This window comes from Phyllobates terribilis, unplaced genomic scaffold (genome assembly GCF_046119375.1).
Source record: "Phyllobates terribilis strain yellow unplaced genomic scaffold, ASM4611937v1 Scaffold_8__6_contigs__length_399053987, whole genome shotgun sequence".
In the NCBI taxonomy this organism is placed as follows: Eukaryota; Metazoa; Chordata; class Amphibia; order Anura; family Dendrobatidae; genus Phyllobates; species Phyllobates terribilis.
In genome coordinates, this window is record NW_027362768.1 from 288,322,523 (window position 1) to 288,394,611 (window position 72,089).

The 72,089-nt window shown below is 48.2% G+C and overlaps 1 pseudogene; it reads left to right on the top strand.

The window, feature by feature from the left end:
• The first annotated feature begins 28,016 nt into the window (after nucleotides 1–28,016).
• LOC141157743 (man(5)GlcNAc(2)-PP-dolichol translocation protein RFT1-like) lies at nucleotides 28,017–49,708 on the top strand (annotated as a pseudogene).
• Nucleotides 49,709–72,089: the final 22,381 nt, after the last annotated feature.

Here is a 72,089-nt window from a genome sequence, read left to right on the forward strand (position 1 = left end):
TCTATGGTCTTGGAAGCGTACCACGATGGAGCGGGACATTTTGGATGGCAGAAGCTGGAAGTCCTGCTACGTGAACGGTTCTATTGGGTTGGCATGAGGAAAGCAATCGAGAGGTGGTGCCGAGAATGCGGACCATGCAACCTGAGAAGAAAAGACCGTGACATCCAGAGGGCTCCCCTGCAGTCCATCATCACCAAGCAGCCACTCGAATTGGTAGCCCTGGACCATGTAAAGCTATCCCCGAGCAGGTCAGGCTATGTCTACGCTCTCACCATCGTAGACCACTACTCCCGGTTCCTGGTAGTAGTGCCAGTCAAGGACCAAACGGCTCAGACAGCAGCCAGAGCTTTCCAGCAGCAGTTCTGCTGCCAGCATGGTTACCCAGAACGTGTGCTAACTGACCAAGGTCCGGCCTTCGAAGCGGAGGTATTCCAGGAGTTCTGCTACCTGTACGGCTGCAAGAAGATCAGGACAACGCCTTATCACCCCCAGACCAACGGGATGTGTGAAAAGATGAATCAGGTGTTGATAGACCTACTGAAGACGTTGCCCCTGGAGGAACGCAGCCTGTGGCCAGAAAAGTTGCCAGACCTGGTGGATCTCTACAACCACATCGCAGTGAATTCCACCAACTGCACACCAGCTTACCTGATGCGAGCGAGACCTGGTAAGCTGCCCATCGATCTGGATATGGGAGTCCTGACACCAGAGGACGCCTCACCGGATGCGGATTGGGACACTGAGCGACAACAGCAATACCGTAAGGTACAGGAAAGTGTTGAAAGAAGTCTGTCCCAAGCAAGAGAAAGGCAAGAGAGGACTTACAATCAACATGCACCTGCTGCCCCCTTGTCACCGGGAGAGCAAGTCCTAAAGAGGAAGAGGCGACTAACAAGTTGGATGACCAGTGGGAAAAAGAGCCGTACAACATTCTACCATCAAGTCATAATAACACCAAGGTGTGCCTCATAAGTAAGGATAGAGGAGAAACGACAGCAACAGTTTCCAGAGACCACCTGAAGAAATGTCCCGAGCAGCTGCAGCATTCTGAAGCAGACCAGGATATCCCTCAACCCGCAGAGGAAGTGGAAGAAATGGTCAGCACGGTACTTGGAGAATTTCCACGGTCATGGACACAAGTGAATAACGCCATTGTTGTACCAGTCCTTACATTTCTCCAGCCAGCTCCTCAGGAAGCTGAAGAAGTCCCAGTAGAGTTGGAAGAATCATTGGCCCCGGAGGCAGAAGATTCCTCACCAGCAGACCAGGAGAATCTACCCTCTGCTAGTAGTGAACCTGCCGTACCCACGGTAAGCCAAAGGATCCGTAGGAATATGCCCAGCCTACCAGAGGTACCTTCACACACCTGTAGTGCAGTCCATGCAGAGCCCACCACACCAGGGGTAAATGCAGGGGACCAAGGTAGAACACAGTCAGACAGTGTGTTACGTAGGTCTACCAGGATCACCAGAGGTCAGATCCCTGCTCGCTGGAGAATTTAAAATGTAACTATAACTGTATTATTGCAAATGTTGTAAATGTATATGCTAATTGTGTTTTTCCAGTTACCCGACAGGTTTCAGAGACTTTTAGGTTATGGACAATGAATAACAAAAAACTTTCGCTTGTAAATAGTTGCACCTGTAAAGTGCCCCTTTTGTGCCAGACCACAGAACAAAAACCCATGGAGGTGGCTGAAGACGTGGTCCAACATCCAGATCATCAATGCCCTGTAGCCACCCCAGGGCCTCCGTGGAGGGTTTGGAACGGGTCCCTCAAACTACATCTTCAGTGGAATGGACACCTGGTTATGGATGGTTCTGTGACCTATAGAGACTCTAATGACTGTAAATATGTTCATGTATTGTTTATTGTTACCTGTTATATTTTTGCAAAATATGTTCCGTCCCGGAGTACTGAAATTTTCTAGGGGGGAATGTGGCACCCCAGGGGGTCTGGTTGCCACAGTGGTAGTAATACCATGTCTGGGAGCAAAACAGGAGTTTCCTGGTCAGGAAAACACAACATGCAACACCTCCTGCTCCAGACCAGAAAGGGGGAGGATCCTGTCCTATATAACTGGATCTGGAGGTGGGGTTAGTCAGTTGAGTCTAGCCAGAGACAGTGTCAGGAGTCTGATAGGACACTAAGGAGCCAGGAGCTGAGGACTGGAGCTGGCAGAGCTAGTCCTAGCTGGAGTATATACAGAGAACCGGACACCGGAGTCCGAGGCTGTGGGACCCTTCAGGCCCAGCAGCAGATACCGCAGGGCAGGGGATTTCAGGTCTCCTGGCCCAACAGAAGCCCGGAGGCTCAGCCACACGAAAGGACCAGTACCGCCACAGAGGAGCGAGGAATATACTTGATCCGAGTCGCCAGCCATACGGGTGAGCACAGCACGTCACACTCAGGGACGTGGCCTACAACAAGACTATTAGCGGGATAGCCAAAGAGTACAGTCAGAACGGCAGGCCGACAACTCCACCTGGCCAGGGGGATTCTAGGATTGCTCCCAGACTGGCCAGGCCCTCATCCCTAGCAAGTACTCCCGTTGGGGCCTATATAATTGCCACCAGTAAAGACCCTGGGACTGCACTGCAAAGACTCCGTGTTGTCATTACCGATACCTTGCACTACTACCACCATCATCCATACACGTTGCCCTGAAGCTACACTCTTCCTGTGGGGAGTTACATCACCTTGCTGCACATACCACCAGCTTCAGTGGACTTTTCCACAGCGGCGGTTCCCAATAACCGCATTCCACAGGTGACGTAGTCGGACTATACATAAACTACCCTGGTTTGACCGCCCTGGGTCATGGACCGGGTCACCGCCATGGTGACTACAACCCCCAGCATCTACAAGGCCCGGCTCCGGGTACCCCCACGGCCCAGGGGGCGCGTCACTACTACACGTCCTAGTAGGGAAAGCCCGGAAGGCTCAGTGGATCCCACCGGGTAACGGACGGAGGGGAGTTGCCACCCATACCCTTGTTCTGTGCATAGTCCAGAGGGAGACCCGGCCTTTCTACACACACAAGGACAGGAGAGGACTCAGTTTGAAGTCTAGGAACACTCTGGTGCGGGGTCCTTACTAAAGCACCTGAATTGCTCGGAGGTTGTCGGACCCCCGGTCCTGGTGGCCGCAGAGCCCCGAGAGGAGCAGGGAGAAGCCTTGCAGCTGCATGCTCTATCGTGAGTAAAAACCCTGAAAGTCAACCTCTATGGCCTCCGGTCTCTTTATTTCTGCACCGCACCATACATCACCAGAACTCCTCCACTACGACTCCCTCCATCCGCGTCTCTGCCCTGAGGCCCTGCTTCGCCTGTGGGGAGTAGTATCAACTTCGGCTGCCACAACATCCCGCTTCAGAGGACTGCAGCAGTGCTGGTGGCCATCACCAGATACCACAGGTGGCGTAGTCGATAGCAACCACTCAACCCTGATAGCCCATTACTTTTATGTGACGGCCCTGGGCACGGAGCGGGTCATGGCCACGACTGCCTCCCCCAACATCTGACCCGGCTCCGAGTACCCTATTTCCCAGGGAGGGCTGTGAGCGTCACAACCGCCTCTTCTACACCTGACAGTTGCTTCCAGTATACGAGAATTCCTTTCAGGCTGCAAGGAGCCCCAGCTATATTCTGGAAGGCCAAAGACCGGACCCTAGCCCCTCACAAAAAGTATGCAGCAGCTTACACCGACGATATTGTGATATTCAGCCCGGATTGGGGAAGTCATCTGCAGATAGTCCAGGCCGAGATGGATGCACTGAGTAAAGTGGGGATTTACCATAAACCCAAAGAAGTGTGCCATCGAGAAAAAGAAGGGAAAATACCTGGGCTACATCGTTGGAAGAAACAAAGTAATGGTGCAAGTGAATAAGGTGGAGGCAGCCCAAAATTGTCCAAAACCTGTCTCCAAGGAACAATTTCAGGCATTTCTGGGAACGGTGGGATACTATCAGCGGTGTATCCCGAATTTCACCATGATAGCCACACCCCTGACCAACCTTCTTAAGGGCACAAAGACTGTGATGGCCAAATGGTTTCTTGAAGCAGAGATCATGTTCCAAGAGTTGAAACTCAGGACTACAGGACTTCATCTTTAATGTAAACACAGGCCTGGGAAGCTGGATAGTAAGGCAGATGCCAATTTAGACTCCCTTGTTTGGTGACTGAAGGTGCCAAAACCTATGGCTTTGGGCAGAGGGGGGGGATCTGTGACAAAGTCACTGGCAAAGTACTGGAGGGAAGGTGTGTAGCACTGAGATTAATAGCTGCAGTAATTATACATAGGAAAAAGGTTCCAGCACATGAGTGGGTTATTCAGCCATCTTGGTGCTAGGGTGATTAAACACCTGTAGAAAGGGAGGAACTCAGAGGATAAAATCACAGCCTTTCAGGGCATTTGGTGTGGGGAGGGCCTGGAGGTGAAAGCTCTGAGCTGTTTTGGTTTTATGAAGGAAAGACAAAGTTGCGATTGCCTGAAACGACAGAATACCCTCCCAGAGCTGTTGCTTAGATGTGAACTGCCTCTGGCTGCTGTGGGCATAAAAGAGGACAAACTTATGGTGTGGCACCCATGCTCCCCTGACCTCACCCCCATTGAGAACCTCTGGAGCATCATCAAAAGGAGTGTCTATGATGGCGGGAGGCAGTTCACATCTAAGCAACAGCTTTGGGAGGGTATTCTGTCCTCATGCAAAACAATTGAAGCAGAAACCATCCAAAACCTGACAAATTCAATGAATGAGAGAGTTCAGAAGCTCCTTTGGGACAAGGGGTCCTATGTGCAAATGTTACCTCACCTAGAATAAAGTTTTGAGTTGAAAACTGTTTGATTTCAGTTTGTAATAACCTGCTAATGCTTATAATTTCAAAAATGACCATTTTTTTGTTCTTTATTAAAATGAAAAGGTTGAAAACTCTGCTGTGCATAATAATTTGGAACATGCATTTTGAGTGCAGTTTGAGTGTTTTATTTTTTTAAAAATATACTGTTATCATAGGCAGTTTGTACAAAAACCTTTCAATTTTACTCTAATAGTTATTTGACTGGAAAATTACAATGACTGCAATTCATATAGGTAATTTGGGAAAATCTGAGAAAATATTATTTGGCATAATAATTTGGAACACAGTGTATATGATGAAGTAAATATATCCATAGCACATGTAAAGAATGCACATGGCAGTAAGCAATGTATGGAAGCTGGAGAGCCTCCCTAAGATTGTTGCTTTCTGTATGGAGGCCCCTATCAAAAAAAGGCCACAAAAAGAGTCGAACAGGTAAAATAACAGTTTCAAGTCAAATCGGAGAGCTCATCCATAAGGTACCGGAGTAACCACCAAGCCGCTGTGCAGCCCCGACGCGCGTTTCGCGTGGCTTCTTCGGGGGGCTGTGGTTGTGGAAAAGGTGGGCACCATTATATATCCTGCAGGGTTGTATCGCAGGTGACACCGCTGATCTCTGCAGCGCATGCGGGGTGACATACGTCCCCCCGCGCCGCGTCACATCTGGCCAGTTTCCCGAAGGAACCGTGGGCAGGGACGCACAGAGCGTGATGTCACTACCCACAATCCCGATGTATGGAAGCCCGACGGGACGCGGCCAGACAGGGACGGCACCGCGCATGCGCGGCTCAGCGGTGGCCATGACAAGTAGGGGACAGAGTAAGGGCAAAGGGATATATACTAAATACATGGAAATGGGACAGGACTCAATTGGCAAAAAAGGAAAAGTAGTAAACCAACTCGTAAAGCGGCTATTACCCTGATCCAGGGACCATAACAATAAAATATATGCATACATAAAAATGTAATGTAAGTACAAGTAAAGTAATATAGGTCCATTGGATCATTAAGTCTTGTTTGCAGAGATCGATTTCCTGTCGGTAAAGTCAGCCCATCCCTAGAATATCCAATAGTCCCATACATAGTCGAGGCATACTAATGATGATAACGAGATGCAGAGCTATAAAAAGGAAGAAATCAAAATTAACAAATCAGTTAAAATCCACATAAAAAACAAGGGGAAGAGAGATCTATAGAAATGAAGAAAAGCTGTTTAATTCATTCAGACCGCCAGGGGTCACCGTGTCCAGGATAGCAATCCAGCGGCACTCCAGCTGCGCCAATATACATTTGTAGTTACCACCTCTAGTACCCAGGTGTACCATGTCGATGCCTCTAAATCGAAGGGATGAGGGATCACAATTATGGCGCAGCTTGAAGTGCCGCGGGATGGTCTTGAGTGTTGATGTGTCAGGGATGTCTCGCGCGGCAACCACATCCCTGACATGTTCCCTGACACGGACCTGAAATTCTCGAGATGTGAGCCCCACATAGCTGAGATTGCAAGGACAGGTAGCCATATACACAATGTACGTGGAGCTGCAGGAAATATAGTGCGTTATTTTGAACTCTTGGCCGCCATTGGCAGAGAATGACTTGGTACAGACTATATTTCTGCACGCCATACAGGTCCCACAAGGGTAGCATCCCCATCTTTGCTTGACCGCCCCAAAAGGGGTCGCAGTGGGGGTAACATAATGGCTTCTGACCACGAGTCTCTCAGACTTTTTCCCCTCCGGGCCGTTATCATTGGTTTATCAGGCAAGATTTTTTAAAGTGTTGGTTCGGTTTTAAGAATTGACCAATGTTTATTGAGGATTCCTCGTATAGCACTCCAGTGACTATTGTACGTCGATATGAACCTGATGGGGGGGTCCTTCTCAGGTGACTTTAGCGCTGGTTAAGAGGAGATCTCGTGGAGTCCTCCTCGCCCGTCTATAGCCTCTTTTAATACTCCGTGCACTATAGCCTCGTTCATGGAATCTCTTATGAAGGTCCCGGGACTGGGCCTCAAACGCCGCATCAGTGGAGCAGATACGCTTCGTTCTAAGGTACTGTCCCACGGGAATGGCCCGAATAGTAGACTGTGTATGACTGATGTTGCATGAAGTAATGCATTCACTGATGTTTTCTTGCGAAAAACATCAGTCTGCACCAGGCCATCCCGTTGAACAGTAATCCCAATATCCTAGAAATCAATATGGGTCGAGTCCCATGTATATGTAAGTCTGATATTTTGATCATTCTAATTCAGAGAGGTTATAAAATCGTGAAGCTCAGCCTCAGGGCCCTGCCAAATGATAACGATATCGTCTATATATCTATACGAGCACTGCGCATGGGTGGCGGTGCACACGCCATCCCCGAAAACCTCCCTCTCCCAAAACCCGAGAAAGAGATTAGCGTAGGACGGCGCGCACGCCGTTCCCATCGCAGTGCCACGTTTCTGAAGGAAAAATCTGTCTTTGAATGTAAAGAAGTTATGAGTCAGTATAAATTCCAGTAATTGCGGGATAAGTGCACAAAGAGAGGTGTCTAGATTGCTGGCCTCGAGGAAAAACGCCACGGCCCACAATCCATCCTCATGGCCAATACTAGTGTATAATGAGTCAACGTCAACGGCCACCAGGAGACTATCTGAATCAAGGTACAGGCCATCAATTTTCCTGAGGACGTCACCAGTGTCCCTGACATAGAAGGGCAATGTCTCAACGAGTGGGTGTAAATAATATTTAACAAATTTACAAATAGGATCGCACAGCCCTCCAATACCAGAGACAATGGGACGTCCCGGTGGTTCCATAAGATTCTTGTGTACTTTCGGGAGCAAGTAAAAAGTGGGAATCACTGGGCATTTGACGCATAGGCCATCAAAATTTTTTCGGTATAATGCCCTGTTCATAGGCCCGCTCAAGAATATCAAAAAGATCCACCCTGAAAGCTGCCAAGGGATTGTCGGGTAGGGTGATGTATGAAGCACGGTCCCTAAGTTGTCTAAAGGCTTCTTTCTCGTACTTAGTAACCGGCCAGATCACGACGTTCCCTCCCTTGTCCGCAGGTTTAAATACTACATCTTTAAGTGATTGTAACTCACCAAGTGCCCTTCTCTGACCAGTAGTGAGATTGTCATGTTTAGGTCCCCCTGACAATGTCCTAAGGTCATTGCTGACAAGTTTATTAAATATCTCCACTTGTGGGCAGAGGAAGAAGGGAGGGAAAGTCGAAGATCTGGCCAGGACCGAACAAGGGAAAGTACCTGTTTGAGTTTAGATATTTTCTCCCTCCAATTCCTCTAGAGCTGACAGGGCCTCTCTTTCCATGGTTGTATCCAGATTAGCGTCCAACATTGGTTTGGTGTGCAATTTCCGCAGAATGACTTTTCTGAGAAATAATTGTAGGTCCTTCAGTACTGTAAAAAAATTATAATTATTAGTAGGCACAAAAGTTAGACCCAAAGCGAGGACCTCTCTTTGGTTGTCGAACAAAACATGTGTAGAAAGGTTGATTACCTCAAGGTTAGCGGATTTAGATTTTTTCTCCAGGGACTGTGGAGGTGTCAATTTACGTTTGGGATAAGATTTTCCCCTCAATTGTCCATATTCTCTGTCACTCGTGGATTTAGTACTACTATTACTCGGTTGGTTATTTCTAGAGGCTTCTTCATCTATTGATGACAGTGATGAAACGGAGTTCCACCGATTCCCCTGCGCTTATCTATTGGGGCCCTTTTTCCCTCTCCATCTGTAGACCCGCTTCAGATTAAAATCCGAAAGGTCCCTTTGATATTTTTTGGTTTTAGAGGTCACTATATCTTTTTCCCACTTAAGGAATTCAGAGTCTAGTTCTTGGTTACATTTTTTCCATGCCTCAGAGGTTAATTTAGTGGACACAATGTCCTGGAGTCGAGTAATCTCTGTCTCAATTACATGTAGAGAGGACTCGTTAGACTTAATCAATAACTCCATATAACCTTTAGAGCAAGTAGATGATAAATTCTCCCACTGTGTTTTTAAGGTGTCGCCATCAAAATCAAAGGCTGGGAACACCTGGACACGGAGACCCCTGGGGATAAGTCCCTTAGTCACATAACGTTCAAGGAATGCCTTGTTCCACCAAAGGCGGATTTTTTTGTTATGGAGAGTTTTCAATTCAAATAGAAGATCATCATTTTCCCTTGTATTTAAAACCACGGTGGTTTCCTCCCCAAAGACCTTATTTAGTTGCGTGAGCCAAGTTTGCTCGCGTTTCTTATGATCCATCTGTTCGGATCCACAAGCTGTGAAAAGACACAGTATTAACCAATTATATAAATAAACGAACCGAACTCCATGGATATATAACATAACGATGGTCAGGGTACTCCTAAACTATACATAAAGCCTACAAAATTAGAGTATTATCCCAAATCAAGTATGAGTCAATATTAATGTATTAAAAAACACTTTTATTGCATAAACGAAATTAAAATCATGTAACAAAGTTAAAAAATAGATCGCTCGGGGTAGGAATACACACAAATGCAGGGCAGCAGTTGTTGGTGGGTCCAAAGGGGATAGCTGACCAACCCTGTTCAACACTTATATATGATGTAGTAAATATATCCATAGCACATGTAAAGAATGCACATGGCAGTAAGCAATGTATGGAAGTTGGAGAGCCTCCCTAAGATAGGGGCCTCGATACAGAAAGCAACAATCAAAAAAAGGCCACAAAAAGAGTTGAACAGGCAAAATAACAATTTCAAGTCAAATCGGAGAGCTCACCCATAAGGCACTGGAGTAACCACCTAGCCGATCTGCAGCCCCGACGCGCGTTTCGCGTGACTTCTTCGGGGGGCTGTGGTTGTGGAAAAGGTGGGCACCATTATATATCCTGCAGGGTTGTATCGCAGGTGACACCACTGATCTCTGCAGCGCATGCGAGGTGACATACGTCCCCCCGCGCCGACGCAATAGACATGAACTGAGGGTTTTTCCTCTTATACGACAACACATTTCTAATGTCTGTTTCTGGGTTTGATAGAAAAGATCTCTATGCAGGAAACACCCATCCACCATTCAGTGGGAAGGCTCCTGATGGACCTGACACTGTTCATACATTTCACAGAAAAGGATCAGAAATCTCGGTGTAACCAGAGTTCTGTTTGGTGTACAAGTTTCAAAATTCCAGAAAAAGGAGAAACCCACGTATCCATGTCCCCCTCCCCATTTCTGACAACACCTGACAGTGCCCCAAACTCGAGATATTTGCAGGTTTCAGGGGTGGGACCCACATCTAGCAGACATTTATGGCATACAGTTGTGCTCCAAAGTTCACATACCCCGGGCAAAATTTTTGCTTTCTTGGCCTTGTTTCAGAGAATATGAATGATAACAAAAAACTTTTTCTCCACTCATGGTTATTGGTTGGGTGAAGCCATTTATTGTCAAACTACTGTGTTTTCTCTTTTTAAATCTTAATGACAACCAAAAACATCAGTTCTTAATACTGTGTATTGCCCCCTGTAACATCAATGACAGCTTGAAGTCTTTTGTGGTAGTTGTGGATGAGGTTCTTTATTTTCTCAGATGGTAAATCTGCCCATTCTTCTTGGCAAATAGCCTCCAGTTCCTGTAAATTCCTGGGCTGTCTAGCATGAACTGCGCGCTTGAGATCTCCCCAGAGTGGCTCAATGATATTGAGGTCAGGAGACTGAGAAGTGCCTCCTTATTGTGCATCTTGAAACAGCCACACCGCTAGTTTTCAGAGAGTCCTGAATTTCAGCTGATGTTATTTGTGGGTTTTTCTTTGCATCCCGAACAATTTTCCTGGCAGTTGTGGCCGAAAATTTTGTTGGTCTACCTCACAGTGGTTTGGTTTTTACAGAGCCCCTGATTTTCCATTTGTTAATCACAGTTTGAACGCTGCTGACTGGCATTATCAATTCCTTGCATATCTTTTTGTATCCCTTTCCTGTGTTATACAGTTCAACTACTTTTTCCTGTAGATCCATTGACAATTCTTTTGCTTTCCCCTTGACTCACAATCCAGAAACGTCAGTAGCTGGATGAAAGATGCAAGAGTCTGTCTGGATCCCAGAAACTCACTCAGCTTTTATGCACACACACTGATTACAAGCAAACAGGTCACAGGTGAGGATGTTACCTTTAGTAGCCATTCAAACCCATTTGTGTCAAATTCTGTGCATGTTATCAGGCCAAAATCACCAGGGTATGTGAACTTTTGATCAGGGTCATTTGGATGTTTTTGGTTGTCATTAAGATTTAAAAAGAGAAAATACAGTATTTTGACAATAAATGGCTTCACCCAACCAATAACAATGAGTGGAGAAAAAGTTTTGTTGTTATCATTCATATTCTCTGAAACAAGGCCAAGAAAGCAAAAATTCTGCTGGGGTATGTAAACTTTTGAGCACAACTCTATCTTGGCAATATGTCTGGTTCTGACCTGGGATCTAACACTAAGGCCATGTTCACACATTCAGCATTTGGTCAGTATTTTACATCAGTATTTGTAAGCCAAAGCCAGGAGGGAGTGAAAAATACAGAAGTGGTGATGTGTTTCTATTATACTTTTCCTATGATTGTTCCACTCCTGATTTTGGCTTACAAATACTGATATAAAATACTGACCAAATACTGAACGTGTGAACATGGCCTAAAGGAGTTGTCCCGGCATCTAATGACCTAACATCAATATCAAAATGGTGGGGGTGTCGGACCCCAACCGACCTGGTATTGATGAAATCTACTGAGATTAGGTCATCAATATTAGATGACTGGACAACCCCTTTAAAAGGAATTGGTCACCAGATTATTGCTATGTAATCCGGGAGCACCATAATGTAGGGGCTGAGACCCTTATTCCAGTGATGTGTCACCTGTTGAGCTGCAAGTGACTGTTTTCTCTGCTGCAGATCTGGCAGAGCTTTGAATGCGGAGCCCTGTATAACCCCACCCACAACACGGATTGGCAGTTTTCTGTGTACACTGTATATTGACAGAAAGCTGCTAATCAGTGGTGGGGGCGGGGTATTACACACAACAGCAGGACAAGCAGGCACGAGATACCTAGTCCTGAAGTAATTATCTTCTGCTGCTCCCACGTTACACACACACACGGCTCCTCTGTGCTCATGTTACACACACATACGCTCCGCTTACCCATGTTACACACACGGCTCCGCTATATCCACGTTACACATACAGCTCTGCTATATCCACTGTGCAGTAATTATGCATAGGAAAAAGCTTCCAGCACACGAGTGGGTTAATCAGCCATCCTGGTGCTAGGGTGATTAACCACCTTGTGACAGAGTCACTGGTATTATATGCGAGGGGAGGTATGTGTCACTCAGGATGCTCTCCTGTGTGAACTGAGACCTACTGAATTTCTTCCAGCATGTTATATGCTGGGGGTTAACTCTTTTAAAGGGTGTGGTTTTATGGGAATGAGATGGGAGGGAAGTCATTCCCCATACATCCACCTCGGAGTGTGGCTGAGCAAGCTTTAAATGCTCAGTCACCATTTTTTTCTGTTGTTGAGTTTGGAGTGGTAAAGACTCCAGACTGAAAGCCCAAGCCTCAGAGAGGAGCCTAAAACTGGGACTGCAACCTGTGTGGTGAATTCCACACTGCTACAGACTGTGCTATTGTTTATCTTTTGTTTTGTTGTTTTGCCAGTAAGGCTGTGTTTATTTTTGCTGAAGCTGCAAGGCTTTATGCCACATAATAAAGCCTGCAGTGAAAACAGGGTTCCTGAGTCTACTTCCAGAAGCAGCCGAACGAGTCATCCTACCACAGTTGGTGGAGAATGCAGGCAAGATCCCAGGAACACGTGTGCCCGCTGTTATGCTCACCCCTGCGTTGTGCTGTTCCCTTAATATCTTTTTCATATAGTTCTATCTAATGTTCCATTGTCACCTGTTCATTCTTGTCTGCTGCCACCTGCTGACCAGAAGCTTTGTGTCACTTCCTCGCTCCTCCCTTTACATTTTTTCTGAACATGGGAGTGTCCTGCAGCTCTGTGTGCTACCTCACTTCCTGGCATCCATTTTTACCTCAGCCACCAGCGTGAGAGGCACACATCCCCTTGGGCTGCAGAAAGCAAAGTCTTTTGACCAGCAGCAGCCTCCGCAGCTCAGTAGCGGCTCCAGAGGTGAACACCCACAAGACTATTACAGTACTGGCTACTTGTATCATCTGCACTGTATTACCTCACTGTCTTCGGGTATGGTTCAAATAAACCACCGCTGATTCATCTCTCTGCGTCCACGTTTGACTCCATCCACCTGGAGCCGCACTCGGTCCTGTCTGCCTCGCTTCAAGGATAAGAAGGTAACACCTCTCACATCATAATTTTACTACGCACCTTCAATCGCCTTAAGTGGGGACAGAACAAGCGTGGTTAGTGGTCCCACTGGGCCACGAACCGAGGAGTGCCTGGAGGGGCGTGGCTAGGGGCCTCGCCAGATCCGACCCCGGCTCATACAGCGGCTTAGTCGACCCCGTGAACCAAGGAGGGACGCGGGAGGTGGCCAGGTGCTACTCCAGTGCAGACCCTGGTCACACAGCTGTTGATCCACACCGGGGTATGCACTGTATGTTCACAGAAAGCTTTCAATCAGTGGTGGGGGCGGGGTTACACAAAACAGCAGGACAAGAAGGCACGAGACACCGTGTCCTGTAGTAATTATCTTCCACTGCTCCTTCATTACACACACAGCTCCTCTGTGCCCACGTTACATACACATGGCTCCGCTATATCCGAGTTACACACACGGCTCCGCTGCACGCATGTTACACACACACGGCTCCGCTGTATCCACGTTAAAAACAAATACAGCTCTGCTATATCCACTGTGACAAAATCACTGGCAAAGTACTGGAGGGGAGATATGTAGCACTAAGATTAATAGCTGCAGTAATTATACATAGGATAAAGGTTCCAGCACATGAGTGGGTTAATCAGCCATCCTGGTGCTAGGGTGATTAAACACCTGTAGAAAGGGAGGAACTCAGAGGATAAAATCACAGCCTTTCAGAGCATTTAGTGTGGGGAGGGCCTGGAGGTGAAAGCTCTGAGCTGTTTTGGTCATATGAAGGAAAGACAAACCTGAGATTGTTTGTTCCTGAAATGGGTGGTTACCCGTAGCAACAAGGACTGTGCCATACATTATGCTTATGTTTTGTTTTTCCTGTTAGGTCAGGAAGGCCGTGTTTGTTTTTGCTAAAATTGCTGTAGTTTATGCAGTTGTGACACCCCAGGGGTCTGGTTACCACAGTAATAGAGATATTATGTCTGAGAGCAAGTGGGAGGTATCTCTGGTCAGGAGCCCTAAGCATGCAACACAGCCCACCCAGACCTGGGAGGGGAGGAATCTGCCCTTATGAACTGGGTCTGGGGCGGGATTAAGTCAGAAAGAGTTGAGTTCCAGACACAGGGAAAGTGACAACAGGAGCTCTGTAGGAGCAGGAGCGAGTGCCAGAGGCTGGAAGCTAGAAAGCTAGCCTTGGCTGAAGACACTAACCCGGACACGGAGTCCGAGGCTGTGGGGACATCCAGGTCCAGCAGCAGAATCCAACCGGCAGGGGATTCCATGTCCTCTGGCCTTAGAAACCCGAAGGCACGGTCACAAGCAAGGGACCAGCACCACCATCGTGAAGCGAAGGCTAGCGGAAGGCCCCAAGTCACCGGCCATACGGGTGAGCACCACACGGTATACTCAGGGATGTGGGCTACTTCTACCCGCATAGAGCAAGGTAGCCAGAAAAGAGTGCAGATAGTCGGGGAGGCCTACAACTCCACCTGGCCAGGGGAGATCCTGCTTGCTCACAGACTGACCAGGCCCCTACTGCTAACCAGTACTCCCGGGAGGGTCTGCGTTATACCATCAGTAAAGACCCTGAACTGCACCACACGTCTCTGTGATTCCTTGCCGCACCAGCACCATTACTACTGGGACGCTCACACCATCACTCCCATCATCCACATTAGCTGCCCTGAGGCAATACTTCTCCCGTGGGAAGTTATCCCATACTCGGCTGCGCAAACAACATCAGCCTCAGCGGTCTGCAGCGCAGCGGCGGTCCCCACTGACCGCAATCCACGGGTGGCGTAGTCGGACAATTACAATACCAATAGACTGCCACTGGTTTGACCGCCCTGGGCACGGACCGGGTCACCGCCACAGAGGACTACAACCCCCAGCGATCCGGCTCCGGGTATCCCCCTGCACAGCACAGGCCCAGGGGGCTCGTCACAGTGTTCTTAATAAACTCAGCAGGAGATTTAAAGAGACAGAGTTCCTGTGTACCTCTATGTGCAACCAATTGAGTCGTGTGGCAGTCTGTGAACAGACTGCATGTACTGGGTGAAGGCGGCTGTGAGCATGGAACAGCGGTCAAACAAAATGGAGGAGCTGATCAAGCACCTGGTCCAAAGCCAGCACCAGCAGCAGCTCCAGCAGCAACGGGAGCAACAGTAGCAGCAGCACTGGGAGCAGCAGCAGCTCTAACAGCATCAACTGCAGAAACATCAGGATCAGCAGCAGCATCGAGACCAGATGCAACAGTAACAGCTGGAAAAACAGGAGACAAGTAAGCTGCTTATGCAAAAGCTGCAGCAGTAGCACCAACAGCAGCTCCAATTGTACCAGCAACAGAGTCGACAACAGCAGCAGCAGATTGATTTACTCACAGAGGCGGCTCGTGGCACGACAGCGGATCCGACTCCATTGTCAGCTGATGATTTCTCTGTCCGGAATGCGGTGAGGAGAGCCTTACAGAAAATGACCCCAAGTGATGACATACAGACTTTTTTAACCGTTTTTCAAAGGGTCGCCGATAGAGAGAAACTCCCGCCAGAGCAGTGGGCTGAAGTCCTGGCGCCATACTTAATGGGGAGCCACAAAAGGCCTACTATGATTTGGCTTTACAGGACATCAAAGAATATGAAAAATTGAAAACAGAAATTTTGGAGCGCTTGGGGGTGACAATGTCTGTCAGGGCACAACGGGTCCACCGCTGGGCAGATCACTGTGACAAACCCCCTCGCTCCCAAATGTTTGATCTGCTGCATCTCATCAAAAAGTGGTTACAGCCAGAGTTCTTTAACCCAGCGCAGATGGTGGATGAGTTGTAATGGACCTGTTCGTGCACTCCCTTCCGAACCCGATGCACACTTGGGTTGCCCAGGGAGATACCCAGAACGCCGATGACTTGGTCGGACTGGTCGAAAGATATCAGGGGGTCGACGGGTACATGAAAAGGCAATGTTAGAACTCTCCTGTTAGTTTTTTTCTAGTTTGCTGGTCACATGACCTTTTTTGCCTATTTAATCCTGCTCCGCCCTCCTGGCCTTGCTGGACTTCATTGTAATTTCTACTCTTGAGCTAGCTTGGTGCTCTGTTACCTTTCTCAGTCAGTTTTGCTAGGTCTTCGGACTTCTATGTTCTATGTTGTTTGTTTGTCTTATTTCTGCTACAATTTCTGCTAGGAGGTGTCCATCTTTCTCCCAGTCCCTAGTTCTTGTAGGGATCCCTTCCTCACATCTATAGGTCTTCGTTCAGACTAGCCGAGGACTTTAGCGGGTCTGATCGCAGGATCAGGTTCCCCGTTACATCGTAGGGATCCAGCTTAGTTCTATTGTAGGGACAGATCTCCTGTCTTTCCTTAGTGCTTGTAGCAGATCATAACAGTAAGTCCAGCCCAAAAATTTCTCTAAGGAAAGACCTCCAGTTTCCATCATGGTCTCGGTTCAGGATTTGGCTCAACGCTTGCAGGGACTCTCTCTGGAGGTGGCCAAGGTCCAACAACACGTGAGTAGCTGTTCTGGAGCACATTTTGTAGAGCCAAAGGTAAGTCTGCCTGATCTATTTTTTGGTGAACAACAAGATTTTTTTTCCTTTAAAAATGCTTGTTTATTGTATTTTCGTTTAAGACCCAGATCCTCTGGTGATGAATCACAGCGTATAGGGTTCATAATGTCACTTTTGCGCAAAGAACCTCAGGGATGGGTCTTTTCTCTCCAACCAAGTGATCTGTGCTTTAGATCAGTGGATAGTTTTTTTTCTGCTTTGGGGTTGCTGTATGATGATCCTGATCGTGTCTCATCTGCTGAGCCTGAATTAAGATGTTTGAGGCAGGGATCAGGTAATGTGGAAAATTATTGTACTCACTTCCATCGGTGGTCTGCTCAGGTCGGGTGGAACGATTCAGCTTTGAAAAGTTTGTTTCTTGCGGGGCTAGGTGAAAGGGTTAAGGATCTGCTGATTGCTTATCCTTCACCTGGAAACTTGCAGGAGGCAATGCAATTAGCTATACGGGTGGACAGGAGACTGCGTGCAAGGGTTAATGAGAGTAAATCCTCTGCCATGTCAGCTCCGAGTCTTGAGAGGGTCTGTACTGACATTGGAGAGCCGATGGAGATTGGGGCGATGTCACCCCGCTCTCAGGAATAAGACCGCAGATTTTCTGAAGGTTTGTGCTTTTATTGCAGTGGATCTGACCATTTCATTAAGAACTGTGTGCTTCGTATGAACAAAGAAAAAAAAAGGTCAGTTATGCCTGTATAGCCTGTTTAAATACTAAGGGTGTACTTCTTTCTGCTACTACCACTGCTCAGGAAGAATTAATTGAATTTTGGGTATTTGTGGATTGTGGTTCTACTCTGAATGTGATTGATGGGGGATTCTTGGAAAAGCTTAAATTAAAACCCAAACCTTTGTCATCCCCTATTGCCGTGGTTTCTGTCGATGGCTCTCCCTTAAAGAGTGTTACTCACAAGGTCTGTGAATTTCCCCTTACTATTAATGGTATTCACCAAGAGAATTTGGATTTGGTAGTATTAAATTATTTGCCTTCTCCAGTAGTGTTGGGGTTACCCTGGTTAAAATTGCACAATCCTGTACTGGATTGGTCTACCAATGAAATTAAGTCCTGGAGCCCTAAGTGTTATGACAAGTGTTGCAACGGGCGCATTGCTGCTGTTGATAAAGGGGAATTACCTGTACCTATTCAGGATTTTTGGAAAGTTTTTTCTGAGAAAGAATCGCAAATTTTGCCTCCCCATAGAGACTATGATTGTACCATTGAATTTGTCCCTGGAGCGACTCTTCCTAAAAGTCGTTTATTTAATCTTACTATTCCTGAGAGAAAGGCTTTGGAGGAATACATACAGTCATATGAAAAAGTTTGGGCACCCCTATTAATCTTAAGCTTAATGTTTTATAAAAATTGGTGTTTTTGCAACAGCTATTTCAGTTTGATATATGTAATAACTGTTGGACACAGTAATGTTTCTGCCTTGAAATGAGGTTTATTGTGCTAACAGAAAATGTGCAATCTGCATTCAAACAAAATTTGACCGGTGCATAAGTATGGGCACCCTTATCATTTTCTTGTTTTAAATACTCCTGCCTACTTTTTACTGACTTACTAAAGCACTTTTTTTGGTTTTGTAACCTCATTGAGCTTTGAACTTTATAGCCAGGTGTATGCAATCATGAGAAAAGCTACTTAAAGTGGCCACTTGCAAGTTGTTCTCCTGTTTGAATCTCCTCTGAAGAGTGGCATCATGGGCTCCTCAAAACAACTGTCAAATGATCTGAAAACAAAGATTATTCAACATAGTTGTTCAGGGGAAGGATACAAAAAGCTGTCTCAGAGATTTAACCTGTCAGTTTCCACTGTGAGGAACATAGTAAGGAAATGGAAGAACATAGGGACAGTTCTTGTTAAGGCCAGAAGTGTCAGGACAAGAAAAACATCAGAAAGGCAGAGAAGAAGAATGGTGAGATCAGTCAAGGACAATCCTCAGACCACCTCCAGAGAGCTGCAGCATCAACTTGCTGCAGATGGTGTCACTGTGCATCGGTCAACTATACAACGCACTTTGCACAAGGAGAAGCTGTATGGGAGAGTGATGCGAAAGAAGCCGTTTCTGCAAGTACGCACAAACAGAGTCGGCTGAGGTATGCAAAAGCACATTTGAAGAAGCCTATTTCTTTTTGGAAGAAGGTCCTGTGGACTGATGAAACCAAGATTGAGTTGTTTGGTCATACAAAAAGGCGTTATGCATGGTGGCAAAAAAACACAGCATTCCAAGAAAAACACTTGCTACCCACAGTAAAATTTGGTGGAGGTTCCATCATGCTTTGGGGCTGTGTGGTCAATGCCGGCACTGGGAATCTTGTTAAAGTTGAGGGACGCATGGATTCCACTCAGTATCAGCAGATTCTTGGCAATAGTGTTCAAGAATCAGTGATAAAGTTGAAGTTACGCAGTGGATGGATCTTTCAGCAAGACAATGATCCAAAACACCGCTCCAAATCTACTCAGGCATTCATGCAGAGGAACAATTACAATGTTCTGGAATGGCCATCCCAGTCCCCAGACCTGAATATCATTGAACATCTGTGGGATCATTTGAAGAGGCTGTCCATGCTCGGCGACCATCAAACTTAACTGAACTGGAATTGTTTTGTAAAGAGGAATGGTCAAAAATACCTTCATCCAGGATCCAGGAACTCATTAAAAGCTACAAGAAGCGACTAGAGGCTGTTATTTTTGCAAAAGGAGGATCTACTAAATATTAATGTCACTTTTCTGGTGAGGTGCCCATACTTATGCACCTGTCAAATTTTGTTTGAATGCAGATTGCACATTTTCTGTTAGTACAATACACCTCATTTCAAGGCAGAAACATTACTGTATCCAACAGTTATTACATATATCAAACTGAAATAGCTGTTGCAAAAACACCAATTTTTATAAAACATTAAGCTTAAGATTAATAGGGGTGCCCAAACTTTTTCATATGACTGTACAAACAAGCTTGGCCGCAGGTCACATTAGGCCTTCCAAGTCTCCTGTGGCTGTTGGATTTTTTTTTGCTAAAAAACAGGACGGCGGTTTACGTCCTTGTCTGGACTTTCATGAGATTAATAAAATTACTGTACGCAATCCTTACCCACTGCCATTGATTCCTGATTTGTTTAACCAGTTAGTGGGGGCCAAGTGGTTCTCTAAAATTGATCTCTGTGGGGCATACAATTTGTTGCGCATGAAGGAGGGTGATGAATGGAAGACTGCTTTTAACACTCCTGTGGGTCATTTTGAGAATCTAGTTATGCCTTTTGGTCTTACCAATGCTCCAGCATTTTTTCAGAATCTTATTAATGACATCCTTAGACCTTTGATCGGCAAACATGTGGTTGTCTATTTGGATGACATTTTGATTTATTCGCCGGATCTGGAGTCTCATTGGCGGAGCGTACGTGAGGTATTACAGTTATTGATTGACAATTCGCTTTTTGCTAAGCTAGAGAAATGTGAGTTTGCTGTACAGAGGATTAGTTTTTTGGGCTACATTATCTCCAGTGAAGGTTTTGAGATGGATCCGGTTAAAGTTCAAGCTGTGCAGGAATGGCCTAGGCCTATTGGTTTGAAATCGATACAGAGGTTTTTGGGTTTCGCCAATTATTACAGAAAATTCATAAAAAAAATTTCTATTATTGTCAAACCACAGACCGATCTCACCAGGAAAGGTGCTAATGCGGTTCAGTGGACTTCTGAGGCCATTGAAGCTTTTGTGTTTCTAAAGGAGAGGTTCACCTCTGCTCCCATCCTTATGCAGCCTGATGTGACTAAGCCGTTTTTGGTTGAGGTTGAAGCTTCTTCTGTGGGGGGTCAGTGCGGTGTTGTCTCAGGAAAACAAGGATGGAGTACATCCCTGTGCCTTTTTTTCAAAAAAAATTTCTGAGACTGAACTTAATTACGATATTGGTAATCGGGAATTGCTGGCTATTAAACTCGCATTTGAACACTGGCGTCATCTCTTGGAAGGTGCTGAATTTCCCATTCAGGTTTTCACTGATCATAAAAATCTGATCTATCTTGGTGCTGACAAGCGCTTGAATGCCCGTCAGGCTAGGTGGGCACTTTTTTTCTCGCGGTTTAATTTTTCCGTTACTTACATCCCGGGTACCAAGAATGTTAAAGCTGATGCTTTGACTCGCAGCTTTTCTCCCATGGTCGGTGCTGAGGAGGAGGAGAGCATTTTACAAGAAGGTGTTGTGATTGCTGCTTTGGACTCCGTTTTGGAGGATGAGATTCTTAAAGCTCAGGAGAATGCCCCATCTAACACTCCCCATGGGAGGTTGTTTGTGCCTAGGACCTTTAGGAGAGATTTGTTTGTTGAGTGTCATGAGTCTCGGTTGGCAGGTCATCCAGGAATTTCTGAGACCAAGAGACTTGTGAGTCGCAGTTTTTGTTGGCCTGGATGGCAGAAGGAAGTCATTAAGTGGGTGCGTCAATGTACTGTGTGTGCTAGATCTAAGTCTTCGCATGCTCCTGCTGCGGGGTTGCTTTGCCCTCTGGAGGTTCCTAGTGCACCTTGGACACATCTGGCTATGGACTTTATTACTGACCTTCCCCCCTCTGAGGGTTTCACGTCCATCTGGGTGGTCGTGGACCGTTTTAGCAAGATGTGTCACTTGGTTCCCTTCATCAAACTGCCCTGCGCTAAGACACTCGCTAAGGCCTTTGTCAAGGAAATTGTCAGACTACATGGCGTTCCTACTGACATTGTTTCTGATAGGGGACCTCAGTTCGTGGCTCGTTTTTGGCGTGCCTTTTGTGACAGGTTGGGAGTTCATTTGTCGTTTTCATCCGGATATCATCCTGAGTCTAATGGCCAGACAGAAAGAAAGAACCAGGATGTTGAGCAGTTCTTGCGTTGTTTTGTGGCAGACAATCAAGAGGGGTGGTCTGAGTTTCTGCCGCTTGCTGAATTTGCTCTTAACAACCATGCATCCTCTTCTGCTGGGTGTTCGCCTTTTTTTTGTTGTTCTGGGAGACATCCGTCTTTTGGGTCATTCTCCAAATTGGTATCGGCTGTGCCTGAGGAGGAGAGTTTTTCCGGTGATTTGGAGAGAGTTTGGACGGATGTGCGTGGTAATCTTCAGGAGGCTAACAGAAAATCTAAGAGGTACTTTGATAGGAAACGGCAAGAGGTTTTGTTTGCTATTGGTGACATGGTTTGGTTGTCCTCTAACAATCTGCGATTGAGGATTCCTTCTAAAAAATTGGGTCCCAAGTTTGTAGGGCCCTTTAAGGTGCTTCAGGTAGTTAACCAATCTGCTGTTAGGTTGGAGGTTCCTACCTCCTGGAAGATTAATCCGATGTTTCATGTTTCTCTGTTGAAAAGAGCTGATGTGTCAGAAAATACCACTCAACCCTGAAAGCCCATTAAATCTTTTATGTGACCGCCCTGGGCACGGACCGGGTCCGGGCCACGACTGCAACCCCGAGACACCTACACTGACCCGGCTCCGAGTAACCCCATTTCTCAGGGAGGGCTGTGCGCGTCACAACTTGGCGTAGTTGGCAGGATTGCGTGCCCACAGCAGCAGAAGAGAATAACCCCCATTACTGTGCGCCTTTTTCACAAAAAGACTGTCGTTTTACACTTAGCGTGGCGCCGCTCAAGAAGAACGGACGCCATTATGTGCCAAAACAACAGCGACCAAAGTCCTCCCATCGTGGGCCTGGCTCCCCAATGGCGCCAAAAGTTCAGACCGCCCCCTCCAGCAGAGACAGTCCGCGTAGTGGTGTCAGTCAAAACGGATGGGACGTCCCTGGGAGTGCCCGTCAGCCAGCCTTCCTGGAGCCGCCCTAAAAGAAGGAGGAGAAAGAGAACACACCTTGCAGCCAAGATGGACGCAGCAGAAGTTTTGTCCTCCGAGGCCTCCGACGCTGTTCCACGAGCTGCCACCTTCCTCGGCATGAAGGGAATACACCTGACCCCGGAGGAGGCCGAGTTCCTCCGAGGAGAAACCCAGGACCTGACGCGGAGGGTCGAAGAGGCCCAGCGATTGGTCGCCACGGAGTGGAGAGAGGTGGTGCTGCAGAGGATCCAGGCCTGCCGCCAAAGCTCGTCATGTCGGTCCATAGAGGTCGCAGCCCAGGCAGAGGAAGCCCAGGAGGCCGTGCGCAACCCAAGAGCGGCTAAGGCGGAAACCCTTATCCCGGGCGCGGGACGTACTGTACCGCTCCTAAGTATCCTGCAGGCACCCCTGTTCCCGAGCGTCATCATATGGGAGCAGCAATCGGCTCCGGAGGCCGAGGCCCAAGCCACCGCCGTTACCGGAGACCTGCTATGCCTTCCGGCTCCTGGCCCAGAAAGTCCTGCGTTTCATGGGGTATCCACCTGCCCCAACCCGGACTTGTCCGCATCAGTAGGGGGTCCGCAGCAGCTTCCGCTTTTGCCGCTCCCTGCACCTCCAGTCACCTGCCCGGCGGCAGACGAGTATGTCTGGGACAACCAGGGGGGCGACCTGATGGGCTTCCCCCAGGAGACCCGGGCTGAAGCGCAGAGGAGGGAGAAGACGTGCCGTGAGCAACTCCTCCAATTTGACAAGGAGCGATGCCAGAGGGAGGTCCGCTGCGAGTGCCTGGAGGTGCGTACCAAGGCCGCAAAGTCGCGGGCCCGCCAGGCAGAGGCCACCCGTCCAAGCCCCCGGGAGGAAGGCCTAATTGTGCGATTCCACCAGGAGGCCGGATGGGGCTTCATTCGCAGCCCACAGTTCCACCGAGATGTTTTTGTGAACCGCCGGGACGTCGAGCCGCGGCTGGAGCAAGGCCACCCAGACCGAAACCTTTACCCGGGTGACCTGGTGTCCTACACCCGTCACCATGGGGAGCGGGGGTGGTACGCCCTGGACATCCACAGGGTGTTCAAAGGGGATGCCCCCACCCATCTGCCAACAAGGGATCAGTCAGGCTCTGTCGGCAAAAATGAGCCTTTTCCCCGGAGGGGATACCTTGACAAAGCGGCCCAGGAGGCTGAACCTCCATGTAAAGAGTTAACTTTTGATACACCCGGATTTGAGTTTGAAGAGACATTTGTCCCTGCGGACACTAGCAGTAGACAGACTCCCAATTGTATATAATTTTGCATCTATTTAGGTGCTCCCTATTGGTTTTATGCAAAAAAAAACCACTTCTACTTCTACCTCAGACCTCAGAAGTAAAACCTGTCTGGAGTGGCTCTCCTGGAGGTCCAACCCAGGATCTCCATGCCCTGCAGCCACCCCAGGGCCTACGTTGAGGGTTTGGGACAGGTCCCTCATGCTGCTGAACTGACACTTTTCTACAATGTTTTCTACTGATCTGTCTACATGCATAATGTCTCTTTACTGTTTTTCTACATTTCTACATATTATATTTATATATATATATCATGCAACGTTAAAGTGTCCTTACCTCCCATAAAGGGAAGATTGTTATTGTTATACAAAAATTTGAAATGTCTGTACCACCTTTTACTCTTTTGCAGCCTGCGGACGTGCTGTGTTTCACCAGGGGGGAATGTGGCGCCCATGAGGGTTCAGTCGCCACAGGGGTACTGCACCTCAGCTTGAGGTGTGGTATCTCCTCTTCCAGGTAAGGATGGAGCACTTCTCGGGACCCTACTTCACCACTCAACACTACACCACTCCTGTCCGATAGGGGGCCTAAATGCACCAGGGTGCTGCCCCGGCCCGGGATATAGGAGATGGGGGGAACTAAAGATAGGGGGAACCATGTAGTGGGTGAGGGTGGAGGACACACTTTTAGGGTACACTTACTAATTCATATTTAATCTACGACCATCTTAGGTTCAAGGTCTTTGATTGTGATCTTCAGCAGTGATTGTGGTCTCCGTCTCTGATTGTGGTCACCCACCAGAGTTCAGTAATAGGCCTCATCCGACTGAAGATACACAATCCTCGTTCTCTGGCCTTGAGGCGAGGAGCGGGTCAGAGTTAACCACTGTCTCTACCCGGTCAAGGTCCCTACCTAAGAAGGCCTGGAGGGGAGCAGAGGAGACAAGCTCCACAGGCAAAAGGATCCCAGGGGGATACGGACGGAGCGGCATACGCCACCTGTATTTCTTACTCTGGCCAAGTCAGAGGGACTCCTGCTGCAAGAGGGGTGACCGGCCCCCGATATCTGATTTTGTTACTTCTGACTGAGACGTCAGAAAAGCCCGGAGGCTTAGTGGATCCCAGGAGGGATACAGACGGAGCGGCATACGCCACCTGTAACTCTCTACCTGCGTTTATCCAGTGGGACCCTGCCTTACACCTAGTTCTAACCACACAAACAGTCAAGTGAAGACTTAGTGGGAGAACTCACCAAGGAGAGGAACACACACCAGAGGGGTCTCGACAGGTGCTCCTGATCTATCTGGAAAGTGCGGGACCCCCTTCCCGGTGGCCGCAGTAGGCCGCGAGGAGCAGAGGGAAGCTTTGCGGCTAAAGTTCATCTGAATGTGAGTAAAAACCCTGGATGACTTCACACCCCGCTTCAGCCTGTTATTTCCTGCGTGGCACTGCACCCACCATTCCTCATCACACTGCCCTGAGGCCTGCTCCACCTGCGGGGAGCCGTCCCATCTAAGCTGCCTATAACACCGGCCTCAGTGGACTGAAGCAGCGCTGGTGTTTATCACCGGAAACCGTAGGTGGCGTAGTCGGAAAATGCCACTCAACCCTGAAAGCCCATTAAATCTTTTATGTGACCACCCTGGGCACGGACCGGATCCGGGCCACGACTGCAACCCCGAGACACCTACACTGACCCGGCTCCGAGTAACCCCATTACCCAGGGAGGGCTGTGAGCGTCACATGACAAAGTCACTGGCAAAGTACTGGAGGGAAGGTGTGTAGCACTGAGTTTAATAGCTGCAGTAATTATACATAGGAAAAAGGTTCCAGCACATGAGTGGGTTAATCAGCCATCTTGGTGCTAGGGTGATTAAACACCTGTAGAAAGGGAGGAACTCAGAGGATAAAATCACAGCCTTTCAGGGCATTTGGTGTGGGGAGGACCTGGAGGTGAAAGCTCTGAGCTGTTTTGGTCTTATGAAGGAAAGACAAAGTTGGGATTGTTTGTTCCTGAAACGGGCGGTTACCAGTAGCAACAAGGACTGTGCCATACATTATGCTTATGTTTTGTTTTTCCTGTTAGGTCAGGAAGGCCATGTTTGCTTTTGTCAACATTGCTGTAGTTTATGCAGTGCTCTGCATAAACTCAGCAGAAAATTTAAAGAGACAGCGTTCCTGTGTACCTCTATGTGCAACCAAGTGAATCGATCAACCACACCTCGTTACACACACACGGCTGGTGGATTCTTTATCACGTTACAGATGTGTTTTTTCGTTTTTATTCATATATATATTTATACAGTTTTATGACACTTTTATATTCTACCATATTACTTACATATATACTTGCTGTGTTTTTGTTTTGTTTCATTCCTAAATAAAAATAAAAATAACCAGCGTGCACTCGCACATAGGCTAACATTGGTCCGTGTGCTGTCTGCTGCACCAAAGTCCTGTTTCAGCTGACAAGTGAATTTTTTCTTCCCCTGATGAATCGTAAAAGAGGAAGCGAGTCGGGAAACAAAGAGGGCTGGTCCGAGGTATCTCAGACCTGAGACTCCTTTGTCAGGTTGGGAGTCTTTTGGGGTCAATCAGGGCCGGGATAGTCTATAGGGCCCTGCAGTGTGGATGCCCGGACTAGCTGCAGAAAGGCCACCTGAACATGGAGTCACATAAAAGGCTTCATGCACTCTCAGGATGGAGGAGATTACTCCATACTCTTTCTCCCATTGTTTTTCATGTTAAGGATATGCATTAACTCTGTGAGTAAAGTTGGTCTTTCGCATTATGGACCACCGACTGTAGAACTGACTATTGTCAGGAAAGGAGGACATCCTTAAGTATTTGACCTGTTTGACTTTTCGAGGGTCTTTTTTGTTTTTGGACCACTGATTGTGAGACTGATCATTATCAGCTTGATGTCTCTTCCCTAGGAGTATCCAGCTGCTTATTTTGGTGGCTTTTTATCCCGTGAGGGGTCAAGCTTTGTGATATCTTTTAATATACCTGATTGAAAATTCTGTTTTAATAGACTCACATTTTGTTTCCATATAATAAATTACCAGTGAGTGGATTTGGCTGACATAAGGATGTGGGGATCGTCCCTCCTTTCCCTAACATTTGCTGCATCTTTTTAGAATTGACCATACAGTGCAAGCAGCCAACACATTTCTAATGTCTGTTTCTGGGTTTGATAGAAAAGATCTCTATGCAGGAAACACTCATCCACCATTCAGTGCAGACTTATCAATGGTAAAAATACCGCCCTCAGGAGGCTGAAATAGAAAAGACAGGACGCGAGGCCTCCTGAACCTCCACCGCCTTCCCCTCCCATACCCCCCAAATAACAACAGTGATACTGACACTCGGTCCAGCTGTGAAACAGGGAAATTACTTTATTTCTTTTAACTCATTCATGGAGGTGCCGCCCTAGGCCCCCGCCCCCTGATGCCTAGTGGTAAATATGTCCCTGAGTTGGGCCCCATTTTCTTAATATTGAAGCCGTGTCCCTCGTTCAGCCGACCTGTCCTGTCGGAATGATGTTCCCGTCTATAACATGACTGCAGATGCAGCATTCTACAGCCAGCCAATCAGAGCGCTCGCTAACCGATTTATGCAAATGAGCTGGTGGGGAAAAAAAAAAATCTCCTAAACATTCAGCAGGGGCGGGTGAGTTTGTCAGCAGGGGCGGGTCACTTTGTCAGCGGGGGCGGGTCACTGTGTCAGCGGGGGCGGGTCACTGTGTCAGCAGGTCACTTTTGATTTTTGATTTTTTTTAGTCTCCATAAGGTAAAAATTCTTCCATTCCAGGCGCATAAATAGAGCTGAGGTTTCCCTGTATAACAGTGTGCGGTGCAGAGACTGAGGTGTCATCCAGGCATTTGCTTGGAGAGCACGGGAGTGACGCAGGTATCTGCTGGGCGATTACCGTACTTAGTGATCCAGGGGACACTAAGCAGTCTCTCCGCTGACCACTTTTTACTACAGGTTTGAAGGCTCAGAGCTTAGTGACCGGCGCAGCGCTGGGGTTGTGGGTTCAAATCCCACCCTGGCCACATTCACACTGTATTTTAGGCTTGTGCTGCTTTTCTCTCATCTTCTAAATAATAACTCCTAGGCTTAATGTTGGTCTATAGAGTAGATAGAGTAGAAGTATCAGATAGGGACATTAGACGCAATAGACATAAACTGAGGGGTTTTTCCTCTTACACGACAACACATTTCTAATGTCTGTTTCTGGGTTTGATAGAAAAGATCTCTATGCAGGAAACACCCATCCACCATTCATAAAGCCTACAAAATTAGAGTATTATCCCAAATCAAGTATGAGTCAATATTAATGTATTAAAAAACACTTTTATTGCATAAACAAAATTAAAATCATGTAACAAAGTTAAAAAATAGATCGCTCGGGGTAGGAATACACACAAATGCAGGGCAGCAGTTGTTGGTGGGTCCAAAGGGGATAGCTGACCAACCCTGTTCAACACTTATACACTGTGTTCCAAATTATTATGCAAATAATATTTTCTCAGATTTTCCCAAATTACCTATATGAATTGCAGTCATTGTAATTTTCCAGTCAAATAACTATTAGAGTACAATTGAAAGGTTTTTGTACAGACTGCCTATGATAACAGTATATTTTTAAAAAAATAAAAAACTCAAACTGCACTCAAAATGCATGTTCCAAATTATTATGCACAGCAGAGTTTTCAACCTTTTCATTTTAATAAAGAACAAAAAAATGGTCATTTTTGAAATTATAAGCATTAGCAGGTTATTACAAACTGAAATCAAACAGTTTTCAACTCAAAACTTTATTCTAGGTGATGTTACATTTGCACATAGGACCCCTTGTTCGAAAGGAGCTTCTGAACTCTCTCATTCATTGAATTTGTCAGGTTTTGGATGGTTTCTGCTTCAATTGTTTTGCATGAGGACAGAATACCCTCCCAGAGCTATTGCTTAGATGTGAACTGCCTCCCGCCATCATAGACACTCCTTTTGATGATGATCCAGAGGTTCTCAATGGGGTTGAGGTCAGGGGAGCATGGGAGCCACACCATAAGTTTGTCCTCTTTTATGCCCACAGCAGCCAGAGATGCAGATGTGTTATGTGCAGCATGAGACGGGGCATTATAATCGCCCCATTGGCTTTGTACTGAGCCCTTCTTCAGGCTCGGAGGGAGCGGCGCTCTCTGATCTGCCAGAGGTTACCGGAAAGTGCAAGGATTCTAGAAAGAGGTTTTCTGGTTTTGTACGACTCCTCTCCCCTGGGTGCAGTTTGGTTATTTATATATATATATTCTATACTCACCATCCCTAGGTCCAATGATGAATCTCCTCTTCTCCAAGTGGCTGATATTACGTCACTTCGTCAGCACTGCAGCCAATCAGTCAGCTCAACAGCTCTGCAAAGAAGATGAGCTGCAGAGCCCACTGATTGACAACTGCAGATAATCACAGCCCCCCCCCCCCCATAGATTCAGTTTTGGACCTGGGGAAGGTGAGTAAACGACTTTTTTTTTTTTTTTTTACTAGTTCTTTGGGTGTGGAGTGAGTAAGCTGCTTTGTGCCCAGACATCACATTAGGATCCCAGTGCTGGTATATAGTCTGGTCACTACACACACTGAGCTCACGCCTCTTCTTCCTCCTCAGTCTGACCCTCCTCTACACCACAGTCGTGTTTCTTGCCCGAGAAGCTTTCCGTAAAGCTTGTCTGAGCCATTCTACACAGCAGAGCTGGAGACACACCGTCCACCTCACCTGGCTGGCGTAAGTATTGCTGATGGTGCGGATCCGGACTCTTAGACAATTGGAAATATCTTCTGTTCTACATACAATAGAACAATTGCCTTGAAAGTTTTCAGAAAGTGCAGGCGCTCTATAAAAGGGTTTCCACTCTTGGAAAATACCTGTTCCCCTGGCTGCAGTTTGTTTTATAAAAACAAACACTTCTTTACTTACCCTCCCCAGGTCCAACACTGAGGCTCTGCTATTGTCTGCAGCACTGACGTGACATCGACGGCGCTGCAGCCAATCAGTGAGCTCAGCAGCTCCTCTCAAGTTGACACCACGAGTATAACAATGTAATTTTTGCTAGAAGTAAGAGTGTATTGTTGTGGTGTATTTGCAGAGTACCACTAGGCGTCTGCTGGTCTATAATCCTGAGGTGGATATGGCTGAGTATATTGGAGCTCCCCGATCCGGCCATTATGGCACTGGGGTTCTGGCGTTTGGATTTTCTGCAGTAATCGAACTAATGGCAGAACCGTTCTGGGTCCTTGCACAAGCTCATCTCTTTGTCAGGCTGAAGGTAAGAAAGTGAAGGTGTTTCTTGCTCGGCGTTTACACTGGAAAGACTTTTTCATCCATGTCTGTGTCTTGATTTGCTCTTAAAGGGAATGTCCGGCCTTAGCCTACAAGTCTGCAGTCACCCTATGTGAATGTAGACTAGTGTCTCCTCACATTGTGTGCACTGAGGATTCTTCAATGTCAGGCGTGTGACCACAAGTATGTGATTTGCATACATACGATCACATGCCAACTAGACGTGCACGGCCTTGCTCAATGCAAGTGTATGAACAAGGTCAGACATGTCTAGTTGGAATGTGGCCAGTAGTATGCAAATCACATTCCTGCGGTTACATGACCGCCTGCTCCTGGCACAAGAGAATCCTCACAGCTTGCTATGTGAGGACTCACAGGTCTGCAGTCACTCTAAGGCCAGACAATCCATTTAAGAAGAAACTACAATTGCTCCATGCGGTCCTACACAGATTTTCCATGGTGCTTTCTTTTCGGACTGATGGTCCTACTATGGTCCATTTCACTGACAGAACTCTCCGACCTTAAGTAACTGTGTCAGGGAAAACGGCAAATATCCCGTAGACGGCATCTGGGTGCTGCCCATTATTCACAGTTGCAGGGAGAATTTAGGAAAAACACTTTGATCAAAATGCAGACGGATGAAAAAGGAACTTATAATGGCCAGAGATGTGTGAATAAAACCCACCATAGGGTCATCCTGGAGTCTGATTCTCCTGCATTATCGCAAGAACAGAGAGAGCAGCAAGAAGATGAGCTCCATAACTGATGGAATACCAAAGCGGAGCTCAGAACGCTAGTGTGAACCTTGTCCAAGATCGACGTCATCCGCGATCCTCAGCACCACCATATAGACATGTATGCATCACCGAGTGTGCATGGGGCGCAGGAGACAAACTGCTGCCAGACTCCTCTGTCTGATACATTATAAAGGTAGTTTATGCCAACTGTTCAAACAGCTAATAAAGGAAAAATGTTGACTACAGTATATACAGTGGGGAAAATAAGTATTTGATACACTGCCGATTTTGCAAGTTTTCCCATCTACAAAGAATGGAGAGATCTGTAACTTTTATCGTAGGTACACTTCAACTGTGAGAGACAGAATCTAAAACAAATCCAGAAAATCACATTGTATGATTTTTACATAATTTGCAAGACCCAACCACGTCCCATCTTCATTGCTCTTACTGAGGGAAGGAGGCTGTTGATCAAAATCTCGCAATACATGACCCCATCCATCCTTCCTTCAATATTTGAGACTGCGGTCACAGCTCTCTTCAGGTCATTGACCAGATCCTTCCGTGTAGTTCTGGGCTGATTCCTGACCTTTCTCCGAATCATCCTTGCCCCACGAGGCGAGATCTTGCATGGAGCCCAGACTGAGGAAGATTGACAGTCATCTTGTGTTTCTTCCATTTTCTAATAATTGTGCCAACATTGTAGCCTATTGTTGTATTTCTTTAGCACATATGATCCCTAGAGGTATCTTCATCTCCACCACGTGTCTCTTAGGTGATTGCAGAGAGTCTGGCCATAATCGTCCGTTGTTCTGTCACCGTCACTTTGGTTCTTCTCTGCCCTCAGTGGGGGCTCCTCATCTTCTCGTTAGCTCAGGTAAGACGTCCACTTTTATCTTCCATATTTGTAAAAAGATTTTTTTATATTCTTTTACTTCCGTTTGCTTATAAACTCTCACCATATTCCGCAGCTCTGTACGGAGATTGCCATCACACATCAGTCACTGTTCCCAATAGGACTTAACTTCCTTTTCTTACACTTTTGGTGGCTTACATGGTTTTTTTGCTCTGTATACAAAGGGTAAAGGCATCTTCTGGATGGAAATGTATGAATGTGCAGGGTCTCAATAGTTATGGGAGCCTGTACCCCCCCCACCCCGCTGTTTTGCAATAGAGCAAAAGTGAGCAAAGTGTGGCCCATGGGCTAGAACAGCCAGATGTGGGGGCACAAGCTGTATGTCGGAGGCTACGTGCAATAGAGGAGACATGGTGGAAGGAAACCTGGGATTACTGATTCTTCCTGTAAGACCATGGTTTATGGATTTGATGTCTGATTAGTGGGGTCTTGGCTGCATTTCCTGTGGACTATAATATGCAGACGCTTTTTTACTTGGAGTGTGGCAATGGGATCCCAGGCGACAGAACCCAACAGATCAAACATTGGTGACTTATAGGGTAGCCACCTCTCTAGGTGACTACCCTATAAGTCATACCCTGTAACAGGCATTGCAACATGACCAGGAATGACTCTACACTGATGATGGGCAAACACCCCGAAACAGGCTGTCTGGAGATGAATTCTGGCTCGTTGTTGATCCCAGGTCATGTTGCAATATTCAGACATTGACTAATAGGGTAAATATCTCTCCTGGGTTGTACTTGCAAGAGAGGTTCTTTCGCACTGTTAGAGAACTTTATTTGCATACTGATCTCCCATGGAGCATTGCTGGTAAGCGTGGATTTACCCTGGCTGATTATGGTGAACGAGCGTTCCTTGGCTGATCTCCTCCAGAGGAGCCATTACTTATCCCACATTATAGAAATCTGGTCTTGTAACTTGCGCTCTGTCTCTCCTAGGTCTTGTACACCAGTCTGCTCTCTCTCTGTCTTACATTGTCTACTTTGCAAAGTTTCTTGATTCCCGGGAGGCAGAGAAGAAATCCTTTCCTCTTCACAGTATGATGGAATTTTTACCCCGACTCTCCATATCTCAGGTAATGAGCTTTATTCTGTTAATTTTATGTGATAACGGGCAGCTGCTGCACTCACCCTCCGTGTTGATGGGTGCACGTGGAGCCAATCGCGGCCGAAGTTGCGGGTGTAATTGGCCCTAAACTTACAAGAGGCGTCTGAACCCGGCCTTGGACCTCATTCACGTGTTGGTGTGTTCTTGTTTTCTCTTTCCAAAATGGAGCTGCAGGTCAGATGTAATGCTCGGCAGCTCCATTGGGAATTCATGGAGCGGCCATCAAGCTGCACACTGCTGCCTCATTGTATGGGGATAAAAGTGCCCCTTACGTTGGGCCTCTGCCGATCCCCGCGGTCGGGCCTCTGCCGGTCCCCGCGGTCGGGCCTCTGCCGGTCCCCGCGGTCGGGCCTCTGCCGGTCCCCGCGGTCCAAGTTATCACCTATCTTTCAAATAAGTGATAACTTGTTTTCACTGGAATACCCCTTTAACTCCTTGTCTGCTTTTTATTGCATGAATGGCAAGTTTCCATTGCTCCTTATCTAATATCACCCTCTCAGTAGCTCGCTATATCCATAACTTCCAATCATTTCTATGGGGATTACGGAATTGGCTTCTCACTTCCGTGCTTGGCTTGGTTTTTGGAGTCCCACCTCCTGTGTCCAGCACTTGGATGTCATTGGTATATAATCGGGAGGCCTTTAGGAAAGGATGGAGGAAGGAAATTAGAGAGACACAAAAATGCAATAAATCACATTGTGTTTGCGATGCGTTTTTTTTTTCCGAGAACACCGTTTTTTTTACCTTTTTTAATTCCATTAAGAAAATGCACCTGGACTGTATTGTGTCAACAAAATATTATCTTTATGTGCCAATATTTTCAGAGGAACCTGCAAGCGGCAACACGTTTTCACTGTGCTTTGTAGAATGGTGCATGATCAGCAGAGCCTTTTCATTATTATTGGAATATAAGAGGTGTAATGACGATTGGCAGCTCTGCTGTACTACAGGAAGCCTAGATAAGGCTGAATAACATCTCCGTGTGCCGTAACCAGAGCTCGGCTCTAAGCTGATTTTCTGATTGTTCCTCTAACAGGACTTTTTGGATTGGCAGCAGGCCTTGCTGGCGTGGAGCTTCTTCAAGCAGTCATTTCTGAAACAAATTCTGACAGAAGGTTAGTTTGCAGTCGTCACTTTAGTAAATTAGGAGATAGCGAGTCTTCTTTTTGCAGATACAATATTGTTTGTCGTTCCGTGAGATTTTATTAGAAGGAGGAAAGCAAAGGCGACGCCGTCAGCCATTCTGTAACGTTGTTTGGACTTTTTAACTTTTCAGTATGTAAGAACCTTAAGAAAAGGGAAAAAATCATAAGATTTAACTGTTACGTTTTAATATATATATTTTTCACATGTTCAGGGCTTTGTGAAAGTCTTCAGACCACCCCCCCACCTGCCTCCTTCCTCTGCATTTTACAACCTGGAATTTCACTGTCTTTTTGAGGGTTTGCATCAGTTCATGTAAAGAACATGCCTATCACAGTGAACATTTAGATTTCTTTTTATTGTGAAGCAAACAACATGTAGGACAAAATAACTGAAAACTTCAGTGGGCATAACTATTCGCCCCCCTAAAGTCAGTACTTTGTAGAGCCTCCTTATGCGACAATTATGGCTGCAAGTTGCTATGGATAAGTCTCTATGAGCTTTCCACATCTTGCCACTGGGATTTTTGCCCAGTCTTCAAGGCAAAACTGCTCTAGCTCCTTCAAGTTAGATTGTTTCCTCTGGTGAACAACAATCTTCAAGTCTGACCACAGAGTCTCAATTGGATTAGGGTCTGGGCTTTGACCAGGCCACTTCAAAACATTTACATGTTTCCCCTTAAACCACACGAGTGATGCTTTAGCAGTATGCTTTGAGTCATTGCCTTTTTGGAAGGTGAACCCCCGTCCCAGTCTCAAATCACTGACAGACTGAAACAGGTTTTGCTCAAGAATATCCCTGTAGTCCACACCATCCATCTTACCTCAGCTCTGACCTTTTTTCCTGTCACTGCTGCCAAAAAAAATCCCCACAGCTTGATGTTGCTGCCACCATGTTTCATTGTGGGGGAGGTGTTCTTGGGGTGATAAGTGGTGTTTCTTTGACATTAGACATAGCTTGGTGGCCAAAAAGTTCAATTTTGGTCTCATCTGACCACAACACCTTCCATCATACATATGGGAAGTCTCCCATAAGTCTTTTGGCAAACTCAAAATGAGCCTTACAATTTTTGTGTGTAAGTAAAGGCTTTTTTCAGCCCACTCTTCCATAAAGGCCACCTCCCATGGAGTGTACGGCTTATTCTGGTCCTATGGACAGATACTCCAGTCTCTGCTTGGGCACTCTGCAGCTCCTTTAGGGTTACCTTTGGTCTCTGCGCTGCCTCTCTGATTAATGCCCTCCTTGCCCGGGCTGAGCGTTTTAAAGGGTGGCCCTCTCTTGGCAGGTTTGTTGTGGTACCATGTTTTTTAATTTGATTATAATGGGTTTGATGGTACTCCGGGGGATCATCAGAGATTAGGATATTTTTTTTATAACCCAACCCTGACTTGTACTTCTCAACAACTTTGTCCCTGTCTCCTTGGTTTTCCTGGTGTTGTTTGACTTTAGTGGTGCCTCTTGCCTAACAGTGTTGCAGCCTCTGTGGCCTTTCAGAAAAGGTGTGTGTATATACTGACAGACCATGTTACAATTAGATGGCACACAGATGGACGTCCTTTCACCAAGTATGTGACTTATGAAGGTAATTGCTTGCAGCAGAAATTTTTAGGGGCTTCATCGCAAAAGGGATGAATACATATGCACATGCCAATTTTCCAATTTTTAGATATTTGATCCCAGAAATTTAATTTATGTCTATATTTTTCTCACTTCACTTCAGTAACTATTTAGTGCTGATGCATCACATACAAATCGGATTACAAAAATATTTAACCACAGGTTGTAATGTAAAAAGCCAAGGGGGTGAATACTTTTGCAAGCCACTTTAAAGCGCCATGGAATAAATGGCACTATAATAATAATACTTTTGTTTTTTCTAGGTGAGCGCTATGTGATGACTTTTCTCAATGTCCTGTCATTTGGAGATCAGGGTAAGTCTCAGACTTTCTACATCGCCAGCGTTTTCTGTGTATTACACATCTTTTTGGAATAGAGCAACATAAAAAAAGGATTAACCTGGACAAAGCTGAAAAATTTAGTTTTTCCATTGAAGATGGCATCTGCCCCTACAGCATTACTTAGCTATGCCAGTCTTTAGGAGATGTATTTAGGCGATGGTGCCGCTCTGTGGTACTGGAAGCACCTCTCCTGCCGGCCATGTATTATGTGAGAGACACAAACTGCTATAACACAGGCTCCGATTCTCCCCGTCTGGATGTTGAGAGGAGCAGCACCCCTATATGTAAAGGAATTCTTGTTTCCTGACTGTCGTGGAGAAAAGGACCTATTTGCGTTTTGTGAGGCCATCTTTGCCATCTATTTGGCATCCCTTTTGTTGTATGTAAATTTAATAGGATAAAGGTATCTTAAGTGTCTCATAAACACCCATGTGGTTAATAGCTTTTTTTTTTTTTTTTTTTTTACAAGTCCCTAAAATATACCAGAGTAGGGCATGTTGGTGTTTTTTTGCTTCTTTTTAAACCTAAAGACGGACGGACAAAACATGTATGACAAACGAAGTTATGTGCATAAAAATAAGGCCTTAATGTGGACCTTTCACCAAATGTTTTGTGCTGAACTGGACACATTATGTAATAGTGGCTGCAGAGCGGAATAAAAATGTTTTTGTTATTTTTTTATTTTCTTTGTTGCACAGATATTAGCAATCAAAGTATTTGGCACCTAATGAGTTAACTTTCATGTTGGGTGTTATCAGATAGTTTTCACTGGGGGCGTGTACTTCTTTCCCTCTGGTAATGCTGAACAATCATAAGCAGGCAGATGCACAGGCGAAAAAGAACACACCCCCAGCACAGGTTAGAGCAGGTTTCTCAGTGTGTGAGATGTAATGATACAGCTCGGATCTCCTGCATGATTAGACAGTGGTGGGAGGAGAGCACAGATGACTAATAGATTCCAAATAAGGTTTCGGCAGTCAGTATGGAAGGCAGTACAGCTGAGTTCAGCTGTGTTACATTTCAAACCTTTCTATCAGCTCTACTCCTCTTCTAGTACGGTCACCTCTGCTGTAGTACCTCTTCCCCCACACTGCCTACCCAGAGATGTGTCAGTAATCGCTTATGTCTGTTGTTGTCATGAAAACTGTCTTGTTCTCGCTTGGCAGTGAGATCAGAGCAGACTATAATTACATCTCACACAGGAGCAGTCTGTTCTGGGCGACTCCTGTGTGAGATATCAGCGCAGGCTGTCATTATATCTCACACAGGAGTCGCCCTGAACAGACTGCTCCTGTGTGAGATGTAACGATAGTCTGCTCTGATCTCACTGCTGAGCGAGTACAAGTTTCTTGAGCACAACAGACAGAAGTGTGATTACATCCCACACACTGAGAAACCTGCTCTAAGCTGTGGTGGGGGCGTGTGTTTTTTTTTTTTTCTCTGATGTGTTGCTGCCTGCTTTATGATTGGTCAGCATCATACAGGGAGAAGTAGTTTTCACTGGGGGGGTGTATTATCTGACAACACCCACTTTGGCTTAACAAAATTTAACTCATTAGTTATCAAACAATTTTCTAATATCTTTGCAACTCTCCACAATGTAGAGACAAATAAAAAAAAAAAAAGTTTATTCCTCCCTGCAGCCACTATTACATCTTGTGTCCAGCTCACCGTGAGATATGACTATGGAGGACTGTCCTGGTAGCCTCATATCCGCTTACAATAACTCATTTAGTTAGGTGTAACATGAAGTCTGTGTGATATTTCAGCTTGGTGACCAGTAATGTAGAATTAGGGATAAATGGGTGGCCCTTGTCAGGCAGCCTTTTTCCATGGTGCCTATGGGAATCATAGATGGGGCTCAAGTTCTAGCAGACTGGTTCCAACCTTGACCATCGATGATGGTCATTCATCTCAATGGCCACCAAGTCTCCGAGGGTGGGTCTCCAGGCCATTTGCCGATCACCCCAGTGCCCTCATTAAGTGTTGTACCTGGTATAATTTTTTCGGTAGTGGCCTTATGGTGCATTTACATGGGCTGATTTAGGTCCATTAACGAGCAACAACCACCTACAAGCTGATCCGCAATCGTTGACTTGCCCATTTACACGGCCAACAAAACGAATGGGAACAGAATATTTGATACCCGATCGTTATGTCCCCGTGCAGCAACATGTTCTCGGCAGCACATCTCCTGTTTACTAGGGCCAATGTGCTGCTAATTACTATGATATTTATGCCAGTAGAAAAGATCCCACCAACTGGGGAACAAGCGCTTTGCTCGTTCTTTGGGTGATCGCCGGCATTCTTGTGTACGGCGGTCCATCGATTCTCAGCCCATCTAAATGCACATGTATTACTAATGGGGGAATGTACAGATTTCATATTATTCTGGATTTTTGGACGCTTTCTATAAACCTTTCATAAAAAACGTTTTAATAAGCTGCATTGATGTCTTGTGACTTTTCTCTTTCCCAGGCGTGTACGACATAGTGAATAACTTGGGGTCTCTGGTGGCACGGTTCGTCTTCTTACCGATAGAGGAAAGCTTCTATGTTTATTTCTCTAAGGTGTTAGAAAGAGGAAAAACTGTCAGAAATCAGAGGAAGGTGAGTGACATCTACTAAAATAATGCTGAAAAGATGTCTTGTGCTGGTAAAACATCCATTTATCCTCTTATATCATGGCATAAGGAGGAGATGGCTGCCGCATCTGAAGTTTTGGCGTCTCTCCTGAAACTGGTGACGCTGATCGGTCTGGTGATCGTTACCTTCGGATATGCCTACTCCCAGCTGGCATTGGATATTTATGGTGGATCCCTGCTTAGTGGCGGCTCTGGTAAGGATGTGTCATAAATATGTACTATTCAGAGTTTATCCCTTCCCAAGTATATGAGCTTCAGTGCTGGTTTCTGAGTTACGGCTTGTATAAGACTTCAGAGCTGCACTCAAAATTCTGCTGATTGTTAATGGAATGCGTGAATACGATTCTATATGGAGAAACTCCTAATAACTTCAAAGCAGCAGCGAGGACAATTTTCCATTGTTGGATGACTGGATAATGTCTGCTGTAAAGACCAGGCTTCTCAGGAATGCAAATCACCAGATTTCAGCTCTGAAGGAACCAGACTTGTTCTCAGAATTGCCATTGATGGAGGAACATGAGATCAGAGCTGGTCATCAGTCTCCTCTAATTGAAAAAAACCCAAACCTGCACCTATGGGAGGCGGTTGATTGACAGGTCTGGTCTCGTACGTCTGCATCATTGGTAATATTGAGAACCACAGAGCTCTGCACTCACAAGCAGGAGACCAGCCTGGAATATATATTCATGTCACAAATCAGGTCCCTCAACAAGTAACTATGCACCATGCTGATCTTTTCTTCTCTTTTCACAACCAGAGCTGCATTTAAAGCACAGACTTGAGACAGATCAGAAGATAGTATGGCCATGTCTTCAGTCAGGAGCCGGAGTGTTGGGTCATTACAGCCGATCTCATGGGATAGAGATAAACCTCCTTCTGTTTCCATGAGTGACTTGCAAATATTTGACTGCAGCTTTAGATGTGACTAGAGAAAATTTAGTGTGAAAATGTAATTAAAGTGACACTCGGATTCCTGTTTTTGTCTCTTACTGACATCTCCTTCCATGTGGTTGTCCACTACTTTTATGATATTGACCTATCAATATGAGATTGGTGGGGGAGTGACACCTGGCACCCCCGCCGATCAGCTACTCTCTGTGTCAGTAGATGGATGTGACGCGCCCCTGGGCCTGTGTCGCGCTGCGTTGCGCACGCAGGAGCTTACGCGGAGCCGGATCTCTTGAGGGTTGTAGTCTCGTGGCGGTGATCCGGTCCGTGCCCAGGGAGTCAAACTAAGTGGCAGTCTATGGCAGAAGATGTTAACTTGATTGTCGACTACGCCACCCGTTGAGTGCGGCTTTGAAGCCGCCGCTGCAGAGCAGTCCGCTGAGGCCGGTGGTATATGTGCAGCAGTGATGGTATAACCCCCAACGGGAGGGGTATGGCCTCAGGGCAGCAGGTGTAGATGGTGGGGGTTGTGACGGTGCAGTAAGAAGACTCAGAGTCGGGAGATGCAGTTCAGGGTTTTTACTTACTGGTGTCCTTTTAGTCACTCTGGCCTTGAGTGACCACCCGAGCCGTGCTGCGTCCACCAGGTCCTGGACTCGGCCAACCCCCAGGCAATTCCGGAGCGTGGTCCTGAGCTCCTTTCTGACTCTCCCTTCCTCTGGCCGTTCCCACCAGGGATCCACTTTTGGCCGGCTCCCTCGGGTCTCTTGGTGGTCAAGCCTCCTCTGGGCTCCCTGTCCCTATACTCGGTGTGCCTTTCTAGTGGATTTGGTGAGGGTCGTGGCAGATCCTGACCACGACCTCCGGTTCCTGGCTAAGGTGTGTTTTGGCCTCTGCCAGCTTGGGATCCGGTACCCTTGTCCGCCAACCCTTCACCCTTTTGTCCTTATTCTGGGGTCTTGGGGTTCCCTTCTTGTTTCCTCTCTGGGTCCTTCTTTCTCCTCTCTCCCTCTGCAGGCTCTGCTCTGGAGCTGGGCCCAGCCGGAGCCACAGCTCCCTGTCAGCCCTTCTGGCTGAGCTCTTCTGCTCTGCTCCTCTTGCCTGACTCAACCCTGTTCTAAGATGGTGCCCACCTTATATACTCCCTCTATGTGTGAGCTCAGGTGACCAGCACCCAATGAGCTCCTATCTTTACCCAGACTACTCCCCCTATCTGCCCCTACACTACTGGGATGTTCCACCCCCCTCCCACTCCAGCCAGGGACAGACGCTGTCGTACCTGCACATATACTGGTGGGAGTACCGTCGTTCTGTCCCCCGGAAATGGGATGTATGTAGTGCATGCAGCCTACTAGCTCAGTTCCACACTCCATCCTTACCCGGGAGTGGAATACCACACCTCTGGCTTGAGGTGTAATACCCCTGTAGCAGCCGAATCCTCAGGGTGCTACATTCCCCCCTGGTAAATCACAGCACGTCCTCGGGCTGTAAAAGAATAAAAACATCCACAAACATACAAATTTTTTTCAAAAACATAAACATATAAAACATTATATATATATCATCAGCATAAAACTTTTTCATATAAAACTTTTCATTATAAGCATTCTTGTTCCTCTGGCCACGGTGCAACTTGTGACCGGGTTAAGCGCAACAGTCTCTTCTGGAAAGAAAAACACAGCTTTCCTATAAAACCAGTAGGGGGCGCCTTAGAAAGCGCAACTATATACAAGGGGAAGTATGGCCGCTCTCAGTCCTCGACCAGTGGGGAAGAAGGAAAGAATGACCGCTCTCAGTCCTCGGCCAGTGAGATAAGGGACATACGGGTAACAGTTTAATTTGCTGGTCCCAACGGGGACATATTTAAATTAGCAGCAGTTCTTATACCCTTACGGGTAACTATTTACAGTGCTCCTACTGTACATCAGTGGCGACGTCCTCCTGCTCCTGCCTGAGGGTAATCTTCAGACCCGTCCGGGTCCTCTTGATCCTCCTCACTCCGTAGCTCCTCTTCAGTCAGTCTGTGTACATTTAGAGCATACGGCCCTTTGGCGCACTGATGCCAGGTGAAGGTGACCTCATCTCCCAGGTAAAGGTCACGACCTCTGTGTCCCTCCGGCAGATGGCTTTCTACGTCTCTGCGGGTGACAAAGACGTCGCCGGGGGTTCTGTGGTCCCGTATAAAACCCCACCCGTGCTCCATTTGGAATTTTATTACAGTCCCGCTGGCACGGGGACCGTGGGCAGTACGGGGGTTTCTGCGGGCCCGGCGCTTTTGCTCGGCGCTCTGGACTTGGAGCCGCTCCTCGCAGACCCGCCTTTCTCGTCGCTCCTTAGCAAAAACCTCCAATTGTTGCCGGCAGCACTCCGTACGCTGGGCTGCGGCTGCCCGGGTCTCCTCGGTGAATCCCATCAGGTCCTCACCGGTAGGGTCCCACTCAAATTGGGCGTCCTCCAACGGAAGCGGATCGAGTTTGGCGGGCGCAGGAGCCGGAATTAGAGGCTCATCCAGAGGCCGTTCCTTCCGGAGTCGGGGATGGTGGTACTCCGGTGGCCACTCAAAAGGCTGCCCACCCGGGCAAGTGTGCTGGGCAAACAAGTCTTCACCCAGGTGCGGCACTGTGGAGGTTGAGGGCGCGGTGGTGGCAGCGGCGCCCGGGATCACTAGGCCTTGCGACCAGGCTTGGGGTACCCTGAAGGTAAAGGGCACCGTGAAGACGGCGGCGCCCGGGGGCACTCGGCCCTGCGACCAGGCCAGTGGCATGATGGAGGTAGAGGGCGCTGTTGGCACTGCGGCGCCCGGGGGCACTTGGCCTTGCGACCAGGCCGATGGCGTCTCCTGCTTGGCCGCGCTCAGGGTCGAGGCGCGTGACGTCACGGGGGGCGTGGCCGCGGCTCCTGCCGCTTGAGGCCTAGCTTGGAGCGGTGACGGTGCAGCAACGTGAGTGGTGAGTGGGGTCTCGGGCTCTGCGACGGGGAGCTGGGGCAGGCTTGCGACCATCGGGCACGGGATGTTGTCGTCCCCATTACCTGCTCCCTTTTCTTCAACTCCCTCCGCGGCGTCGTCTCCGGCCGTCGTCCCTCCTGCACCGTCCTCAGAGGCGGACATGCTCCTTGTTGTGGGGGGCGTGCTTTGCTGGCGGGTTCCAGCCTGCTGGGCCATCTCTCTGCTCCACTCCGTCAGCGTTTCTCGCTGCACCTGGGCCATCCTCCGTGCGAGGCCCTCCAGCGCGGTCTGCGCACACTCCCGATCTCGGGGAAGCTGTGCCAGGATCTCCACCAGGTCTTGTGGGGTGGTTGCTTGCATCAGGCTCCTGACCACAGGGTCGGTGCTGCCTGCTTCTCCCTCCATCTCCGGGTACGGCTCCTCCAGACTCCTCTCCAGACTCCTCCAGGCTGCACCCATCTTCTCTGTTTTGTTCTGTATACGCCCATACTGAGGGCGGTCCTGGGGTAACTTGGTGATTGCCAGTTCCAGGGGCAGACCCCTCACGCTGATGGACATCTCCAACATCACAGTCTCTGCTGATGGGGGCGGTTTCCGCTTTTGGCGCCATTCTTGGTCCTGGCCCACGATGGGAGGTGGCCTCTTGCCACCCTCTGGCACGCCCATAATGGCGTCCGCTCTGCCAGGGCGGGAAATCTTCTGAAATGGCGGTAATCGTCTCCCAGTGGCGGGAAACTCCGTGGATGGCGGGAATCTTCACCGATGGCGGGAAAACTTCACGGATGGTAAGTTTTAAAAGTCTCTTTTTCAGGCACGCAGTACCCGGTGGTTGCGGGCACGTGATCCTGCCGACTACGCCAAAAGTTGACGCGCCCCTGGGCCTGTGTCGCGCTGCGTTGCGCACGCGGGAGCTTACCCAGAGCCGGATCTCTTGAGGGTTGTAGTCTCGTGGCGGTGATCCGGTCCGTGCCCAGGGAGTCAAACTAAGTGGCAGTCTATGGCAGTAGATGTTAACTTGATTGTCGACTACGCCACCCGTTGAGTGCGGCTTTGAAGCCGCCGCTGCAGAGCAGTCCGCTGAGGCCGGTGGTATATGTGCAGCAGTGATGGTATAACCCCCAACGGGAGGGGTATGGCCTCAGGGCAGCAGGTGTAGACGGTGGGGGTTGTGACGGTGCAGTAAGAAGACTCAGAGTCGGGAGATGCAGTTCAGGGTTTTTACTTACTGGTGTCCTTTTAGTCAATCTGGCCTTGAGTGACCACCCGAGCCGTGCTGCGTCCACCAGGTCCTGGACTCGGCCAACCCCCAGGCAATTCCGGAGCGTGGTCCTGAGCTCCTTTCTGACTCTCCCTTCCTCTGGCCGTTCCCACCAGGGATCCACTTTTGGCCGGCTCCCTCGGGTCTCTTGGTGGTCAAGCCTCCTCTGGGCTCCCTGACCCTATACTCGGTGTGCCTTTCTAGTGGATTTGGTGAGGGTCGTGGCAGATCCTGACCACGACCTCCGGTTCCTGGCTAAGGTGTGTTTTGGCCTCTGCCAGCTTGGGATCCGGTACCCTTGTCCGCCAACCCTTCACCCTTTTGTCCTTATTCTGGGGTCTTGGGGTTCCCTTCTTGTTTCCTCTCTGGGTCCTTCTTTCTCCTCTCTCCCTCTGCAGGCTCTGCTCTGGAGCTGGGCCCAGCCGGAGCCACAGCTCCCTGTCAGCCCTTCTGGCTGAGCTCTTCTGCTCTGCTCCTCTTGCCTGACTCAACCCTGTTCTAAGATGGTGCCCACCTTATATACTCCCTCTATGTGTGAGCTCAGGTGACCAGCACCCAATGAGCTCCTATCTTTACCCAGACTACTCCCCCTATCTGCCCCTACACTACTGGGATGTTCCACCCCCCTCCCACTCCAGCCAGGGACAGACGCTGTCGTACCTGCACATATACTGGTGGGAGTACCGTCGTTCTGTCCCCCGAAAATGGGATGTATATAGTGCATGCAGCCTACTAGCTCAGTTCCACACTCCATCCTTACCCGGGAGTGGAATACCACACCTCTGGCTTGAGGTGTAATACCCCTGTAGCAGCCGAATCCTCAGGGTGCTACAGATGTGATCAACTGTAAAGGTGAAGAGCGCCCCTCCGTCAACTGTGTAGTGTTCGTAGCGGGGTACTGCAGATCTACCCTTATGCATTCGACTAGATGTGCAGTACCTGCCGCGGCCTCTATACAGTTGGTGGTGCCGTGTTGTGCAGCTGATCGGCGTGGTTGATGGATGCTGCATCCCCACCGATCTGATATTGATGACCTATCCTAAGGATAGGCCATGAATATAAAAGTAGTGGACAACCCCTCTAAGAAGAAGGAGGTGAAATGGAGCAGTCATGGCTTCTGCCTCTCCTCTTGCGGGTCACGGCCATTAGACCACTTTACCGCTTTCTTTATGGTCCCTTTGATGTAGGACTAATGATCACACATTGAATGTAGAGTAATGCTATGGATATAGAAATATCTCTAGATGGGTCACATCCCACATGGTGTATTTCAGGCCCGGTGCTCCTGCGCTTCTACTGTCTCTACGTGCTCCTGCTGGCTGTCAATGGCGTCACCGAGTGCTTCACCTTTGCTTCCATGAGTAACGAGGAGGTAGACAGGTGAGTGGATGTAACGTTTGCACAGTGTCCGGTCATTGTAGGGTCTGTGACCACAACCTGTATAGTCTGCTGCGTATTACTGTGGCAGCTCAGTGACACCTTACACATCCACACACTACGGAGAGAATATGGAGGGTTAATTCACCAACGCTGTGGATTTCAACCTTTACTATACAAAGTGCGAAATGTGACAAATCTGAAGAATTCCTGTATCAGGATCTAATTTTTGCAATGGATTCTGCTAGGGACATTCCACAGCGGATATTGTCCTATTGGCACATAATAACCTACGACTGGTCTTAAAGAGGTCGTCCACTACTCTTACATTAATGGCCTATCCTTAGGATTAGTCATCAATGTTTCATTGACTGGGGTCCGACACCCGGCACCCCCGCTGATCAGCTGTTATCGGTGCCGGCCGCCGGCCAGAAGTACTCACTTGTGGAACTGGCCGTCTGCTTGTAGTGGCTGCCGCACGGTACTACACATCCGCCTCCTATTCACATCACCTAGGGGTGCCGGGTGTCGGACCGCGGCCAGTCAGACATTGATGACCTAGACTGAGGATAGGCCATCAATGTAAAAGTAGTGGCTTTGAAGAATGGAGGTCCAAGGACACCAAGCGCCTTTCTCCAGTCCTGATCCCTGTATGTGATGGCAGAGATCCGGCTGCTGCAAACCTGATCTTACGTCAGGACTGTGGTGTAAGCTTATTGTGTGGCGTCCATTCAGTTTAATGGCGGCTGGTGCAGAATGCTAAATCATCTGTACATGATGTGCTGCGTTGTCATATAATACGATAATGAGGGGTCTCTGTTCTATTGACAATCACATTTGTCTCTTATTTAATTTACTCACTTATATAGCGCCATTATTTCCACAGCACTTTACCTACATTATCATTAGTGATGAGCAAGTAAGTTCTGTTAACCCTTTCGGCGAGTATGCTCGGGCGAGCACAGAGTATTTACAGCTGCTCGGTGTTATGTTTGAGTCACTCCGTGTCCATGATTTGCGACTGTTTGATAGACATTCCTCGCATGTATTAAAGCTGTCAAACAGTCGCAAATCATGGACACGGGAGTGATTCAAACATAAGACCAAGCATACTGAAGATTCTCGGCGAGCACCCGAGCATGCTTGCCTAAAGGGTTAACAGAACGTTCTCGCTCATCCCTAATTATCATCACTGTCCCCACTGGGGCTCACAGTGTAGCTTCCCGATCAGTATCCGGAGTGTGGGAGGAAACCGGAGAACCAGGAGGAAACCCACGCAAACAAGGGGAGATCACACACTCCTTGCAGATGTTGTCCTTGGTGGGATTTTATCCCAAGACCCCAGTGCTGCAAGGCTGCTGTGCTAACCACTGAGCCACCGTGCTGCTCATATAAGCCAGAAAGAACACTGAAAATATGATGCTGCCATGAAGAATAGGACAGGGAAATTGACTTTCCTAACACAAATATTCATTACAGCAAATTCCTTATAGACAAGTAATAAAACGTCTTTATTTTACTATATCTTTCATCAGTTTTCTTAATCTATATGAAGTGTAGAACATGATTTATAGAGGGCGTCCATGATAACGTAGGAGTCTGCTAGACTTACACTTCATTGCCGCACAGAGGAATAGAGATGAGCTGCAATGCCTGACGTGCGGACAGATATGGTGCAGATCTCAGTGGTGGCACCAGAGCTCATCGGACTCTAGTTCCAAGTTTGGACCTAGGCCCTCACCTGCATGTTGGTGAGATGTATGGGCCCTTAGCAGTGTTCTAGATATTCTAAAGACATACAAGTTCACCCCCCAATGTTGGCTCATTCCTAGTATAATGTCCTCTCTCCTGGCCCCTTCCTGAGATGATGTCCCTCATCCTGGTAATAATGTTCTCCTTTCTGCCGCTCTTCCACAAGATATTTAAAGAATAAACGATTTGTCTTGCCTTCCCCCGCTCTCACGACATGCAGCGTCCTTTTCCATAGCCGGCACAAAGCCGGCAGCTGACATTGTCACGCTCAACACCAACGTTGCAAGAACCAACATCCATAATTCGTTGTCCTCGGAGTCTATTATTCTGAATTACTACAATGCCTTAATGCTGATTAATACATTTTCAAAATAACTAATTTCAGAAAAGTTTGTGATTATCACAGTGCTATCTTTAGATCTATTCTAAATTCTGTTTTTCTTCCTAATGTCCCATTATCAGGTTTAACTACATCATGTTGGGTCTCTCGCTCAGTTTCCTTTGCCTTTCCTACTACATGACAACTTGGCTCGGCAGAGTCGGATTCATCTTGACAAACTGCTTTAATATGGGTTTACGTATCGCTCACAGCCTACGTTATATTAGGAGATATTACACCGGCAGCCCCCACCAGCCGCTCGCTGGGCTCTTACTGTCTCCGGCAGTAATTTGCGTGCTTGCCGTTAGTGCCGCCATCACCAGATATTCAGAGGTAACCTAGAAAGTCTAATTGTTTAATGATTTGTGACGCAACGGGCAAAACCTAAGCATCTAGGTTCCATAGTCTATCACCGCTCATGGTTTATTCTGTTCCTTATTAGCTTTCAATTTTATTTAATATTTTCATAATTTTATTTGTATTTATTTCATTAATTTTATATTTGTTTAAATATTATTTATTTTGCTTTTTTAATTTTATTCAATAGTTGTATTTTGCCTTTTTTACTTATTAATGTTATTAGATTTTAGTTAAACTACAAATACAATTTATAAAAAACATTATCAGTTTTATGCATTTACATTTTTTATTCTTCAAACTGAAGATCATCACATAAAGCGGTAGGCACCAGAAATCAAAGCACACTACAGCAAACCCCAAAAATATATTTTTAGCATGTCTCACACCACACTTGTTCAACCCACAAAGCCATATTGACACATCAAACCATACCATCCAAAGCAGAACCTTATGGTGCCCATAGACATTAGATAAACGTCGGCCGAAATGGTCGATTTCGACCATAGCGAATGATTGTCGGCTTTTTTTGTGAAAGGATCATCGCTCGTTTTGATCACCGACCATTGAGCTCACGTTATTGAAAACGGATTGAAAAATTTGATTTTTTTTGGACCATGATTAGTTCTGGATGAATCATTGTCTTGGCCAATGCTGTGTGAGATGTATTTTGGGCCATCGATGAATGTTCATTCGACCAAAGAACAACCGTTCATCACTCCGTTGTCATCTAATGTGTATGAAGGCCTATAGTCCAACAAGAAGAAAAGGAACAACCAGCTCCTCCAATAAAATGCTTGTTTCCTTGGTGCACAGGATCCACCAGGCGTCTATATGAATGTTAATTTGAAAATGTTCCAGCTCCGCGAGGTTAAAAATATAGAAACTTTATTCTAATATTAAAACTTCAGAATACAAAATAAAAAGGAATAAAAACAATCGGCCCAATTGATCAAGACCGGCGTTGTTCACATTGGTCTTGATGAGGGGGTGCGCTGGAGGCAGACACTCCGGATTCACGACGTTGCATGCCTGTTGATCAATGTGGAGCATCTGATGAGTGATGAGCACCTCCGAGCACTGTTCTAGACATCTGACTCCAGTCCTGTACTGGAGTTAGATTTGTGGGTTCCGGAACGCCACAGTTCGTCATGAATTAGATAACCTGTGGTCTCACGCCGCGCCCCAGCACTGCTCCAAAAGTCGCAAAACTTAGGCGCAACTCCGATTTGCCCCCAAATTTTGAGACTTTTCAAAGTGAAAGAATTCTGGTGTGAAAGCTTTAATGAATCGTGGCCCAATGTGTGTGGAATATAAGCATACATTCTTAGTTGTGGCATCATCTAATGCGTATGGGGCCTTTACTCCAAACACCGCACCCGTCAACGATGGAGGTCATCACCTTGTTACGTTGGTATCCGCCGGCCGTTTTATGTATCGGTTACAGGTTACATGGACTTCTTCATGAACAAACATCCGGAATACACCAATACACCTTGTTACATCTCTGACAATGCATGATACTCGCCTGTCGGCCAATATGGTACTGCGGTGTGCACCGGATGTCGTATTGCATTTTTTTTCCCATGCAGGTGTGTACACCCATCCTGCCATACCAGAATATACCCGTCTTGGTTTGTTAGGCTTTACTGAGCTTTTATGTTGTCTCTTGTCTTCCCTTTCTTCTTTTTGCAGTCAGCTTTGTGCTGTGACGTGGGCTGGCCGTCCCGCCTGGCTCACATCCTGGTGGGGGCGCTCTGTCTGTCCATGACTTTGGCTGCTGTAGTCCTTTCTGAAGGAAAACTGACTCCCTTTATACGCAGTCACTTCCAGCCCAAAAAGCTAAAGAAGAAAGTATAATGGAGAAAGGACTGAGCTTCCTCCAAGCAATCACTACTTGGTGTGGTACGAAGAGATGACCCCAAGATGGAGACACTTCTGTCTAGAAGAGCTGAAAGCAAAGTTGCAAATCATTCAACCATCAGAACGAGCTCACCAACGGTTTCTCAGTTAGCTCATTCTGCAGCCAACATTTTTTAAAGAAACCAAATTACAATACTGATTTTTAGTTAATACTTGCATTTAAAGGGGATGTTCGGACTTAGGCGACAAGTCTGTAGTTACTCTGACTGCAAGTTTGTGAATCCACATATTGAGCACACTGTCAGGACTCTCCGGTGCCAACGGTAGGCAATATGCATACATGCAGTCACATGCTGACTAGACGTGCACTGCCTCGCTCAATGCAAGTGTATTGAGCGAGTCCGGACAAGTCGTCCAGTCGGTATGTGGCTGGAAGTATGCAAATTGCTTACTTGCAGTAACATGACCACCCAGCATAGGAGAATCCTCACAGCATGCAACGTGAGGGTTCACAAGTCTGCAGTCACATAGTGTCTGCAGACTTGTAGCCCAAGGCGGACAACTTCTTTATGGATAGCAAAAAAATTGTCCCCAATGGTGGACAACCCCTTAATATTGATAGAATTCACATATGTTCTGGTGCCTTTTCCACAAACTGGGGTCTCAGCCACAAGTTGGATGTTTTTTTCTAGGTGGAAGTTTGTAATTTGTTATATCTTATTATATAATTTAGTGATTGGGATATTTAAAGTCTAAATCCTTGTAAAGCAGATCTGTCGCCAGATTTTACAACACATACTGTATACATTATAAGAAAAAATTGCTTTTTCTTTCAAGATTTTCCTGTTATTTTGACCATGATTTTCTAAGTAAATATACCCGCCTCACCAGGTGTCAGATCTTTATGCAGTTTGTATTGTAAAATCTGGAGATAGTATTCCAAAATTAAAAAGGTGACCAAAACAACTATAAAAAAAAACACCCACAACACATGACTTTTTTATATTCTTTGTCAAAATGAAGATAAGAGAGCGAGTGATGGACAAGTATATAAGTAATACATTGTTACATTGTTACAATTTTGTAAAAATAATTAATTTTCATTCTTAAAGTGGCTTTCTCGCAGTCATAACTTTATTTTTTGCAGATTTTTTTTCTATTGAGGTAACATGATAGCAATTAGTCTATATAGTGGAGAATTTTTTTTATATACTGTTCACTGATCTTGAATGTTACATTCAGTTCTGAGGATATCAAATCTTTATATAATAATTTGTGATGGGCAGTTAATACATTTTATTTTCGAGAAAAAATAAAAGTTTATTGTATTTACTTTATTACTGCAGATTAGAAATGGTTTCGGGTGAACTGTTCCTACAAGTCAAATACTGATCCATGTTGTATTCTCGCCTATTTGTGTACCTGCCATGGTAGAGCCAGTGGGGCTGTCACATGTAGCTAAGGTCACAACTGTATCTCTTCTCATTCTAGAAAATCTTTCCGAGTGTGGTCCCAATTCTGTCAGCCCATGAAAATTGAACCGCACTCAGATGTCATCAGAGTGCAGTCTGATTTTCTTGACAAACCTATTGACTTGCATGGTCAAGTGCAATCTGATTTACGGATGCATATTGGACATGCTGCAATATTTTTTATTTATTTTTTCCTTTGGACAGACTCGGTCAGAGGAAAAAAAATCAGACCTGCGCACTAACATTGGTCCTAGTGCGATCCAATGTTTTGTTGGATCGCACTTGGACTGAAAATACGGTTGTCTGCAACTGCCATTAGGGGAATCTGCAGATGAAGATGCAAAATGGGAGATTGCATGGTGGTTGTGGTTCATGCGGAGGCTGCACATAGTAGGCTGACGGCCTGATAATTCTATGGGTGCAGATATTGTGTTTTGTGTTTTTTTTACTCACAGATTCCCTTTAAAATTGCAAACAATTTTTTAGGACTTCTTCACACGTTGTGGATCTTCCATCCTGATTTAGGGACTGGAAATCCACAGCGGATTAAAGTAGCTGACAAAGTAACGGAGATTTCAAAAGTCTCATCCACTCGCTGCAGGTTATCCGGAGCTGTACAGTCATGGCCAAAAGTATTGAGAATGAGACAAATAGTAATTTTTCCAAAGTTTACTGCTTCATTTTTTGTAATGGCAATTTGCATATACTCCTGAAAGTCAAAGAGTGATCAGCTTAACAGCAATTACTGTACTTGCAAAGTCAATATTTGCCCAGAAAATGAACTTTAACCCCCAAAACACATTTCAACATCATTGCAGTCCTGCCTTAAAAGGAGCAGCTAACATAGTTTTAGTGATTGATCCATTAACACAGGTGTGGGTGTTGATGAGGACAGGGCTGGCGATCAATCAGTCATGATTAAGTAAGAATGACATCACTGGACACTTTAAAAGGAGGCTGGTTCTTGGTATCATTGTTTCTCTTCAGTTAACCATGGTTATCTCTAAAGAAACACGTGCAGCCATCATTGCACTGCACAAAAATGGCCTAACAGGGAAGAGTATCGCAGCTACAAAGATTGCACCTCAGTCAACAATCTATCGCATCATCAAGAACTTCAAGGAGAGAGCTTCCATTGTTGTCAAAAAGGCTCCAGGGCGCCCAAGAAAGACCAGCAAGCGCCAGGACCGTATCTTAAAACTGATTCAGCTGCGGGATCGGACTACCAGCAGTGCCGAGCTTGCTCAGGAATGGCAGCAGGCTGGTGTGAGTGCTTCTGCATGCACTGTGAGGCGGAGACTCTTTGATCAAGGGCTGGTTTCAAGGAGGGCAGCGAAGAAGCCACTTCTCTCCAGAAAAAACATCAGGGACCGACTGATATTCTGCAAAAGGTACAGGGAGTGGACTGCTGAGGACTGGGGCAAAGTCATTTTCTCTGATGAATCCCCTTTTCGATTGTTTGGGACATCTGGAAAACAGCTTATTCGGAGAAGAAGAGGTGAGCGCTACCACCAGTCTTGTCTCATGCCAACTGTAAAGCATCCTGAAACCATTCATGTGTGGGGTTGCTTCTCAGCCAAGGGAATCGGCTCACTCACAGTCTTGCCTAAAAACACAGCCATGAATAAAGAATGGTACCAGAATGTCCTCCAAGAGCAACTTCTCCCAACCGTCCAAGAGCAGTTTGGCGCCCAACAATGCCTTTTCCAGCATGATGGAGCACCTTGCCATAAAGCAAAGGTGATAACTAAATGGCTCATGGAACAAAACATAGAGATTTTGGGTCCATGGCCTGGAAACTCCCCAGATCTTAATCCCATTGAGAACTTGTGGTCAATCATCAAGAGACGGGTGGACAAACAAAAACCAACAAATTCTGGCAAAATGCAAGCATTGATTATGCAAGAATGGACTGCTATCAGTCAGGATTTGGTCCAAAAGTTGATTGAGAGCATGCCAGGGAGAATTACAGAGGTCTTGAAGAAGAAGGGGCAACACTGCAAATATTGACTTGCTGCATTAACTCATTCTAACTGTCAATATAACCTATTGGTACTCATAATATGATTGCAATTATATTTCTGTATGTGATATAAACATCAGACAAACACTAATAAAAACCAGAGGCCAGCAGATCATGTGAAAATATAATTTTGGTGTCATTCTCAAAACTTTTGCCCATGACTCTAGATTCTTAAATCTGCAGCATAACAATTTTTTTTGTGCAAAATTTCACCCTTCGCAATGTACAGGATGAAATCTGTAACAGAATCCCCGTGGAATATTTACAGATTTCGCTATAAATCTACAATAGAATCTGAGAGATTTTTTCTCCCCAACCTATCTAAATATAAACTAAACTACACGTTCTCGCCCGCCCGCCTGCCTGCCGACGCTCTCGCCCGCCCGCCTGCCGACTCTCTCGCCCGCCCGCCTGCCGTCGCTCTCGCCCGCCCGCCTGCCGACGCTCTCGCTCGCCTGCCTGCCTTGTCACCTGGTTAGATGGATTTTTGAAAATCTCGGTCCTGATGAGCAGTTGTTGTTTAGCACAAACGTATGACATTGGTGTAGCGAAATTACCAGGAGGGATCAATGTAGTCTGGATGGAAACTGGAGGCGTAGAGAGCTGGCGACAAGTGACCCAGAAGCTCAGCGAAAGCCGGTGAAGCAAAGTAAAGATATTGGTACAGTAGAATTGACGTTACGGATATACAAACTCCTTGCAGATGTTGTCCTAGGTGGCATTTGAACCCAGAACCCCAGCGCTGCAAGGCTGCTGTGCTAACCACTGAGCCACCGTGCATGTATGAGGCGGCAGGTAGAATTTGTAAAGGCTGTAAACTGGCACTGAGGAGGCAGAACGGTGCTCCATAGAAACTAAACTGTTGGATTAGAAAACAGATGGTCATGGCAGTAGACTCTAAAAATCAAGAATAACTTCAGATTGTCAGATACACATCGGGTCAGCATGAGTACAGAAATACAGACTCCATGTAGCACCAAGAACAGCTATAAGATTTGTGCAGTGTTCTGGACAGAGCACATACTGCTTCTCTCCATAGGTGCCGGTTACTGCAAGGTTTTGCAGGTGATTTATGTACATTTGTGATTTCTGTTGGTCTATAGTGTTTCCTATGGTCACAACAAGCCAAGATCTCCAGCCAATATGTCAGCGGTGAGGAACCAAGAAGCACTAAACCGTCTCTCACAAGAATCTCGTATGAATGAACTCGTCTCAGTCATTATCTTCAGAAGAAAAAGCAACTAAATGTTACATTTACAAGAAAAAAAAGCTGTTATGCCACAAATTATAGTAAAGATATAATTTTCCTTCTTTTACACTTCTGCTTACTGTCTCATTGGATTCATCATTTATAAGAAAAAGGCAAAATTCAACTGATGTCAACTTAGTGGGAAAAAGTCATCACTACCACAGTAGATATTATGTCTGCAAGAGGAAGCTTGGAAGACTATGATAGGTGAGTGTGTATAATATATACATACACAGTCATTGCCAAAAGTGTTGGCACTCTGTAAATTGTTCCAGAAATTGAAGTATTTCTCCAGAAAATTATTGCAATTCCCCATTTTGTTATATGTTTAATTCATTTGTGTTTATTGGAACAATGCAAAACAAAATGAGAAAAGAAGGCAAATTAGAAATTATTTCACACAAAACCCCTAAACATGGGCTGGACAGAATTGTTGACACTTTTCCAAAATTGTGGGTAAACCAACTTTGTTTCAAGCATGTGATGCTCGTTTCAACTCTCCTGTGACAAGTAACAAGTGTGGGCAATATGAAAATCACACGTGAAACCAGATAAAATGGGGAGAAGTGTCAATCTTTGCATTGTGTCTGTGTGCCACACACGCATGGAGAACAGAAAGAGGAGAAGAGAACTGTGTGAGAGCTTAAAAACCAAAATTGTTGAACAATATCAACAATCTCAAAGTTGCAAGTCCATCTCCAGACATCTTGATGTCCCTTTTCTCCATGGTAATCAAGAAATGTATGTTGAATACAGAGCTGTGCCTCCTAAACAATCAGCTGATCTTTAATTGAAGGCTATACCTTATGATGACCATCAATATCAAAGTCCTGTACAGCCGTCCACTGATAGGACCAGTGGTGTAAGCTTGTGGGCCCTAGTGCAAATCTTCCACTTGGCCAGCAAGTCTTTACTAGAATTTTCCTTCTCACATGGGCCAAAGGGCCATCATAGGCTTCCAGGGCACAGGGATGACTGCACCCTTTGCAGTTATGCCAATGCTTAGAACTCCCAAGTAGCAGCTGCAGGTTGCCAGGATTTTTACTCAATTTTAAAGGCACTAAAGTATTGGTGATCCATAGAAAAAAAAATAAAAATAAAAATCTGAATGCCAATTTAAAAATCAAGTGCTTAATATCGAACACCAGTACTACTTAACCCCTTACAGCACTACTCTGTAATAGCACAGCACATGGAGTGAGTACTTGCAGTGTACAATTATGGCGTGGCATTCCTCAGGGTCAGAAGCCCACGTATTCAGTAGCATTTGTCACCTATGACATCTAACTAGATGTGAGCTAACACTAATCCCGTCACCAGGGCTGGTTTTAGGCAAAGTGGCGCCCTGGGCAAAAGTTTAATGTGTGGCCCTCTATGCTCACATATTGCACCATCACACAGAAACATTTCGGTTGTATTTACATGCGATGAGTTCAGGCCGTTCGATGAGCGTGATCGACAATATTGAACTTGTTCGACGCTTGTTTCCCGGCTTCTTTACACCGGCTGAGGAAGAATGATGGGCACAGAACAATTATTAGGCTGTGTGCCCACTATGCGTTTTTAAGCGTTTCCGCTGCAGAAACGCTTAATAAACGCATGGTAGAAGGCCTGCCATGTTCCCCAATGATAATCCGCATGTGCTGTGCACATGCTGCGGAAATTTCCGCTACGGATTATCATTGCGGAAAAATCTGCAGCATTACCAATTATTTTGCGGAAACGCGGCATTTTCACCGCCATTGACTTTCGTTGGAACGCATGTATTCCGCATCACTGGATCTGTACATGCAGATATCACACGGTTCAATGTGCGGATGGTACCCGGGTCTGGAGGAGAGGAGACTCTCCTCCGGACCCTGGTACCATAGCACCTGTAAAAAAAAAAAAGAATAAAATAAAAAATAAACATTATACTTACCTTCTGATGGCCCCCTATGTCCTTGTCTCGGCTTGCTGGCAGCTCGCGGTGGACTGAAGGACCTGCGCTGACGTCATAGTCATGTGACGGGTCACGCAACCGCTGACGTCGGCAGGTCCTTTAATCTACCGCGAGCTGCCGGCAAGCTGAGACGCATCGGATAAAGACTCCTGGGGCCATCAGAAGGTAAGTATAGATTTTTTATTTTTTACTATTCTTTCGGTCACACTATATAAATCCATGTCGGTTGCATGGATTTATATAGTGTGACCAAGTTGACAAGCACTTTCCAAGTGATGCTAAAATCGCTTGGAAAGCGCTTGACAACTCGCATGCGGAAATGCATATGAAGAACACTTCACATCCGCATGTCCCTGGTAGGAAAGCGCATGTACAATCCGCATGTACAATCCGCATGTACAATCCGCATGTACAATCTGCATGTACAATCCGCATGTACAATCCGCATGCGTTTTTTCTGCCAGAGAGATGCAGAAACGCTCAGGAAAAAATCCGGAGCATTTCTGCATCGTGGGCTCATAGCCATAATGGATCAGTCTGTCCCCATACAGTATTGTGTTATCAGCAGCATATCTGCAGATTACACCGGGCGATGTGCCGCTGAGAACAACCAATCGCCTGATGAATGAGCAGCATTTTGCTCGTTCGTTGAACGATTGTGACATGTTTACACCTATGAGCTCTTGACTGCACTGCCGGAATTTATAAATGTGGATCACACACACAGTGTCACATACTGCCACTGTGTCTATACCCGACCATATACATATACTATTAACATATATACAAGTTATCATAATGCAATAAAATATATAAACATACACACTTATATACACACATGTATACGGCACACACGCTGCACAACAAATGCTCAGTAGATGCACACATTACACAGCACATGTATGCAGGACAACAAACGTTCATATAAATACATACAAATCTCTCACAGGGAGCACATACTACACACTGCTTTATACTGAAGGGAATGAAGATGTTTCACAATATGAGCTGCAGCTTCTCCTGCTCACAGCAGCCCGCGTCATGATGGGCGGGGCGGGATTCCGGGGGGCGCTGACTCTCCCAATATATGCGCCGCCTGTACCTCTCCGCTGACGGCCATCCTGAATTACCACATGACTTTACACGTGATGCCTATAGGGGGCGGAGCTATACATTTAAAAAGGTCCTTGTGCCCTTGCCATTTATGCCTCTCGCAAAAGCACCCGCGAAACGCGCGTCGAGGCTGCCCTCCCTGACAGACACCGGCCCTTACCTGTCCCTAGCGAAGTGTGATACTCGGGTGAGTTACCTATACCATGTACATGATATGCACTGTAGCAATGGAGTTATTATACAGGACTACGGTATATGTGATCCCCATATATTAAGTGTCACATTCTTTCTTACCCTGTTCTACTCTACTGTTATTTCTATTCCTTTTTGATTATCTGGATTATTATTATTTTTTCTTTTGGATCTGTTTGTCTGCATCTTACTGTTTTACCATCTATATATGAATTTTTTTTAACATGAAATTATAATAAACTTTTGTATGCCTATATACTTGCCTTTTTTCCTGTTTCATTACAACAAATGCTCAGTAGATGCACACATTACACAGCACATGTATGCAGGACAACAAACGTTCATATAAATACATACAAACCTCTCACAGGGAGCACATACTACACCCTGCTTTATACTGAAGGGAATGAAGATGTTTCACAATATGAGCTGCAGCTTCTCCTGCTCACAGCAGCACTGTCCCAGCGGACACCTCCCTGCCCTCTCCTCAGCTGGGACGGCTGACAAGAGCAGGAGGAGGCTGATAGGAACAGGAGGAGGCTGAAAGGAGCAAGAGGAGGCTGACAGGAGCAGGAGGAGGCTGGCAGCAACAGGAGGAGGCTGACGACCAGGAGGAGGCTGACAGGAACAGGAGGAGGCTGACAGGAGCAGGAGGAGGCTGACAGGAACATGAGGAGGCTGAAAGGAGCAGGAGGAGGCTGGCAGGAGCAGGAAGAGGACGACAGGAGCAGGAGGAGACTGAAAGGAGCAAGAGAAGGCTGACAGGAGGAGGCTGACAGGCAGGGCCGGCGTCAGCACCCGGCGCACCCGGGCAAATGCCGGGGCCCTGAGCAGGCAGAGGGGCCCACTGGCGGTCGCGCACCCCGCTGGGCTATGGGCGGAGGAGAGCGGTGTCAGCGCCCGCCCTTCTCCTCCGCTTGCTCAGGGCCCCGGCAGCTGGATACTTACCTCTCCCCGTGCCTCCGCAGATCCGCTGTCTTCCTGCTCTGCGCTCCCTGTGACGTCTCAGGTCAGAGGGCGCGGTGACGTATTTTCACCGCGCCCTCCCCGGAGCCGTCACAGGGAGCGCTGAGCGGGACAACGCCGGAGACGCTGGAGTCCGGACCCGAGCAGCGGGCAGCGGGCAGCAGGCAGCGGGCAGCAGGTAGCAGGTGAGGAGAAGGCAGGTGAGTATTTCATTTTTTTTTTTTTAATGTATGGAGGCATGGGGCATTATAAAGAGGGGAGGGGACTTCCTGCATGGGGCATTATAAAGAGAGGGGGGGACATTCTGCATGGGGCATTATAAAGAGAGGGGGGGACATCCTGCATGGGGCATTATAAAGAGGGGGGGAGGGGACTTCCTGCATGGGGCATTATAAAGAGAAGGGGGGGGACATCCTGCATGGGGCATTATAAAGAGGAGGGGTGACAGCCTGCATGGGGCATTATAAAGAGGAGGGGTGACAGCCTGCATGGGGCATTATAAAGAGAGGGGGGGGGGCATCCTGCATGGGGCATTATAAAGGGGGGGGGACATCCTGCATGGGGCATTATATAGAGGGGGGGGGAACAGCCTGCATGGGGCATTATAAAAAGAAGGGGGGGGCATCCTGCATGGGGCATTATAAAGGGGGGGGGACATCCTGCATGGGGCATTATAAAGGGGGGGGCAGCCTGCATGGGGCATTATAAAGAGAAGGGGAGTGACATCCTGCATGGGGCATTATAAAGGGGGGGGACATCCTGCATGGGGCATTATAAAGGGGGGGGCAGCCTGTGACGCGCCCCCTGGGCCAGTGCTGTAGGGGATACCCGGAGCCGGATCTCGATGGGGGTAGTAGTCCTTGTGGCGGTGACCCGGTCCGTGCCCAGGGTGTCAAACTAAGTGGCAGTCTAAGGCAGTAGATGTTAACTTGATTGTCGACTACGCCACCCGTTGAGTGCGGCTTTAAAGCCGCCGCTGCAGAGCAGTCCACTGAGGCCGGTGGTATATGTGCAGCAGTGATGGTATAACCCCCAACGGGAGGGGTATGGCCTCAGGGCAGCAGGTGTAGATGGTGGGGGTTGTGACGGTGCAGTAAGAAGACTCAGAGTCGGGAGATGCAGTTCAGGGTTTTTACTTACTGGTGTCCTTTTAGTCACTCTGGCCTTGAGTGACCACCCGAGCCGTGCTGCGTCCACCAGGTCCTGGACTCGGCCAACCCCCAGGCAATTCCGGAGCGTGGTCCTGAGCTCCTTTCTGACTCTCCCTTCCTCTGGCCGTTCCCACCAGGGATCCACTTTTGGCCGGCTCCCTCGGGTCTCTTGGTGGTCAAGCCTCCTCTGAGCTCCCTGACCCTATACTTGGTGTGCCTTTCTAGTGGATTTGGTGAGGGTCGTGGCAGATCCTGACCACGACCTCCGGTTCCTGGCTAAGGTTTGTTTTGGCCTCTGCCAGCTTGGGATCCGGTACCCTTGTCCGCCAACCCTTCACCCTTCTGTCCTTATTCTGGGATCTTGGGGTTCTCTTCTTGTTTCCTCTCTGGGTCCTTCTTACTCCTCTCTCTCTCTCTCTCTCAGCAGGCTCTGCTCTGGAGCTGGGCCCAGCCGGAGCCACGGCTCCCTGTCAGCCCTCCTGGCCGAGCTCCTCTGCTCTGCTCAGGCTCTCCTAGACTCTTCTTCTCCCTGCAACTAGATGGTGCCCACCTTATATATTCCCTCTATGTGTGAGCTCAGGTGACCAGCACCCAATGAGCTCCTAGCTTTACCCAAACTACTCCCCCTATCTGCCCCTACACTACTGGGATGTTCCACCCCCCTCCCACTCCAGCCAGGGACAGACGCTGTCGTACCTGCACATATACTGGTGGGAGTACCGTCGTTCTGTCCCCCGGAAATGGGATGTATGTAGTGCATGCAGCCTACTAGCTCAGTTCCACACTCCATCCTTACCCGGGAGTGGAATACCACACCTCTGGCTTGAGGTGTAATACCCCTGTAGCAGCCGAGTCCTCAGGGTGCTACATTCCCCCCTGGTAAACCACAGCACGTCCTCGGGCTGTAAAAGAATAAAAACATCCACAAACATACAAATTTTTTTTTCAAAAACATCATAAACATATAAAACACTATATATATCATCAGCATAAAACTTTTCATATAAAACTTTTCATAGTAAACATTCTTGTTCCTCCGGCCACGGTGCAACTTGTGACCGGGTAAAGTGCAACAGTCTCTTCAAGAAAACACAGCTTTCCTATAAAACCAGTAGGGGGCGCCTTAGAAAGCGCAACTATATACAAAGGGAGGTGGCCGCTCTCAGTCCTCGGCCAGTGCGGAAAAGGAATGGCTGTTCACAGTCCTCAGCCTGTGGGGAGATGGGACACACTGGAACAGTTCACTGGTCCCAACGGGGACTATATCTTACTTAAGCAGCATGGCATATACCCATACGGGTAACTATATACAGTTTCAGTTCACCTCTTAATGGTGACAATGCCCTCCTGCTCCTTCCTGAGGGTAGGCTTCAGACCCGTCCGGGTCCTTTTGACCTTCCTCACACCGCAACTCCTCTTCCGTCAGGCGATGTACATGAAGGGCATAGGGTCCTTTGGCACATTGGTGCCGGGTGAATGTGACCTCGTCACCCAGGTATAGGTCACGACCTCTGTGTCCCTCCGGTAGGTGGGACTCGACATCTCTTCTGGTCACGAAGACGTCGCCGGGGGTGTGATGATCTCTGATGAAGCCCCAACCGTGCTGCAACTGGAATTTAATTACAGTCCCGGTGGCACGGGGACCGTGGGCTGCACGGGGGTTCCTTCGGGTCCGGCTCTTTTGTTCTGCACTTTTTATTTGCAGCCGCTGCTCACGGACCCGCCTCTCTCTTCGTTCTCGGTCAAAGACGTCCAACTGCTGGCGACAGCACTCCGCACGCCCAGCTGCGGCCGCCCGGGTCTCCTGAGTGAACCCGATGAGGTCTCCTCCTGCGGGGTCCCACTCGAACTGCGCCTCCTCTAACGAGAGCGGGGTCATCTTGACGGGCGCCGGAGCCGGGATCAGGGGCTCATCCAGGGGTTTTTCTTTCCGGAGTCGGGGCTGGTGGTACTCCGGTGGCCACACAAAGGGCTGCCCATCCGAGCAAGTGTGCTGGGCAAATAGGTCTTCACCCAGGTGTGGCGCTGTGGACGTTGAGGGCGCTGTTGTGGTGGCGGCGCCCGGGTTCACCAGGCCTTGCGACCAAGCTTGGGGCACCCTGAATGTAAAGGGCACCGTGAAGACGGCGGCGCCCGGGGTTACTTCGCCCAGCGACCAGGCCGGTGGCTCAGTGGAGGTAGAGGGCGCTGTTGGCACTGCGGCGCCCGGGGGCACTTGGCCTTGCGACCAGGCCGGTGGCGTCTCCTGCTTGGCCGCGCTCAGGGTTGAGGCGCGTGACGTCACAGGGGGCGTGGCCGCGGCTTCTGTTTGAGGCCTAGTCGGGAGCGGTGACGGTGCAACGACGGGCACAGCAGGGGAAATTTCGGGCTCTGCGACGGGGAGCTGGGGCAGGCTCACGGCTTCTCGGCTCGGGGTAGTGACGTCCCCTTTACCTGCCTCCGTTTCTTTAGCTCCTTCCTCGGCGTCGTCTTCGGCCTTGATTCTTCCTGCACCATCCTCAGAGGCGGTCTGTCTCCTCGTCTCGGGTGGCGTGCTCCGTTGGCGGGTTCTTGCCTGCAGGGCCATCTCTCTGCTCCACTCCGTCAGCGTTTCTCGCTGCACCTGGGCCATCCTCCGTGCGAGGCGCTCCAGCTCGGTCTGCGCACACTCCCGGTCTCGGGGGAGCTGTGCCAGAATCTACACCAGGCCTAGTGGGGTTGTCGCTTGCAGCAGGCTCCTGACCACAGGGTCGGTGCTGCCTGACTCTCCCTCCATCTCCGGGTGCGACTTCTCCGGACTCCTCTCCAGACTCCTCCAGGCTGCACCCATCTTCTCTGTCTTGTTCGGTATCCGCCCACATTGAGGGTGGTCCCGGGGCAACTTAGTGATTGTCAGTTCCAGGGGCAGACCCCCCACGCTGATGGACATCTCAAGCATCACAGTCTCTGCTGGTGGGGGCGGTTTCCGCTTTTGGCGCCATTCCTTGACCTGGCCCACGATGGGAGGTGGCCTCTTGCCACCCTCTGGCACGCCCATAATGGCGTCCGCTCTGCCAGGGCGGGAAATCTTCTGAAATGGCGGGAATCGTCTCCCAGTGGCGGGAAACTCCGTGGATGGCGGGAATCTTCACCGATGGCGGGAAGAAGGCTGAAGATGGCGCCGGATGGCGGGAATCTTCACCGATGGCGGGAAAACCTCACGGATGGTAAGTTTTAAAAGTCTCTTTTTCAGACACGCAGTACCCTGTGATTGCGGGCACGTTATCCTGCCGACTACGCCAAAAGTTGACGCGCCCCCTGGGCCAGTGCTGTAGGGGATACCCGGAGCCGGATCTCGATGGGGGTAGTAGTCCTTGTGGCGGTGACCCGGTCCGTGCCCAGGGTGTCAAACTAAGTGGCAGTCTAAGGCAGTAGATGTTAACTTGATTGTCGACTACGCCACCCGTTGAGTGCGGCTTTAAAGCCGCCGCTGCAGAGCAGTCCACTGAGGCCGGTGGTATATGTGCAGCAGTGATGGTATAACCCCCAACGGGAGGGGTATGGCCTCAGGGCAGCAGGTGTAGATGGTGGGGGTTGTGACGGTGCAGTAAGAAGACTCAGAGTCGGGAGATGCAGTTCAGGGTTTTTACTTACTGGTGTCCTTTTAGTCACTCTGGCCTTGAGTGACCACCCGAGCCGTGCTGCGTCCACCAGGTCCTGGACTCGGCCAACCCCCAGGCAATTCCGGAGCGTGGTCCTGAGCTCCTTTCTGACTCTCCCTTCCTCTGGCCGTTCCCACCAGGGATCCACTTTTGGCCGGCTCCCTCGGGTCTCTTGGTGGTCAAGCCTCCTCTGAGCTCCCTGACCCTATACTTGGTGTGCCTTTCTAGTGGATTTGGTGAGGGTCGTGGCAGATCCTGACCACGACCTCCGGTTCCTGGCTAAGGTTTGTTTTGGCCTCTGCCAGCTTGGGATCCGGTACCCTTGTCCGCCAACCCTTCACCCTTCTGTCCTTATTCTGGGATCTTGGGGTTCTCTTCTTGTTTCCTCTCTGGGTCCTTCTTACTCCTCTCTCTCTCTCTCTCTCAGCAGGCTCTGCTCTGGAGCTGGGCCCAGCCGGAGCCACGGCTCCCTGTCAGCCCTCCTGGCCGAGCTCCTCTGCTCTGCTCAGGCTCTCCTAGACTCTTCTTCTCCCTGCAACTAGATGGTGCCCACCTTATATATTCCCTCTATGTGTGAGCTCAGGTGACCAGCACCCAATGAGCTCCTAGCTTTACCCAAACTACTCCCCCTATCTGCCCCTACACTACTGGGATGTTCCACCCCCCTCCCACTCCAGCCAGGGACAGACGCTGTCGTACCTGCACATATACTGGTGGGAGTACCGTCGTTCTGTCCCCCGGAAATGGGATGTATGTAGTGCATGCAGCCTACTAGCTCAGTTCCACACTCCATCCTTACCCGGGAGTGGAATACCACACCTCTGGCTTGAGGTGTAATACCCCTGTAGCAGCCGAGTCCTCAGGGTGCTACACCTGCATAGTGCATTATGTGGGGGGGAACAGCCTGCATGGAGCATTATAAGGGGGGGCAGCCTGTATGGGGCAATATATGTGTGGTAACAGCCTGCATGGAGCATTAAAAGGGGGGGGCCTGTATGGGGCATTATGTGGGGGGTAACAGCCTGCATGGAGCATTAAAAGGGGGGGTGCCTGTATGGGGCATTATGTGGGGGGTAACAGCCTGCATGGAGCATTATAAGGGGGGGACAGCCTGTATGGGGCATTATGTGGGGGGTAACAGCCTGCATGCAGCATTATATGGGGGCCAGTATCCTGTATGGAGAGTTATAAGGGGACCGGTATCCTGTATGGAGCGTTATAAGGGGACCGGTATCCTGTATGGAGCGTTATATGGGGGCCAGTATCCTGTATGGAGTTTTATAAGGTGACCAGTATCCTGTATGGAGCGTTATATGGGGGCCAGTATCCTGTATGGAGCTTTATAAGGGACCAGTATCCTGTATGGAGCGTTAAATGGGGGCCAGTATTCTGTATGGAGCCTTATATGGGGGCCAGTATTCCATATGGAGCCTTATATGGAGGCCAGTATTCCATATGGAGCCTTATATGGGGGCCAGTATTCCGTATGAAGTGTTATATGGGGGCCAGTATTCCGTATGGAGCCTTATATGGGGGCCAGTATTCTGTGTGGAGCGTTATATGGGGGCCAGTATCCTGTATGGAGCGTTATATGGGGGCCAGTATTCTGTGTGGAGCGTTATATGGGGGCCAGTATCCTGTATGAAGCGTTATATGGGGGCCAGTATTCCGTATGGAGCGTTATATGGGGGCCAGTATTCTGTGTGGAGCGATTCACCGGTTTCTGAGCTATTGTGGAATTTACAATAGATATCACTCATGTAATGTAAGAAGTGAAATCTTTGCATTGTACTATATATATATTTCTCTGCGGTATCTGTGCATCATGAATCGCGGTATGTGTTAAAGGGGCCCACTGAGACTCTTTCGCCCGGGGCCCAGAAAAACCTGGAGCCGGCCCTGCTTACAGGAACAGGAGGAGGCTGACAGGAGCAGGAGGAGTCTGACAGGAGCAGGGGGAGGCTGACAGGAACAGGAGGAGGCTGACGAGCAGGAGGAGGCTGACAGGAACAGGATGATTCTGACAGGAGCAGGAGGAGGCTGACAGGAGCAGGAGGAGGCTGACAGGAGGAGGCTGACAGGAGCAGGAGGAGGCTGACGAGCAGGAGGAGGCTGACAGGAACAGGATGATTCTGACAGGAACATGAGGAGGCTGAAAGGAGCAGGAGGAGGCTGGCAGGAGCAGGAAGAGGACGACAGGAGCAGGAGGAGGCTGAAAGGAGCAAGAGAAGGCTGACAGGAGGAGGCTGACAGGAACAGGAGGAGGCTGACAGGAGCAGGAGGAGTCTGACAGGAGCAGGGGGAGGCTGACAGGAACAGGAGGAGGCTGACGAGCAGGAGGAGGCTGACAGGAACAGGATGATTCTGACAGGAGCAGGAGGAGACTGACAGGAGCAGGAGGAGGCTGACAGGAACAGGAGGAGGCTGAAAGGAGCAGGAGGAGGCGGGCAGGAGCAGGATGAGGCTGGCAGGAGCAGGAGGAGGTTGGCAGGAGCAGGAAGAGGCTGGCAGGAGCAGGAGGAGGCTGGCTGGAGCAGGGGGAGGCTGGCTGGAGCAGGGGGAGGCTGGCAGGAGCAGGAGGAGGCTGACAGGAGGAGGCTGGCTGCAGCAGCACACAGGTGGACACAGGACTTATCAGGCAGTTCAGCTCGGTAAGTGCGGGGTCTCTGGATCGCCCTCCCCCTCAGGCTCTGTGCAGGAGGACAGGAGCACTGGCCAGTGAGTGCTTCTATCACTCTGATGGAGGTTCAGTTGCCGGTGCTCCTGTCCTTCACTGCACGCTCATCTTTCAATGCAACACCTTCATCAAAGGTCCTGAAGCTCTTCAGACTACAAGGCCTGTAATGACATCATGGTCGCATGATCGTGATGTTACTACAGGTCCTCAACCTGTCTCTACATCGGAAGTTTCACTGATAATGCTATTATCAGTGAAGCTCCCGCTGTAGCTGCTGGGGGCCCCCAAAGAGTAGGGGCCCTAGGCAGATGCCTAGTCTGTCCTTCCCTAACGCCGACCCTGCCCACCACTTAAAGGGTTATTCCCAAAAATTAAGTTATTCACTAACCATTGGGGATGACTGGAGAAAGCCTCGCTGTTGTACTCAGCCATCCCATAATAAGTAGATAGGGGGGAAAGCACATGTGACCCTCTGCCCCATTCAGGACACGGCTGCAGACCCTGTTCTTAGGGTTCCAGATCCCCGATCGCAACATTGCTGGTAGTCGCAGCGACTGATTCCCCAGGGATCGGCAAATTAACCCCTATCTGCTGGACTGTTTAAGGCCAGATTCACACATCTGTGTTGTTTGGTCTGAGTACAGATCGTCATGCAGGAACTGAGCACGGTCTCCTTATCTGAACTCCACTGCCTTGTATATGTCTATGAGGCTGTGGAGTTCAGGTCTGGAAACCATGGCCCATTCATGTATCACAGATATGTGATTCCGGTCTAAATCTTACATGCTGCAACCGAGGCACCTAAGTAGTTTCACCATATTGGTCAGCATGAAGGACAGGGCTGCATCAATGGCCTTGCAGGTTCCCTTTACACCCATGGGCGCGCCTGTGACGTGATCGCGGAGCACCGATGGGTTGTCATTAGAGCAGAGGGTCTGCTGAAGACCCCCATGCCTGTCACTACGGTACTCCTGTGAAAGCCGGAATTTAGCTGGCGTTCATAGGAGGCCGTGATTTTTGTTACACAGTTTTTTTTTTTTAAAAAGTATATATATATACAGGGTTGTCCAAAAGTAGGTAGACAGAAAGTGTAATCAGGTTATGAAGGGGGACATTTATCAAACATGGTGTAAAGTGAAACTGGCTCAGCTGCCCTTCGCAACCAATCAGATTCCACTTTTCATTCCTCACAGACTCTTTGGAAAATGAAAGGTGGAATCTGATTGGTTGCTAAGGGCAACTGAGACAGTTTCACAGATCTAGTTTTCACAGATAGATCTCCCCCAAATCTGTTTTCTTTTCAGATAATTCAGATAACACATAATGGCAAATAATTTAAATACAGATCAAAGAAAATGGATTTTAACAGAGTATTGGAAATCTCAAAATGCTGAAACTTTTAGAGCAAATTGGGTTGACACATTTGGTACTCAAGCTCCAAAGAGACAAACCATTTACTGCATTCGTGACAAATTCAATGCCACTGGCTCAATCCTTAATGCTCCAAAAACTGGTCGACCCAAAACAGTCTGTACAGAAGATAATAAACAACTTGTTGCTGAAACATTTGTTCAGGGTCCAAAAAAGTTCACCAGAAGAGCCTCTTTGGAATTGGGAATTTCACGAGCTTCTATCATGTGAATCCTGAAATCTATTGGGTGGAAAGCTTATCGTCCACGTCTAATTCATGGTTTATTGGAGGATGATCCAGACAGGCAGCTGCAATTTAGTGAGATTATGCTTAACAAAATTGAAGAAAATCCAGTAATTTTAGATAACATTATGTGGAGTGATGAAGCTTCTTTCAAATTATCCGGCCATATTAACAGACATAATTGTATTTACTGGTATAATGAGAACATGCATTTAACATTAGAGCAACAACTAAATGAGCCTGGTGTCAATGTTTGGGGTGGTATTTCAAGTTTTGGTGTTTTAGGACCAATATTTTTTGATGGAACAGTCACAGGAGAGAAGTATCTCGAAATTCTAATGAATCAAGTTGTTCCCCAGTTACAGCAACAGCCTAATTCAAATGACCTTTATTTCCAACAAGATGAGGCCCCTCCACATTATTCAAGAGTAGTCCGCGAGTATCTTGATGAAACATTTCCTAATAAATGGATTGGCCGTAGAGGCCCACTTGATTGGCCGACACGTTCACCAGACTTGACCCCAATGGATTTTTTCTTTTGGGGAGTACTCAAGGACAAAGTTTATAGTTGAAAACCAAAAAGTGTCAGTGACTTGACAAATTACATAAGAGATGCATTTCAAGAAATTAATACCCAAAGAGACTTGTGCAAAAAAGTTTGTCGAAGCGTAAGAGACAAAGCTGTGCAAATTGTAATGGAAAACAGTTTGAGCACCTGAGTTGATAAAATTTAAGGGCTTTTGTATTATTGTTCAGAATAAAATTTGATTGTCAATGTTATGCTTGTGTTAGTAAATATAATTTTATATATAAATCAAAATAAATGTTATTATTTTCTGACCACCTACTTTTGGACCACCCTGTAACTAATTATTTTTTTTTTAAATCAAGTTCAAATCGCCCTCCTTTCAAACATTAAAAAAAAAAATACACATCTGGTATCGCTACGTCCGTAAAAGTCCGATCTATAAACATCTAAAATAAATTAGTCCTATTGGTTAACTGTGTTATGGAAAAAATCAAAACACCAGAGTTTTTTCAGCCGCTGAAACACTGCAATAAAGTGTAATAACAAGCGATCAAAACATCGTATCTACCCCAAAATCGTGTCAGTAAAAACATCAGCTCAGGGTGCAAGAAGTAAGTTCTTACACAGCTCCATATCCCGAAAATTGAACACATTGTGGGTTTTGGAAAATGGCGACACAAGTGAATTAATTTCTTTTGCAAATTTCCCCTCAAAATTTTCACCCCTTAAATAAAAAAAAAACTATGACTGTTAGGTATTGTTATGGTTAATTTTTTAATATCTAGATATCATTATTAATTTAGAAATTTTTTTTTTATATATTTGCTATGTCTGAAGTCTGCTTGAGTGTTTTCTGATTTTACATTGTTTACAAGCTTTAAGCTGGGCCAAAGGAAATATGTTTGTTACTTATAAGTCTATTTCGGTTTTCCGTTCAGTTGTAAGTGTAGCACCCCGAGGGCTCGGCTGCTACAGGGGTATTGCACCTCAAACGAGAGGTGTGATATTCCACTCCCGGGTAAGGATGGAGTGTGGACCAGGACTCGTTTAGCTGCATGCACCACACACACCCCATTTCCGAGGGACAGCTCAACGGTGCTCCCACGAGACAGGAGTGCAGGCACGACAGCATCTGTCCCTGGCTGGAGTGGGGAGGGGAAAGTACACCCAGTGGTGTAGGAGCAGATAGGGGTGGGTCTCTGGGCATAGGTAGGAGCCCATTGGTTGCTAGTCACCTGGGCTCACACATAGAGGGAGGTATTTAAGGTGGGCACCATCTTAGGACAGTGTTCAGTTCAGTCAGGAGTTCAGCCAGAGAGGGCTGACAGGGAGCTGTGGCTCAGTCTGGGCCCAGCTCCAGAGGCAGGCCTGGAGTGGAGGCCAGAAACAGCAGAAAGAGAGAGGAGAAGGAGCGGAAAGGAAAGTTAGAAAGGAACTGGAACAGAGGAGAAAGGAAGCAAGGAACACAGAGAAAGGCCCAGAGACGCGAGTAAAGAAGGAACCCCATATGCCCAGGAGATACAGGGTGAAGGGTTGGCAGAGCAGGGTACTGGAACCCAAATTGGTGGAGGCAACAGATTCCTCAGCCAAAGACCGGAGGTCGTCACCACATCTTGGTGCGACCCCCCACTACATCCACCAGGAAAGCATAACGCATAGGGTCAGGGAAACTGGAGATAGGTTTCGCCAACAGAAGGCCCGAGGAAGCTGGACAAAGGTGGGTCACTTGTGGGGACGGCCAGAGAAAGGTAGAGAAGGGAGCCCTGTGCCATGCTCTGGAATTGCCTGGGAGTTGACCGAGTCCCTCACCTGGTGGACGCAGCACGGCTTGGGCCGTCATCGCCTGCAGGATTGACCGAATAAAAACTGTGAGTAAAGCATTGGAAACTGCAATTACAAGTCTCTGTGTTTCATCGCCACACCAGCACCGTTAGTACTGGGACGCTCACACCATCACTCCCACCATCTTCCACACTAGCTGCCCTGAGGCAATACTTCTCCCGGCTGCGCAAATTACATCAGCCTCAGCGGTCTGCAGCGCAGCGGCGGTCCCCACTGACCGCAATCCACGTGTGGCGTAGTCGGACATTTGTTACAACATTAAGACTGCCACTGAATTGACCACCCTGGGCACGGACCGGGTCGCCGCCACACAGAGACTACAACCCCCAGCATCTTACAGAAGGCCCGGCTCCGGGTATCCCCTGCACAGCACAGGCCCAGGGGGCGCGTCAACTTTTGGCGTAGTCGGCAGGATCTTTACCAACCCGCCACAAGCGGGTATTGCGTGCCTGAAGAAGATTGTGCATGTATCTTGAAAAGAAGTCTCCCGCCATTTCCAGAAGTTTCCCGCCGTCCGGAGTCGCTTCCCGCCATCCCGAGCCGATTCCCGCCATCAGACGCCATCTTGGACCGTTTCCCGCCATCTTCATCCGTTTTTCCCGCCCTGGCAGAGCGGACGCCATTATGTGCGCACCAAAAGACAGCAGGAAGCCACCTCCCATCGTGGGCCAGGTCCCAGAATGGCGCCAAAGAAGGAGCCCGCCCCCACCAGCCATGAATGCAGCAGTGGAGATGTCCATCAGCGTGGGGGGGCTGCCCCTAAGGGTGATTGTCAGCAGATGCCCCCAAGACCACCCCCCATGGGGGCGGATAGGAAAGAAAACTGTGGGGCCGGGCGCGGCCTGGATCAGTCTGGACCTGCTGCACCCGGAGATGGAGGGAGAAGCGAACCCCACCAGCACCCTGGCCCGCAGCCTGCTGCAAGCTGAGCCACCCTGCAGCCTGACAGAGTTGCTAGTCCAGCTGCCCAGGGACCCGGACTGTGCGCGCGCAGCGCTGGAAGATTTGAACAGTCAGATGGTCCGGGCGCAGCGGGATGTGTTTGCCGGGTGGAGAGAGGAGATGGCCCGGCAGCACGAAGGCTGCCAGCTGGGACCGGGCAGCGTGCTTACCGCTGGGCACGGAGAAGAGGGACCGGCAGCTGCAGACGACGCCGCGGAGGAGGCCACGGAGACCGAGGCAGGTAATGGGGACGCCATCACCCCAAGCCCTGGGAACACCAGCCTGCCCTTACCCTCCACTGCGGGACCCGAAGCCCCGGGGACCATACCTGACACCACGCCTCTACCGCCGCCAGCTAGGCCTCAGGCTGCAAGCGTCGCTGACACGCCCCGCCCCGCGCTGTGCCCTCTGAACCCAGGCGCTGTAAAGCAGGAGACGTCACAGGCCGGGATGCAAGGCCTAGTACACCCGGGCGCCGCTGCCTCACCAGCGCCCCCTGCCTTGGCGGTGCCACCCCCAGGCGCGACCAACAGACGACCACCGGCCTGGTCGCAAGGCCGAGTGCCTCCAGGCGCTGCCCCCCGAAGGGGTTCCCGTGCCATACCACGCCTGGGCGCGGATCTCTTCGCCCAGCATACGGGCCCAGATGGAATGCCCCTGGTGTGGCCGGCCGAGCTGGCCAGCGGCCCCCCAAGGAGAGTTCCACCCCCGCGTGAGCTTCTGATACCAGCTCCGGAGCCCGCGGAAGTCGGTCAGCCCGCACTACAGGAAGCCCAGCGCGAATGGGACCCCACCGGCGATATAATGGGGTTCCCCCAAGGAACACGGGCGGACTCAGCCCGTCGCCTGGATCCCTGCCGTCAGCAGCTGGCCATCTATGAAAGGGAGCGGCGGCAGAGGCGCATCAGGGAGGAGCGACTCCAAGCCCGGAGCACGGAGCAGAAGAGGAGAGCCCGTCAGAACTCCCAAGCCATCCGCGGTCTCCGAGCCACCGGGACCATAGTAAAGTTCCAGCTAGAGCACGGCTGGGGCTTCATCAGAGACCAGGAGGCTGACACCGACGTCTTCGTCACCAGGAGAGACGTGGAAAGCCACCTGCCGGAGGGACATCACGGACGTCACCTGTACCCCGGTGACGTGGTCACCTACACCCGGCACAAGGGCGCAAAGGGACTGTATGCCCTCCATGTCCACCGTCTGACAGAGGAGGAGCTGCGGTACCGCCCAGACATGGACTACCCTGAGGGCCCGGACAGGTCTGAAG